Genomic DNA, 66046 nt, shown 5'->3' on the forward strand with positions numbered 1-66046 from the left:
TAACAACCGACACATAACTATGTTATACCTTCATAATTATTTCTTAATTAAACGCAAATCTTTACATTTCTAAAATTAGCTAAGTCAATGACGGTAGATTTAACTGGTTAGCAAAATTCATGGAACTCAAATTGAAGTGAAGAGGTTGATCAAATTGCTAGTTCTCTCTTCTCAGAATCTTTGTAGGTAGACCTTTTCTAGTGATACTGCACTGGTGTTATTGTTGTCGGTAACTAGTGGTCGCAAAATTGGTTAAAAATAGTTATTTTATCCATATTATCCACCGAAAAATTGATTTAATAATGAACGTCTTAAAAACGCGTTAAATATGGATAAAATTCATATTATCCACTTAAAATATGGATAATCAATGGGTTTAATTTTTATATTTGCAGTGACTCAAATTTGGGAGACTAGAAATTCTCCCGAAAGCGATCATATTCAAGAAGCCCGATGGTAGGCTATAATTGTGTATTTTAGCCATTAAGTACACTCTAATTCGCTGCACTTTACTAGTGTTTGATCTATAAATGGTATTATTTTACACTGAGTGTGTGTTTATGCCTTGTAGGAGGGATTCCGAGTTACAATGAGATTTTGGGGCTAATTCGAGCTAGTTTAGAGCTTTAATATTTGAGGAAAAGCCCAAGGCTTAAGTTGGGATAGTGTTCGGAATCAACGGACAATAGTGCACTCAACGGGAGAAACAAGAGTTGAGCAGGAGGCTCACCCAGGTGCGCGACCGCGCACGAGACCCCTCAAGTGCGCACCTGAGTGTGCATGTAAAGCAGAATCTGCCAGATGTGCGCGGTCCTATGTGCGATCACACCTCCAGGTGCGCGGCCATGCATGTCCTGTTCTGGAAACTTTTCCCAAGCTTATTTTCGTAATTTTGGAGGCGACTTCTTTTGACCTATATGAAGCCTAGCTCGTCTAAAAATAGGGTATCTTGGATTTTTGAGCAACTTTTGGAGAGAAGAAGGCAAGGAAACAACGGAGACGGGAAACACTTTATCTAATTCATACAAAACAGAAGTTTGTTGGATTTTTGAGAATTGTAATGTCTTTCTTGTTCTTCTAATACTTTTGTGATAGATTAATTTCTCCAATATGGAGTAATCGTTTTTAGGGTTATTGATGGATGTTGTGAATTGACTATTGTTTTGGGTTTTACTCTACGTTAATTGCCTGAATGCATTAAATGAGTGATAAATTGAATTGCAAGGCTAATTGTGTTTTTACTTTAATCGAAAGAGAAGTGTTGCTGCAATTTACATTGTGCCATATTGTTTGGGGGTGATTTTACACCTCTCATAGGTAATCAAATTAGCTTAGAGAGTTATCAATTAGCCCAGTTTAAAAAAATATCCGAGAAGCGTTCTTCAAAAGATCATTCATTCACTGTATTTGTGCATATGTTCATAGGACCTGTTATTAGGTTGAGTAAGGGAACTCTCATTCATTCGAAAGAAGAATTTGAACCCATAAAGTAGCCTAATCATCTGTTGAAGGAGTCAATAGAAGTTAAGAGTGAACTTAACATAACGTTACCCAGAATAATAGTTGATCACATATCCTGTCATAACCCTTACTTCTCACTTTGATATTCAATCGTTGTTATACAGTCATTAAATTGTCATTAGTTTCTTACGATCAATAATTTTAGTTTTATTAGTAGTTGATAATAACATAAATCAAAGGTTTATTATCCTGGATAGTACTGAGCTGAAGATTTATTAGAACATTATTTAAACCAATCCCTGTGGAGACGATTTAATACTATATTATCTTTGACTAGCGAGCCTATGTTTTATACACTGGTTTTGCGCTTGTCCAATTTTGGCGTTGTTGCAGGGTATTGGCGATTAATAGTGTTTGAATTAATTTTCAGTGCTACTTCAGGAACAACTTTATTTTATTTTACCTTTTTACGCTCTTCTCATTTGTGTGCAGGCAACAAGTTAAGTTCAACGGTATATGACTCGATCCTATTCAAAGGACTTAGTGTCATACGACCTAGAATTAGACAAGCACCTAAGGCAGTTGAGAAGAGAGAAAGAATCGAGTAGATTGCTGTTGGATCAGCCTTCAACTCAAAATACAATGGTGAACAACGAAGAGGTTGTGGACCTAGTTGCGAGAGAGGCGGCTTACCAACACGAAGCACGGTTAGCAGCTGAAGTGGCCCGCAGAATTGCGGATGAAATGCTCGACGATGAGCGAAGGTTAAATCCTAACCGAAACATGATCGAAGATGAATTTGAAAATGCATCTCCTAGGCCTGGGAGGTCTCTAGGAGATTATGCCAGACCAGTATACAACCAACAACAATATAGTGTGATCCCCCTACCCATTGATACCAATAATTTTGAACTCAAATAGGTAGTCATCCAGACCATTCAGAACAATTGCATATTAAGGGGAAAATCCAATGAAGATACCAACAATCATATGATGGACTTCGACAAAATTGTGAACATATTTCGATACAATGGAGCATCACATGATTCCATCTACCTCAGAGCATTCCCGTTCTCACTCAAGGATGATGAAAAGCAGTAGCTGAGAAGTCTACCCACAGGTTCAATCCGTACTTGGGAGGAGATGACTACCAAGTTGTTAGAAAAATATTTCTCTGCCGCTAAGACTAGACGAATGAGGAAAGAGGTTCACAATTTCAGTCAAGGTGAAGGGGAGACAGTGTTCGAGGCATGGGAAAGATTTAAGGAGTTAGGGATGATAAGCGGTGTGAGGCGGTGCGGGGCGGGTTGTGTCTTAACCCGCAAAATTTCAATCCGCACCGCATAGCATTTCCACCCGCATCAACCCGCCCTACACTCACACTCGCGTCCACACGCCCGTCCCACCCCGCTTAGATTCCTTTTTTTTGCTGGAATTCTGTATGTCTAACCTAGTTGGGTTTACTTAATAATTGCAGCTGTTATGGCTGAAAAAGCTTGCTTAATCCATAGTGAGCAACTACCGTCACACATTATAAACGAAATAATTTTTTTATTTCATGGGTGGTGTCGAAGTCAAAAGAAAATGTTTATTACAAATTTAATATTGTGTATTATAATTAAATCACAAGAAGAAGGATAGTTGTTGAGTTTTTATACTAGACATTTCTGTTTGTCCAATATACTGTAATTATTTTGAGAACGAGAAAAGCAATTCGAAAAGATAAAGAAGGAAAAAACTATAATATACGGGTAGTTTGTTGCTTTCTTTTGCTGTCTCATATTATGAAGAAGCTTACTCCATATCTTTATCGTTTGTGCTTGCTTTATGTCAATTGTAGTGATTATATGTGTCCGGGAGAATACATTAACAGTTAATAAATCGATGATTGAGAGTGAAGACCCGCAACCGCCCCGCAACCCGCAAGAATATTTTTTTTAAAAATTAAACCGCCCCGCCCCGCATAGGTTCAAACCCGTACCGCCTCGCACCCGCACCGACCCATTGTCATCCCTATAAGGAGCTATTGAGGAGGTTGCATCATAACAGAATGGAGCAATGGATGCAACTCTAGGAGGAGATTGCTGAATAGTGTAGTTGCAGGTCCTTTGATGAAGAAAACTCCTGAAGAGATTGTCACTCTTCTGAATGAACTATCTAAAGACGCAGAACAATTGTCCACTGACCAAGGGGACCAAAGAAGGTCAGCGGGGGTGTACCAAGTAGAATCGTCGGTAGCAATACAGGCCCAAATTGCAGCTACGGCTCAGGACATTAGGCAACTAACGCTAGCTCAGGTGCAAAATCAACCACAGGTGGGATGTGACATATGTGGATTGGGATACCCGACACATGAATGTGAAGCTACAGCTGAGAAAGTCAACATTGTGGGGAACTTCAACAGAGGCAACTACCATGGAGGTGGTAATTTCAATTATATGGGACAAAGACATCCACGGTTCTCATGGATTTCTTCAACTGGTAGTTTGAACTCATGGCAACAAACAAAATCTCAGAGCACCAGTGCAAGGACCTCCTAGTTTTCAAACTCAACAGAGACAACCATACCAACCCCCACATCCCAACAACTCAAGTTTAGAAGATCTAATGAAGGCATTTATAAATAAATTCAATGAGAAACTTGAGACTCAAGGGATCGCTATCAGGAAGTAAGGCACAGCCATCCGGAATCTAGAAAGACAAATGGGGCAGCTTGCAACATTGTTGTTAAAAGGGACGCTGGGGACTTTTCCGGCAGACACTAAAAAGAATCCATAAGAGCCAATCAAATGTCTCTTAGGAGTGGGAAAACATTAGCAGAGACCAAGGCTAAACCAAGGGATGAAAAGGAAATCAGCTCAACTAAGATAGCTGAAGAACAAAAAATTGGAGAATCTATACCTAAGGAGAATGTTAGCAACAAAGAGGTTGATAAGAAGAAGGTGAGCAGTGTAGTTGAGGAAAGCAAGCACATGCCATGATTATCTTTTCCTCAAAAGATGAAGCGGGAGAAATTGGACAAATGTTTTGAGAAATTCTTGGAGACGCTGAAACAGTTGTATGTGAACATCCCTTTCATGGAGGTGCTCACACAGATGCCTGCCTATGCAAAATTTCTGAAGGAAATCCTTTCAAGCAAAAGGAAGCTCGAGGAAATGAAAGTGGTCAAACTCAATGCCCACTGCAGTGCCATTCTACAAAATAAAATTCCTAAGAAGTGTGGGGATCCTGGCAGTTTCACTATACCCTACTCGTTGGGTAGCAAAAATTTGTGCGATTCAGGTGCATCCATTAACTTGATGCCATTATCAGTGTTCAAGAAATTGGAAGGAGAGCTAGGAGTGATCAAATCTGTCCCAGTATTCTTGCAACTGAAAGATTAAACCACGATCATATCGGAGGGCATAATTGAGGATATTCTGATAAGGGTAGACAAATTTGTTTTCCCAATAGACTTCATCATAGTAGATATGGAAATAAATAAGGAGGTACCTCTAACTCTGGGGAGATCATTCCTTTGCACTGGCCGGGCTATTCTTGATATATATATATGAGGGGCAACTCATGTTATGAGTGGAAAACAAAAAGTGGTGTTTCAAATAAAGAGAATGATGAAATATCCATGTGATGAGGCATTTGCCTATGCTTGTCTCAAAGTAGATGTGGTGGAGAGTTATCTAAACAACACAAGCTGGATAAGCTGGTAGGTGACTCACTAGAGAGATGCATTAGTCAATCAAGCACAACAGAGGATGAAGATCCTGAAATCAAGATGGAAGTATTGAAAGTACTCCCGACACATTTGAAATAAACTTTTTTGGAGACTAACAATTTCCAGTGATTGTTGCTGCTGATTTGACAAGTGAATAGGAACACATGTTTGTGGAGTTATTGCGGAAGCATAAAAAGGTAATTGGTTGGAGTATAGCCATTATTCAGGGGATCAGCCCCGCAATCTGCATGCATAAGATCCTGTTAGAAGATAGGAGTAAACTAGTGGTGCAGCCCCAGCATAAATTGAAAAAAACAATTAAGGAGGTAGTGCAAAAAGAGATACTCAAATTGTTGGATGGAAGTATAATATTTTCCATATCTGACAGTCAATGGATTAGACCCATACAGGTTGTGCCATAAAAAGGGGGCATGACGGTGGTAAAAAACGATGACAACGAGCTAATTTCTACCAAAACAATTACTGGGTGAAGTATGTGCATAGATTACCGGAGATTAAATGATGCAACAAGGAAGGATCACTTCCATCTTCCTTTTATTGATCAGATGTTGGAGAAGGTGGCGGGGCGTGGATGTTACTGCTTCTTAGATGAATATTCAGGGTACAATCAAATATCCATTGCACCCGAGGATGTTGAGAAAACTACCTTTACATGCCCGTCCGGAATCTTTGCATACCAGAGAATGCCTTTTGGACTATGCAATGCACCAACTACTTTCCAGAGATGCATGATATCAATATTTTCAGATTTGAATGGGAAGTGTCTGGAGGTGTTCATGGATGACTTTACTCTATTTGGAGATGACTTTGAAAATTACTTGAGGAACCTCGAACTTGTTCTGAAACGATATGAGGACACTCACCTAGTACTCAACTGGGAAAAGTGTCACTTCAAGGTTAAGAAGGGAAGGGTCATAAAGTCACAGCTGAAGGTATTGAGGTTGACAGAACTAAAGTAGATGTGATATCCAAGCTCCCACCACCGAGTTCAGTGAAGAGCATCAGAAGTTTTTCAGGCTATGTTAGTTTCTATAAAACGGTTCATTAAGAATTTTTCCAGCATTACCAAGCCCTTAACTGCTTACTTGCCAAGGATGTGAAATTTGTATTTGATGTGGAGTGTCTCAGAGCAATCGAACTGATCAAGGAAAATCTAGTGAGTGCCCCTATAACGGTGACTCCTAACTGGAGTGAGCCCTTTGAGATAATGTACGACGCCAATTATGTGGCAGTAGAAGCAGTGATGGGGCAGAGGAGAGATAAACTATTCCAACCCATTTACTATGTAAGTCGGATCTTGAATAACGCCCAGGTGAACTATGCTACCACGGAGAAGGAGTTCTTTGTAGTAGTCTTTGCTTTTGACAAGTTCAGATCATATTTGGTGGGAAGCAAGTTAATAATGCATGTTGATCACTCAGCACTGAAATATTTGCTGAGTAAGAGTGAGTCCGAACCTCGTCTCATATGGTGGGTCTTGTTGCTGCAAGAATTTGATCTAGAAATCAAGGACAGGAAATGCACAAAAATTAAGTGGCTGACCACATGTCGTGATTGGAGAAACCACCTGTTGAAGCGGTGGACATTCGGAAGAGTTCCTAGATGAGTAGATTTTTTCTGTTGCAGCAATCTCCAATAGACCACCATAGTTTGCCGACATAGCCAACTTCTTGGCTAGTGGGTGTCTTCCACACGACTTGACCTCCGATCAGAAAAAGAAGCTGCAAAGTGAGGTAAAATGTTATTTTTGGAATGACCCTTTCGTGGTTAAGTTCTGCACAGATGTTGTGATTCGAAGATGTGTTCCTGATGGAGAGATGACAAGCATTTTGTCTCACTACCATGATGGAGCAGCTGAAGGAAACTATGGTGGAAATTGCACGGCAGCAAAGGTCATGGAAGCCAGTTTCTTTTGACCTACTTTGTACAAAGACGCACGAGCATATGTAGTTGCATGTGACAAGTGTCAAAGGGCAGGTAATATTAGTAAGAGGGACGAAATGCCTCTCAACTCCATTCTGGTATGTGAAATTTTGACGTTTGGGGCATCGACTTCATGGGTCTGTTCCCACCATCACATTCTTATGAGTGTGTCCTAATAGCCATTGACTACATCTCTAAGTGGGTCGAAGCAATCTCTACTAGGACCAATGATGCTCGGGTGGTGTGTGAGTTCTCGCGGAAGAACATCGTTACCCGCTTTGGGACGCCTCGAGTGATTATCAGTGACAATGGGTCACACTTTGTGAACAAGTTATTTGCTGCACTACTATCCAAGTATGAAGTCACACACAAAACAAGAACCACATACCATGCCCAAACTAGTGGGAAAGTTAAAGTGGATAATCGTGAACTTAAACGAATTCTTGAAAAGACGGTTAGTTCTTCTCGTAAGGATTGGTCTGTAAAGTTGGAGGAAGCTCTATGGGCGTACAGAACTATGTTCAAAACAACCATAGGGACTTCGCCATTCAAATTAGTGTATGGAAAATCGTGTCATCTACATGTTGAGATAGAACATAAAGCTTATTGGGCAATTAAGATGCTTAATCTTGATCTTACTCTTGTAGTTGAACACAGGTTGGCGTAGATGAATGCATTGGAGGAGTTTAGACTAGTGGCATATGAAGACGTGCGGATTTTCAAAGAAAAGACTAAAAGGTGGCATGATCGTCTGATTAAGCCAAAAGAGTTTCATGAAGGGGACAAAGTCTTACTGTATAAAAGTAGACTCATATTGTTCCCCAAAAAATTTAAGTCTAGATGGACGGGACCGTATGTGGTGAAACATGTATCACCATATGGGGCAATTGAGATTCAGAACATGGACGGAACGGAGAGTTTCAAAGTGAATGGGCACAGGCTAAAACCATATCTTGCTGGAGGAGTTGCTCAACAATCCTCGAGCATCAAAATCAATTGAGGAAGCCCGATTGAGTCAAGCTGACGACTATAACTCAAAACTACCTCTAACTCTTCTACTAGTTAGTGTCACACTTCCTTTTCCCGGGGAATATGGAGTTTTTCCAATTAAAGTGACATTATTCAAAATGAAATTATTTATTTAATTAGATTCGCCACATGGGATAATTATTATGGTATCCCAAGTCCTCGGTTTATTTTAAAATCCTAAATCGAGGAAATTGACTCTTATTTATGGTCCGCAAATATAGAAGACCGGGTAAGAAATTATGTTAACTCGGGAGAAGGTGTGAGGCACTCCCGAGTTCCGTGGTTTTACTATTAATAATTGGCCTAATTATTTGATTTATTACATGTTTAAAATTTGTCGTGCATTTTTACTTTCCAACCGCGGGTGAGATCTCCATGTCGTGTGTGTGTATGTGAGGTCTTAATTCTTTGGGAGAGGGTCCGTTCGTTCCCCTGAGAGAATGAGAGAGATGAGAGCTTGTGTGAAAGGGAGTGAATTATAGGTGGCTAGGATTTTTTACTAGGGAAGGGGGAGGTTTATTCTCCCTTTTAGGATTTGGGGAGAGGGGGGTTTTAGTAAGCGAGGGAGGCAAAACGACGTAGTTTCTATCCTAAATTACGCTGTTTTGTATCCTTGAGGCCACTGATTTGGACTGGGTGCAGCTATGGATTGGGCGGGTATTTGTCGGTATTGGGCCGCTGAATATTTGCCCAAATCACTGAAAACTTGGCAGCCCCTCTCCTTGACTTTGTTAAAAATTCATATTTTGGCCAATTAATTAAATGACTTTTATTTTAATCATGTTTTCAACCTATGATTAATTTCTAAATGCAATTAACACACTAAATGAGAGATAAAATATTTTTTGATAATTTTTATGATTTAAAACATTTTTAAATATGCATGAACAATGCAAAAATAAAAGAAAAACTCCTAAAATTTCATAAAAACAATTAAATTATTTTTGGATTATTTTTAGGAGTAATTTTCTATGTCGGGCAAAAATTAGGTGCTCACAGTTAGATTTTTCACTTTTGTTTATAGTATAGAATAGATAGAAATTAATGTATATTATGATGTGTTTAGGTGCAGGAAGGTATATGTCGCAAAAGGTAAGGACTAAGGCATCTAAAAGGGTGTTTTTCAATGTATTCGTGCGCGACCGCGCACCTGAGGAGGCACCTCACGCATATGGTCGCGCAAAAAGCAACGTCATCCAATACGGAACGTGCATGGCTGCGCACCCCGCCACGCACATTCACCAAGTACTGCCAAACATGCGTGGTCGCGCACGGTGTGACCCGACCGCGCATCAGGTAAGTTTTTGTTTTTCCTTTTAATTTCGGATCTCTCCCCCCCCCCCTCTCTCATCGCCTTAAAAAGTTTTTCCTTTTAAGGCATCATCAAGTTTTTGTAAGAAAAACACCACCACATCACCACCCTACTCTTCTCCCTTCACCCATCATCACGCGTTTTCTCTCCAGATTCCCCTCAAGTATGTGAGATACTTTCTCTCTCTCTTTTCTTAGCTTTTATTTTGTTTTATTTTGCTTGTGTTGTAGCAGATTTTTGTTTTTGTTTTCTTTCTTTTTATGCTCCTTTTCTTGTGGGTAGAAGTCGAGTTTCACCATGGAGACGACCATATAGTGGCTATGTATGACATTGGTGTATCCTTTGTCTAATTAGGGATAAAATTGCTTTGTGGGAGGTTAGAACCTAATGTGCCTACTAAATGTTTGTGAAAATGCCACAATGAGATTGAGGGTGTAATTTTGTGACCAAGTGTGTGGGTGAAGTCTGAGTATCCTCTCTTGGTTCGCCATGTGATTCATTAGCTAATAGTTGGCAGTTTGTTACATGTACTATGGCGCCATCCAAGAAAAGAAAAACTGGAGGTGCCTCCACAAGTGGTCAAGCGAGCACATCCCAGTCACGGGCTTCAACATCTTCTCGCCCATATGATCAAAACAAGTTCGTCTCCTAGGAAGTCCAAGAATGATTTCAAAACAAGGCAAGCAAGAAGCCCATACCGGAGAGGGGAATTGATATTGGGTCTCTCCAAAGTGATTGTCATAGAGTGTATAATGAATTGGTCAGACGGTGCTTGGGGGTATTCTTTGAAGAACCGGATGAGGCAAACTTACTGGTTGTTCGAGAGTTTTATGCAAACTGCCTGGAACATGAGGATCATCTCTGTACAGTCAAGAGGAAGAGAGTGGACTTCTCTAAAGAGGCCATCTGAAGGGCCTATCATTTATCTGAATATGTGGAGGACCCTGATACAGGTGACTACTACGCCACGTACAGCAGAAAACCATACATGTGGAGTTTGTTCTTTGCAACCATTTGTGTACCTGACAAGGAGGTAGTGTGGCTAAAGGAGGGGCACAAATTTCACTCGGCCTCGCTTACATTTGAAGGGAAGTACTGGCTCTACATTATTAATAACTGCATGTTGCCTTCATGAAACACCACTAAGGTGAATGGTCCCCGGGTTGCTCTGATTTGGTGCTTCATCAATGACCACGATTTTGTTGTGGCTCAGGTCATTCAAGACGAGATGACCATTCGTTGTCTTGTGCAAAGGTATGGGTTCTTCTTCCCCTCAATTAATCACTCGATTATGCAGTGAGGTACGAGTGCCGGAAAACAGGGCCACGGACGGGAAAGTCAAGCGCGAACAAAAGTTCTGGGCTAATAAAATTGTAATTGGGAAGGAACTTGCTGGGCCTGCTGAGGCGGATAGTGAAGAATCCTATGCGCCTGACGAGGGCAATAAGGTGCACAGTGAGGATGTCGATGCTTCTCCACCGCATGAGCAGGGTGTTGGGGAACCTTTAGGCGGTGGATGGGATACAAGAATGAGCACTTTAGAGCAAGAGATGATGAGGACGTGTACTTCCGTCACTGATTTGGGAGCTCGAGTGGACGCCCTTGCTACATAGAATTCCAAATCAGAGAAAAAGATCATGGCATGGCTGCGTGCAGTTGGCCGGGCTTGACATCTGGACCCCGGCACCATCTCGGACACAGACTGACTTGTTCAGGGGAGTTTCTTTTCACCTTTGCATTTTTCTTTGTGTGTCATGGGGACATGCCACCATTTAAAGTGTGGAGCGAGAGATATTTGTATGTTAGTGTATTAGTTTTAGTTTTACTTTTGATTAGTTTAGTTTCTTTAAGTTCATGTTGGTAGTTAGATATATAATATTTAAAAAAAACCATAAAAAATTTAAATTTTTCGATTTGTCCCGACGATAAATATTATTTGACAGGTTTATTGAGGGATTAATGTCGACAAAAAAGATAAAATATTTTCTTTTGTTAGGTAGTGTATTAATTTTCCCTTGGTTTTTCTTTGTGCCGCGGTTCTTTTTCAAAGGTTTTGATTGAACCGGGTGTTGTTAGTTTTTATTTTGGTTAGGAGTAGGAACCTCAAGCTATGATTCGAATGGTAGGCAATATCTCTTGACTCTATTATGCTTTGAGAATAGTGAGTGCTTTAGTTGTGACGCTTAGGCTCAGTTTTTGACTCGTGTATAAGTAACTTAAATTGTATGATCTTAACTTTTCTTAACTTCTTTGACAAGAGTATTCTAATGAGTCAGATCATGAGTAAGTTATGTGACATGTGTGAGAGAGGTTTTGTGTTATTCTGTGCATTGTATTTGATGTCTAGAACTTGCCCCATGTGTGTGCAAAGTAAAATAGTAGTTTTATTCAGTCTTGGAAATGATATAGGCATTTCTATGTTGAGCCAATGATATATGTTTACCCGCCTAATTGTTATGAATCTTAGTTAACCCATTTGAGCCTGTAATCATGTTTATTTGGCAACCACAGTACAAGCCTTACCCGTTTGTTTGACTTGACCATATATTTGAACCTTTTCACCTCTTGTGAGAACTTGAATAGTTGTGAACTTATAAAAAATGAAGTGTAGGGTGGTTGGTTTGGCGTTTGAGTGGAACTATTAAAATAAGGAGAAAGGTGCAATGTTTTGAAAAAGTAAGAGTCACTTGACTTGAAAAAAAAGAGAAAAGGAGAAAAAAATATATAGTTGTATTGTGTGCAAATATTCAATGATAAGTGATAACTCTTGTTGTAATTGTGCTTTAAAAAGTAGGATTTAATGTATATTGATGTGAAGGTGGAGTAATGGTTTGACATAAGTGTGGAATTTTGAAAGGTAAATTGTATGTGTTAAAGTGCTTAGGGAGATGTAGTTACTCTTATATCTAAATGTATCCTACCTATCCCGCAGCCTACATTATAAACCAATTAAAGTCCTACTTGATCCTTGACTGAATGAACTCAATTAGTAGAGTAGTACACTAAGGACAAGCCTATGGTTCATCTTTTATGGCATATGAATGTTGTTTCTAAGAGCGAGTGAATTCTTTCTATCTTGAGTTCCTAATTGTTCTTAATGTCTATTGTGTATGGAACTACTCTCTACTTTTGTGTGAAGACACTGGATTCACGAAGGAAAGCTAATGCTTGACCTTTGCGTTAGAGTAAGTGAGCGGGTTATAAATAAGGCATGGTGCTTTGGAGTTAAATCTTGAGGTTAAGATGTTATGATATTGTGCTTAATCTATTTTAAAGATTCTTGGTGTTATAAGTCATGAGAATTGTTGAAAAAGGCCATATTTTAGGTGAAGTGTAGTTTAATTGCTCATCCTCGAGCAATGGTTTAAGTGTGGGGTGTTGATGGTAGGCTATAATTGTGTATTTTGGCTATTAATTGCACTCTGATTCACTACACTTTACTAGTTTTTGAGCTTCAAGTGGTATTATTTTGCACTGAGTGTGTGTTTATGCCTTGTAGGAGCGATTCCGAGTTACGATGAGATTTTGGAGCTAATTTGAGCTAGTTTGAAGCTTTGAAGTCTGAGTAAAAGCCCAAGGCTTAAGTTGGGATAGTGTTCGGGGATCAACGGATAATAGTGCACTCAACGGGTGAAACAAGAGTTGAGCAGGAGGCTTACCCAGGTGTGCGACTGCGCACCCGAGACCCCTCCAGCGCGCACCTGAGCGCGCATGTAAAGCAGAATATGCCAGATGTGCACGACCCTATTCGCGATCACACCTCTAGGTGCACGGCCACGCACCTCCAGTTCCGAAAACTTTTTCCAAACCTATTTTTGTAATTTCGGAGGCAACTTCTTTTGACCTACATGAAGCCTAGCTCGTCTAAAAACATGGCATCTTGAATTTTTGCGCAACTTTTGGAGAAACGAAGGCAAAGAAACAACGGAGACGAGAAATAGTTGATCTAATTCATACAAAACAGAAGTTTATTAGATTTCTTAGAATTGTAATGTCTTCTTGTTCTTCTAATACTCTTGTGATCAATAATTTCTCCAATATTGAGAAATCCTTTTTAGGGTTATCGACACATGTTGTGAATTGACTATTACTTTTGGTTTTACTCCATGTTAATTGCCCCAATTCATTGAATGAGTTATTAATTAAATTGCAAGGCTAATTGTGGTTTTACTTTAATCGAAAGAGAAATGTTACTGCAATTTGCATTATGCCATATTGTTTGGGTTGATTTTACGCCTCTCATAGGTAATCGAAAGAGCTTATAGCGTTATTAATTAACCCAGTTTAGAAGAATAGTCGAGAGGCGTTCTTCAAAAGATCATTCATTCACTGTATTTCTGCATATGTTCATAGGACATGTTATTAGGTTGATTAAGGAACTCTCATTCATTCGAAAAAAGAATTTGAATCCCTAAGGTAGCCTAATCATATGTTGAAATCGAATGATTCAATAGAAGTTAAGAGTGAACTTTACATAGCGTTACCCAGAATAATAGTTGATCACATATCTTATCACGTCCCTTACTTCTCACTTTGATATTCAATCGTTGTTATTCAGTCATTAAATTGCCATAGTTTCTTACGATCAATAATTTTAGTTTTATTAGTAGTTGATAATAACATAAATCAAAGGTTTATTATCCTGGATAGTATTGAGCTGAAGATTATTAGAACATTGTTTAAACCAATCCCTGTGGAGACGATTTAATACTATACTATCTTTGACTAGCGAGCCTAAGTTTTATATACCGGTTTTGCGCTCGTTAAAGCCACGAATAATATAAATATCCATATTATTCGTCAGTTAACTCATTTTCTATCCGTATAATATATGGGTCGAATCGGATATTTTATCCGTTTTTGTATTACGTTTTTTATTTGCCTATATCTGATCCGACTTTGCCACACCTTTGTAATTATCAAGTCAATGCATTAGTGGACCCTCTGTTTCAATTTAGATGACACACTTTCCTTATAATCTGTTACAATAAGAATGCCACATTTCTGCAATTGAAAATAATTCAGCTTTAACTCTTCATTTTACTCATTTTACCTTAATGAGAAGTTTTTATAACCACACAAATGTCATGGCCCCATAATGCTTTTACCCCTTAAGCTTTTAAAACCACAAATTTTAAAAGTTTTCTTTCTTTTTTTAAATTCCGTACCAAGTCAAACTATCTAAATTGAAACGGAGGAGTACGTTATTTGTAGGGGTGTTCAAAACCGATCCGAAACCGAAAATCGAACCGAAACCGAAGCTTAATGGCTTATTGGTATCGGGTTAACGGTTTAACGGACGGGGAACAGATTGAATTTTTTTTATTAACGGCTTATCGGTTTGAGGGCGGATTATTCAATTTTCTTAACGGATAATCCGTTAACCCGTTAAGAAATTTTTATCCATACAAATTTTTCTTTCATTCTCCATTCTTCTAATCTTCTTTTATCTTTAATTTTTTCTTTGAGAAAACTATTTGTATCACATGATTTTCTAGGGATGCTGAAGTGTTGTATTTATACATATCTAGAAGGCCTTGATTGCTAACAAAATAAAGACATAAATCTTAGTGGGAGATTAAGGTTGGACTTTTGCAAAACACACACTGGCCATTTATTCAACACGACTTCAATGAGATTGTGGTTGAGTTATGGTGAGGTTACTTTATTATTAATATTCTTTCATCACTGAAATTATTGATATGGTAGATTAAACATAAACTAATAGTTGTCTCAGGTATGTCATGGCTTACAACCTCATGGCTTACAATCTCAGCCAATAGTTAAGAAGGAGAGTGTTGAACACACTTAAAGAGAGAGAAGGCATGAAGTAGCACCAAGTGTGTGTCCTAGAATAATATATGAATTAGGCCGATAAATCGTCCGATAACCGTCCGATAAGAACTAAACCGATACCAATCCGTCCGATATCTTATCGGGTGGCTAGCGGATTAATATATTTAAAAGCCAATAACCGATAAGTCAAACCGTTAAGAGTAAATAACCGCTCAATTCGCCCGATAAGCAACCCTAGTTATTTGAGTTGTTGATGAGTGATTGTCTACACTTCATAATATGTTACCAAGAAAATATGATAAGTAACATATATAACAAATCAAATTACATTATCAATGTTATAGTTATTAACAAATAATCAAAAAACACATACTATATACAGTCTCTCTCCATTCACATATCTTTACACTTTCTTCTTTCCTTTCTTCTTTACATTTTGATTACTTAAGTATGTTTTTTATTTGTTCTTTCGTGCCTCAAAGCATGATTTTGCAAATGCTTATCTGAGTAAACAGCAGCAGCAGCAGCAGCAGACTTTGGTCTATGCTTATGCCTGTGGCCGTGTCTGCGCGCTCCTTTTTGTTCATCTTCGTTTATGTTCACCTTTTTCTCTTCGTCCAGTTTAGATTTCAACGCACCAATTTCCAACTCCTTGTCACATTCTGAGGAAGGAACAACATAAACGAACGGGCCAATCGGTATATCCTTCAACTCCGAGACAGGTTCCAATGACTTAACCACGTTGCTCATAGTAGGCCTGGACCTGGGCTGGTGGCTCAAGCATTGATAAGCCAATGCAGCTACTTTTTTCGCTCCTTCTGTCGAGTACAGACCTTCAAGTCTCGGGTCCATTATTCTGTCAAGCTTATGTGAATCTCTCAGCATTGGTCTTGCCCAGTCCACCAAATTTCGTTCTCTAATAGGGCGATTCTTGTCCATGGCTGGTCGTCCTGTTATTAGTTCTAACAAAACTACTCCAAAACTATACACATCGCTCTTACTTGTCAAATGTCCTGTTAAAAGAATAGGAAAATCACGTTACAACACGTTAAATTATACTGATAGTGTAAAAATTCTAACGAAGAAAATGACGTTGAACTCGAGTAAATTTACCAGTCATGATATACTCTGGAGCAGCATAGCCATGAGTGCCCATAACACGAGTCGATACATGTGTATCATCACCTTCTGGTCCATCCTTTGCTAGCCCAAAATCAGATAACTTGGCTTTATAATCCTAATAATTGATCACATTATAAGTTTCTAAATTTTACTAATTGTCTCAAGAAACATATAAAAATAGAAATAACTATTCAATTAGGATAAATTAATAAGTAGGTAAATTACCGAGTCTAATAGGATGTTAGAAGCCTTGAAATCTCTGTAGATTACTGGTTTTTCTTCCCCGTGAAGAAAAGCTAGTCCTTTTGCAGCACCAACCGCAATTTTTATTCTGGTTGACCATGGCAAGCAACTTGAATATCCTGTATTAATACATCACATATTCAAGTATAAATAATCGGGGCCAAAAGTACTTTTCTGTATTTTACTATTGATAAAAGTAATCATATGAACAAATTAAAGAGAAGCCCGATGCACAAGGCATCCTGTGTTCAAGTACGGTCCGGAGAAGGGCGCATCCCAAGGAGTGTGATATAGACAACCTATCCTAATGCAACCATTAGTGGCTGCTTCCACGGTTCGTATCTGTGACCAATAAGTCGCACGAATGCAACTTTACCGTTGCTCCAAGGCTTCCCTCCGAGCTTCTTTTCTTTCTTTTTTTTTTAAAAAAAAAGAATCCAATACTTACTTGAAAATAGATGGTTCTCTAGGTTTCCCCTTGCCATGTATTCATACACAAGAAGTCTCTGCTCTTCCTCCCAACAATAACCAATCAATTTCACCAGATGGGGATGCCTTAATTGTCCCAAAAAGACCACTTCAGTCTGAAAATTCAACAACAAGAAACTATTAATAGTAAGAACATGAAAAGAAATATAAGGTCAATCTTGAAAATAAATAAATAGTAAAAAGTTGCAGCAGCATTTTAAGTGAAAAGTTAATTAATTACTACCTCCGTCTCAAATTATCAGAGTCGTAATTTTCTCTTACACGCCCCCTAAGAAAATATTAATTAGAAGGGGTTTTTGATTATTTTACTCTTATTTATAATTTCATTGAATATTTACTCCATAATTAAGGAACGGTCTTCAAGAACAATTACTACTATTAAAGGTAAAATGAGGGGAAAATAAGTACTTTTGCCTTGAAATTCTAAAACGACAAATGATTTGAAACAACTATTTTGAGAAAACACGACAGATAATTTGAGTTGGAAGGAGTACTTACCAGCCATTCTTGGTGGCCTTGATTACCATCCAAATCCAGCAACTTAACAGCAACAGGTTGAGCTTTTAAACCAGGTTTAATCTTATCATCAATAAACCCCTTATGAACAGGTCCAAATCCACCTTTTCCAAGAAAATTAGCAGATGAGAAATTACTGGTAATTATTTTGAGCTCAGCATATGTAAAAATATGAAGATTTGAACCGATGATCGCGTTCGACGAAAGATCATCCAACGATATAAATACTGATCTTGAATCAGTACTTATATCTGAAATAGCTAGCCTACTATGATGATCAGAATTAATCTGTTTACATATTTGTATAATCTTTGTCTCTGAAGGAAGAATATGAGTAGTATCATTCTTGGCTTTGAAACAATTTGGTAAAATAAATTTCCAGGCAATTTTGCAAGCCACCATATTGTAAAATCAGAGTTTGGTGTAAAATTTGGATATAAAGGGTTAAATAAATAGCTTAATAATGAAGGGAAAGAAGGTTTTATGTGGAAATTATTTACAGCTCTCTACTTTTGACAAAATGTATAAAGTTTAGCTAAATAGGGAAATGTTTATAAGTCTAAAAGAGTGACGGCTAAAATTTGTTCTATAGTTTTCCTACTACTACGTACTCATTTTGTTCATGCATAATATATAAGGTTATATATATATATTATTTAAAACCGAGTAATTACCAAATTATAAAATGGAAGGAAATATAATGTTATAACTAAGTCCTCGTCTTTAATTTGACTTCAAAAAGGAGCGTGTGGGGGAATATATAATATTATATCACTAGAAGCTTTCATTTTCTTAACCAAGCTTCTATGTTATTTCATTCAGTTTTGGATTTTGGGACAGAAACAATGCATGTGTGTAAACTTCATTAATCATGAATAGGGGTATCAAAGAAATAATAGAAATTAAAAAAGAGACAATATATTGACGGGAAAAGTATAAGGTAAAAATTAGTGGAGAAACTTTTTAGAAATTAAGCTTTATCAAAAATTAAGTTACACAGATTGTTTACATTATCGAGTCATATTTACATGTTGTGGCAGATACTATGTCTTAGTTTCAAGAGTTCGGCATACATGTATAATTTTTTGGATAATTTGATAGTGTAAAAAAATATTTTTGTACGTCCTTGGTGTATATAATTAAATTAATACTTAAGTTAATTGCAAGTTATAAGTGTCTGAACTATTGGTATTAAATTTGTTTGACTATATATCAAGAAAAGAAGATGGTTAACCTGTTGAAGTGGTTTAATTTAAACAGACAATGTAAAATAAAGCTTTAAACTATTCTTAGCTATAAAACTATAATTTTGTCTAACTTTAATCAAAACGTCATTATTGTATTAAATTTATGTATGGACAACCTTGCAATTTAAAAAATCCATCTAGCTTGCTTCTTGTTGCATGTGTATAAACAGAAAATAAATTTATAATCACATATTTGTTTATTTATTTGCCAGATTTCATGATTTTAATTGGTCAAATAATTCTCCCACATTCAAAGATTCCTTATTATATATTCATAGTATAAACAAATGTCTCTGTGATTGTTGACTGAGTTTATCTATAATTATAGCAGGAAACTTTTTGAATAAGCAATAAATGTAAGATTGAAGTCGTGTACTACTCCCTCTGTTCCGGTTTACGTGAACCTAATTTTTTTGGTCCGTTCCAAAAAAAATGACATTTTTCTAAATTTGGAAACAATTTAGCTTAAACTTACACTTTTACCCTTAATGAGAAGCTTTTATAACCATACAAATACTCTGGACCCCTTTTTAACTTGTTTAGGACCACAAATTCCAAAAGTCTTCATTATTTCTTAAACTCTGTGCTCAGTCAAACAGATTCACGTAAATTAAAACGGAGGGAGTAATTAATTACATAGTTGAGATATTTGGAAACTGACTTAATAAAATATCCTTCCCCTTCCCAATATCTCAAAGAATTAAGTAAACAAAATGTATTACAAGTATTTATTTTATTTATCTCTGCTCTCACTCCATGAAAATGCAATTCCAATCAAATACCCAATTCTTAATTTTAAATTCTTTTCTATTACATAGAGAACTAGGCTGGAGAAAGGAACAAAGGAGGGAGGAAGAACAAAATCGAACCCTAATGTATAGGAAATTCACACTGTAAGTAATAAACTTTTATGATACATGCAATTACGTATAATTGCTTTATATATAATTATAATATACTCTCTCCGTATTAATTTAAATGACACACTTTTTTTATTAGTCTCTTCCAAGAAGAATGACATATTTTTATATTTAAAAATAATTTAACTTTAAACTTTTCATTTTACCCACTTTACCCTTAATGAAAGTTTTTATAATCACATAAATATCAAAATTTTTGCCCCTTAAGCTTTTAAGACCATATATTTCAAAAAAAAAAATCTTCTTAAAAAATCTTTCTGTGTTGTTATTGATATTGTCTTTTTTTGTCTTTTTGTCTTTTTGAGCCGAGAGTCTTTCGGAAACAGTCTCTCTACTCCTTCGGGGTAGGGGTAAGGTCTGTGTATACGTAGCCAGACCCCACTAGTGAAATTTTACTAGATTGTTGTTCTCTATAACAGTACTTTCCTATAATATTTAAAATTATTCGAAACAAATCGGACTGTTATAGAGAGATTTGACTGTAAATAGAAATTCCGGGTGGTAGGTAAAGGAGAGTGAGAAGATTGGCCATTAAGGTAAGAAAAAGAGGTGCTTATAATAGAAACAGAAATATCGGCGTCAACGCGTTCTTCTCTCTTAAGTACTACATATCTAAGTTTTCTTTTCCCTTTTTCTTTTGCAATCTTTTACTTGATCAAATATAAAATCCTAATATTGTATTATATTATCTAATAAATCAGAGAACATTCAAATTTATTGGCTGAAATCTATAAAATATTAAGGAAGTATTCAACTTCTAATTTGGTAGGTAGGCAGGAAGTTAGGTTTAAATTTGGACCTAAATGATGTATTATGGAATTATTGTGATTTAGCGTTTCAAATCCTCCGTTGTTTATTGTACCAAACATTTCAAAGAGTCTTTCAGTCTATTTTTATTCTCAGAAAAAGCAAACACATTGATAGATAAAATTTTAATATTTTTCCTAATAGTTTGTACGTATCTCAATTATTCTATTGAATACTTGCTACTTCAATTAGTATATGTACCGAGAATTATGTGTATCAAAGTTTGGACAAATGAGACGAAATCGTTTAGTATTTTTTGTTTAATTCGAAGAGTGGTCTCCAAGATTTGGACTTACTTAATTGGCCACTAAGAGGATATTTGGATTAGTTTAAAAGTTGGTCAAATTAGCTTAAAAGTACTTTTGGACTTATTTGAGTGTTTGGATAGACCATAAAATTATTTTTAAGCCAAATGTTTATAAATTAAAATACTCAAACCAAGCTAAAAGCAGTAAGTTGGGGTTGTCCAACTTATTACTTTTTGGCTTACATGAGTCTTTCAGTTTATTTTATTCTCAGAAAACAGACATTTTTTTAATAACTGGTACGTACCTCGATCATTCCATTGAATACTTGCTATTCCAATCAGCCCATATATCGAATAACTACGTCTATCAAAACTTGGACAAATAAAAAAAAATTATCTACTATTTTTTTGTTTAAGCTAGAATTTGAACAGTAATCTGTAAGATTTGGACTTACTTGATTGGCCTCTGAACCACACCATAAGGTGCCAGGTTTTTTTAAAACAGTTTTTTTTTAAGAATAAAACAATGGGTTGTATACTTTGACTTTTAAAAAAACTTTCTTATTCATAATTCTCCATTGGATTCATTTCTTCAACGTGCATTATAATGTATTTATGCTGAAGAGCAAATCAGTCAATTAATAGGATAATTTGTCTCCATACAGAAAACTTAACTGAAAAGAGACAGTATGCATGTAACTCTAAATAATTTGTAGGTAGGCTTCTATTGAAAAGAGCAGAATAAAGGAAGACTTGAGATGGATGCAAAAGAATGGAGTTGGCTAAACTTAGAGTAATGAGTCTTGACAAGAAAATTGGGGCCGAGGATTAACAAGTCCTAAACCTCAAAAATGAATTTAAAATTTAAAAAATAACACTGTATAGTTTCTCTCAAAATAATAGTCAAAAAAAAAATTATTATATTATATATATATATACATTTCTGTATGCTATATACAAAAAAATATACAAATTTTATACACTTTTGCGCTTATAGGACGTAAATAATTTTAACCACGAGCTAAAAGTGATTTTTGCCTTAAGATTTTTAGTTAATAAGTGTAAAATACTGTTGCGCTTATCACTACTTTGTGATCATGACATTATCTTATTTTTTAAAAATTATTTATTCACTGACATGTAAAACATGCGCAAAGCGCGTATATATCTATACTATATTAAAATCATGAAGGCGCTTAGCGAAATGTCGTTTGCCTTTTCTACCCTTTAAAAATAAAGTTTACATTGAATAAATTTGTAATTTTACTTATCTTCCTAATATTTAGGACTTTTACATCAACTAAAATTCTATTTATTATATCTCTTCTTATTTAAACTATGAAAAAAAAAGAAGTTTACGTAATCTATACCTATACTATATTAAAAGCACGAAGGCCCTTAGCAAAATATCGTTCGCCTTTTTTACCCTTTAAAAATAGAGCTCACACTAAATAAAATAGTCATTTGACTATTTTCCTAATATTTGAAAATATTTATTTAGTTAATTTCCTAATATTTAGGAGTAGTCAATGAATTATTTTCCTAATATTTAGAGCTTTGATATTTGAATTTCCTTACATTCTAGGAGTTCAACGACGGCATTCTAAAAATAGTCAAAAATAATATGCACACTATTTTTCCGGTCATAATTTTATCACTCTAGGAAAGCTTAAATCTTAGAGAATTCATTTAATTTTTTAATTCCTTCGTTAGGAAAGTTTAGTTCAATTCAGTTTCTTCACTAACAAAGCTTCGTTTGATTTTCAATCCCTTCGGTTAGAAGTTTCGTTCTTTTCCAAACCTTTAAAAATATATTATATATTAAACAAAATAGTAATTTAGTTATTTCCTAATTTTAAGGACTTTAAAATTATCTAAGTTTTTTATTATTAAATCTTTTTTTATTTAAAATATATATCTCTTTGTATAGCAATATTAAATGCACTAAATCTCCTTTTATTAAGAAAAAATACTTATATTTAGGAGTTTGAGATCATTAATGAATTTGTCACTTTTATTCTCAAACAAAGTTCAACGTTAAAATCTTTATAAATAGAAACAAGTGTAAAACCTACGAACATTCAATTATGTCTTCTAAAAATCCTACCAAATCTCATGGCTTTGTGTTCACCTACATACAAAATTCACCAAAGGCAAATTTTTTCTTTTTCCATTGATTCCACCAAATGACTTAATGTAATTTTTCAAATAGTAAGTTATTTGAATTAATTTATAAATCTTTGAAAAATTGTGATAAAAGCATATGGAGTAACAAAATATCTATAATGTTAGATTTAATATCAGGTCATACAAATAATAATATATTTCAAAAGATATAGTTAAAGGATATTCTTTTTAAATTCATGCAAAATCGATAGATCAAATCCTTGTTTAAATTGAACGATCTTTTAACCTTAAAAACAAACACTCATTCTTTAACATTTATGAATAAAAAATATAAGTACATACTATACTCTTTAATTTAATATCAAATTCTAGAAATACTTAATTAATAAAAGGATACTTGACAATTGCATGTCAAGTTCAAATGATACATCTAATTTTAGAGGAGATAAAGGTATTATTATTACATCCCTATCATTTAATTTATGTATATCAAGTATAATCATTATCATTGTTTGACTTTTTCCTTATATTTCGATGTTTTTTATTAATTAAATTTTATGCATTAAATCCTTCACTATTTGAATTGTATTTAAATTTTTAATATTGTACATATTATACGAATTCTTTTTTTATTTTAGATTAATTTTTATTTTATAACTCAAACATAATTCTAATATAATATTTATATAATTATTTTAAATATATTTACACGTCGAGATGGGGTACACGCGCAAAGCACGTATCCTAAGATTAGTGTGTGTGTAGGGAAAATAATATATGTATTAGCTTTAGTATTATTAATCTCTTATTTAATAGTATTTCCCAACATATATATAACTAATATATGTATTAGTTTTATACCTTATCCATTATTATACTTACACATAGACATAATAAATCATGGCATTAGTAACACCATATTTTTTAATACATAAATAAGTATGTATAAAGATGTAATTGTCCTTTCAAAACCTTTAATACAACAAACTAAAACAGTCGATAAGAAATAATCACAGCACAAGCAATTCCAATATTATTAATATATCATATTCAGTACTATTCTTATACATCCTATCAAACGACCCCTAACTTCCATTGTTTTCTATTCCAGAAGCTAGAGGAGCATGTTTAAACTTCCTTGTCAAAATGCAAAACCATTGAAAATCACTCAACAAACAGGGAAAAGAAAAAAGAGAGAGAGAATTCCCGAGCCACTTGTGCAGCTCAGGAAAAAGTCTAAATTTGAACGTCATGAATGGTGACGTATGAGTTGATTTTCAAGTGACAATTATCCATTTTCCGCAATATGTCATTAATGTAACACTGAACCTAATAAATTAAATCAATATGCTCAATTCTGTATTAAGGTTTGTATACGGGTAAAATCGAGGTTAATGAGCACCCAATGTTCTAATGAGTCAAACGAAAGCAAGGACATAACTACATGTAATCGGTATCGAAGCGGGGAACTTCTTGTACTAAGGCCCGGACGGAGTGCTCGCCACCGAGCCCAACAAAACAAAGACCCCGCCCCCCAAATCCGGTACGAGCTCCAAGACCTCGGAAAGCACTACAAACAGAGGCGAATCCAGGATTTAAATCTAATGGGTTCAGCTTTTAAAGTTTTTAGTATTGAACTCATTATACTTGTAAAGTTATGGGTTCATATCTACTATTTTTGCAAGCTTAATAAATTTCTACAGGTAGATTTTTACTCCGCGTCAAAAGTTATTGGTTCAATTGAACCTGTCGGTAATACGCTAGGTTCGCCCCTGACTACATACGGTAGCACACGACTAACAGAGGGCCGTGATATCCGCACCCAACCGGGTATCACGAAGGTGGTCTCGCCCGATGTCGGTAGTGTATCAGTAATTAATAAACAAGGAAGATTTTTACCTTTTTTAGAATTGTACTTGGGGTAAAAATTCCCCTATTATATAAAGGAGAAGTTTCTTATTCAACGGACACAGTGTAACACGCATATCAAAGCAATACAAACTTGTTTCTGTGCTTTCTATTTATTGAAAGGTTATTATTTTAATTATAGTTCTTCATACGCATTTAGCTTTGAGTCGAGGGTCTGGTCGAATGCAGAACTATTGTTAAGCCTGAATTCGAGCCAGATTCAACGTCACCTGATCCGATTATCCACATTACCTTTAATTCATTTATCTTATATTTTTGAGCATTTGTGTTGAATTAATCTATATATCTTTAAAATCGCTTAATTTTAAGGGTAAACGAGGTTAAAGAAACGTAAAGAGTCAGTAAACTCTCTCGTTTCAAGGGAAATTGAACTCCAATAGGGTCAGATAATAAGAGGTCGGAACCTTTTTGTTGTCTTTTTTAACAAAAGATACGTAAATAAGTGTAAAAAAAAGTTACATTTATATATATAACGCTAAAACACACCACGCTATACCTTAACGGTAACTTTTGTCGTTAAGGTATAGCGTGGTGTATTTTCGCGTTATATGTGCTGATATTTACTAACACAGGTATAGCGTGCTGTATTTTCATGCTATATATAGCGTACAAATACAGCGCGATATACCCATTATTATGGGCCCACCAATCAGTGAATGTATCAACCCCGGGCTCGCACATTTCCTATATAAACGAGTTAGAATTTTAGGAAAATCCATTCCCAAAAAGTTCTAACTCTCATTCAATCTTTTCTTCTTGTTAAATTCTCAAGCATTTTTCCATATTGTCTGAAGAACGTAGAATAAGAGTTTCATTATATTGGGGGGTGAGGTTGTGATGGACAATAACTCAGTGAGGTATAGTATATCTCCACTAGGTCATATTAAATTACCACTTACAATGGAGTACGATAAATTGATATCGTTGTTATGCAAAAAAATGAGTGTGAGGAAACACCGAGTGATACTTAAAGTAACCGGAAGATATCCGTATTCCGTCACTCCGCAAGGGGCTGCTTTTTACTCGGAGTTAAACATCTACAATGATGAAACTTTGAGGGATTTTTTGAGGACTCCGAATGAATACCGGGAATTTCTTGTAATCAAAATGTTGGATATGTACGTCAAGTTTGAGGACGTTCCCAACAATGAGGTTGCCGGACAGGTTCTGGATAACCCCCAGTCATCGGGTAGTTATTCAGGAGCAGTTTTTGCCGGACAAGTTCCGGATAAAAGAGTTTTCCTTGATTTAAACTTATCACCGCCTGCTTTTCCTAATTCACAAGACGAGTGGTAAACTTTAATTTTCCTTTGTGTTACGATTCTACATTTTTGTTGTATTGAATTTGTATTAACGCTCATATATTTAACAGGGGGTACCGACCGAATATAAGTTTTACAAATTATGAACCCAAGTATAATTTTGGTGTGTTGGATCATGGTGGTCCATCCAGTAGTCTCACCTAAATGAAAATATCCATCATGGAATTTCATCACATTACGACATGTAAGTGAAGTGATACTGTCACGACCCAAACTGAAGGGCCATGACTAGCACCCGACCACACTTGCCGAGCACCAACGCACATTTCATCTAACCTTCATTATTATCTTTTAGGGCTGACGAGATCAATATAAATGGTAAACCTAGATCATGGACAACCAGCAATAAAATATGACGGCATGAACATACATAGCAGGGGATGACCAGACAATCAAGAAACTACATATAAGGTATGAGCTACTACGCTACTATGAAAGACTATACAACAAAAACTAGCCGACAAGGCATACCAAACTATACATGAGCCGACACCTGTCTATGAGCCTCTAAAAGAACATAAGTATTGCAACATAGCCGGAACAGGGCCCCGACATACCCATAATGTCTATAACAAAAATTGCATACCAAGACCAAGGCAAGTCCGGAGAAGGGATCTCGCCAATCACCATTGAACTGGACAGTCTACTGTGGTGGGGGAGCTGCACCTGCCTGTCTATCAGGACCTGCAGTACGACATGCAGCGTCCACAAATAAAAGGACGTCAGTACGAATAAAGTACTGAGTATGTAAGGTAAGGAACCATAAATACGATCAATAATGTAAGCAAGGATAGAGAATATACAACCTGTAACATCTTAGTACCTCTGAGGGCTACTTACATGAAATGCATGATACATATGTATAAATACATAAACCTTTAAAGCATTCGCCTCTATGGGCATCATCATCATCATATCGTACCCGGCCATAATAGGCTCGGTAGAATCGTACCCGGCCACGTGGAGCTCGGTAAAACCCAACTGATCAGTGGTTGCACAATAGGTGTCGTACCCGTCCAACTATAGCGTGGCTCAGTAGAGTAAAATAGATACATATATATAATGCATGCTCGACTCATGGAATCACATTCTAAACCTTTCGGAGTGACGTAAGGTCGGTATCCTCTGTACACGTTATTAGGACTAACTCTTCACTATGAACCTTATAAGAATCAGGAAGTACCAACAACATTGATAACATAAGACTAAGAGAAGCAACATTAACATCAATCGTTCCATAAGAGGGAAAACAATGTAAGTACTGCTAGCTTCTAAGAGTAGAGTATCTTGGAAGATCATTCATTACATTATGTACAATCGGAGTCGTGCAAAAGAAGGAAAGGGATAGCCTCACATACCTTGTATATACTGCCCCAATCTCAAGCTATGCAATTGTCAAAACTCCTTAGTCTACAATAAGAGAAACGATACTATCGTTATCATTTAAGCGTCATAACTATTATGTATCGACCACAACCTATTTTACGATGAAACGGACAGCACCTCCCCTATATATATGACCTCACACCATTCAAAACAGTCACCAAACAGCCCAAACAACATCAATAATAAACATATTGAGCCTCCCAAAATAGTCCACACACAGCCTAATCACTCCATACATACGACGACCACCGTAGTCGTGTCAAACAACCTGGAAATGTTACGAATCACTATCGGCCCATAACCCTACATATATATGGTGTTTATCCACACCCTTCCTCCTCCAAAACTCCACAAGATAGTAGTAAAATACGCAGCCCAACAACAACGCAAAACAGTCCACAAAACAATAACATTACTTCCAAGCCTTTCGATATATTTTTCACAAGTTCTAGCTTCAATGGCTCAGCTGCAACTTGGATAATCTTAAATACATATAGAGTAATAGGTTCCTTACCTTTATACAGAAAGAACAACTCCAATTTGACCTTAAATTTCCATGAAATATCCCTCCAATGCTGCCACAACAACAAAAAAGTGAAACTAGCGATCAATTAGTGTTTTTCGGCACTAGAATCACTTTAGAAGGCTTGAAATCACCTAGGATTGATATTAAGAACATGAGGGAGTATTTACAGAACATAAACCCTTTAAAACAACCTCCCACACGAGCTGGAACGACACAAAAATGAGCAACAACAAGAAGAACAAGAGACTTACTAGCGCCACGGAATTCCCGACACTTGATTTGTGTTGTTTGCCTTTTTTTGGGTCTTGAATCTTGAGAGAACCTTGAGAGGATGTTCCTAGGGTTCTAAGGTCTGAAAATAGTGAGAAGAAATGACTTAAAACGAGTTGGAGGCATCTTATATAGGTCCAAATATCTTAAACCTCCTTAGTGGGCCCCATAGAGAGGTGATTGGCGCAGTCTCGCGAAAACGTGAATATCTCTCTACTCCGAGATCGTATCGATGAACGGTTTAATGCGTTGGAAACTAGACTCATAGATATTTAATTTGGTTGGTTGATCACCCCGTAATTCCTTGTAAATTATGAGAAAAGATTAGAAACATTTGACCTAATATTTAAGTAAAATTATGAACCTAAGTTGCGACAACTTTTGTCGACTTTTGTTTCATAACTCGTTTGACTTCAAGACTTATGATACGTATATTATATGATTAAAATACCTTAATAAATGACCTCTTGAGTGTATTAAGCACCACTAGATTACCTAAAAATACGAGTTACAACATCCTTGATTCGTTTAACTTCTAATACTGGTTAATCACCCTTATACACTCTTGTATCACTTAAGACCAATAGGATTGACTTCTTATAATCTCAAAGATAATTCCTTCTTGGATTTATGTTAACTAATATATGGCATGAACTAACACATGTGGATATGGGTTGTAACAATCTTCCCCCCTTAGGAACATTCGTCCTCTAATGTAAGGGTTTATGGGGAGTTTAAATCATCGTGGATTCCAATGGAAATTTCCGATCAATTTTCCCTTATAAAATGGTCACTAGCAAAACTTGCAAGTAATTAAGCCCAACATATGGCTTCACAAGGCTACACAAAGCATTATGTGTATTTACATTATCTACATATCACCATTTTGTATTAAGGAGGAGTATTCTCAAATTATTGCTTACCTCATAGAGACGTTTCACCTTCCAATGTATCCTATCTTCCACCAGCATCCTTGTTATCTTCATTCTGGAATAAGTAAGGGTATTTAGACTTCATCTCCTCTTCTACTTCCCATGTCATTTCTTCCATATTTTTGTTCCTCCACAATACTTTGACGGAAGCTACATCTTTTGTTCTCAGCTTGCGGACTTGCCGATCTAATATCGCCACTGGCACTTCTTCATATGATAGGTCCTCTATAACTTGTACATCTTTGATAGGGACGACTCGAGAAGGGTCTCTAATACATTTTCTCAACATAGATACATGGAATACCGGGTGGACAAATTCCAATTCGGATGGCAATTCTAACTCATAAGCAACCTGTCCAATCCGTCGAAGAATTTTATACGGCCCGATATACCTTGGACTCAGTTTACCTTTCTTCCCAAAATGCATAATACCCTTCATTGGTGAGATCCTCAGGAAAACCCAATCACCAACCTCAAACTCTAGATCACGACATCGGACATCAGAATAAGATTTTTGTCTGCTTTGTGCCGTCCTCAATCGCTCCTGTATCACTTTCACCTTCTCAATAGCTTGGTGAATCAAATCTGGCCCATATAATTCTGTTTCACCGACTTCGAACCATCCAACTGGTGATCTACATCTCCTCCTGTATAGTGCCTCGTATGGGGCCATTTTAATACTGGAATGGTAGCTATTATTATAGGCGAATTCTATGAGTGGAAGATGATCATCCCAATTCCCCTTAAAATCTAGAACGCATGCTCGTAGCATATCTTCCAGTGTCTGAATGGTACGTTCAGCCTGTCCGTCAGTCTGCGGATGAAATGCAGTGCTGAGATTTACCTGTGTGCCTAAACCCTTCTGGAAAGACCTCCAAAAGTTAGCTGTAAATTGAGCTCCTCGGTCTGATATAATAGATATGGGCACACCATGAAGCCTAACAATCTCCTTGATATACAACTTTGCATAATCTTCAGCCGTGTAAGTTGTCTTCACTGGCAGAAAATGGGCACATTTTGTAAGTCGATCAATTATCACCCAGATAGAGTCAAACTTATGATAAGAGCGAGGTAATCCAATAATGAAGTCCATATTAATCACCTCCCACTTCCAGGTCGGAATCTCTATATTTTGAAGCAATCCACCGGGTTTCTGATGTTCTATCTTTACTTGTTGACAATTAAGACACTGGGCTACAAATTCTGCAATAGACTTCTTCATATTATCCCACCAATACTGCTCCTTGACATCATGATACATCTTTGTCGAGCCGGGATGGATGGAATATCGGGATTGATGAATCTCATTCATAATCTTCTCTCGCAACCCTGCCACATTAGGCACACACAATCGGCTCTGGTATCTCAGTGCCCCGTCTTTTCCGATCCCAAAAGCCATACTTTTACACTGTTGAATGCTTTCTCTTAATCGTACTAAGATAGGATCTTCATATTGTCGTGCTTTTACCTCGGCTACCAAAGATGATTCTGATGTATTCTGTACAGTAACACCTCCATCATCAGAGTCTAACAATCTGATTCTCATATTGGCTAGCTGATGAAGCTCTTTAATCAAACCCCATCTACCTGCCTCAATATGTACTAAGCTTCCCATTGATTTACGGCTGAGAGCGTCTGCCACAACATTGGCTTTACCGGGATGATACAATATCTCGACGTCGTAGTCTTTCAATAATTCAAGCCACCTACGCTGCCTCAAATTCAACTCTTTCTGCTTGAAGATGTATTGTAAACTCTTGTGATCTGTGTAGATGTCAACATGGACGCCGTATAAGTAGTGCCGCCATATCTTCAAAGCATATATTACTGCAGCCAATTCCAAATCATGGGTTGGATAATTCTTTTCATGTTTCTTCAATTGTCTTGATGCATAAGCAATCACATTCCCACGCTGCATCAATACGCACCCCAAACTTATACCTGAGGCATCACAATATACCACATAACCTTCTGTTCCTTCAGGAAGAGTGAGCACTGGTGCATATGTCAATCGATTCTTCAGCTCCTGAAAACTACGTTCACAAGTGTCAGACCACTGGAATTTGGTAGCTTTTTGTGTTAACTTAGTCAATGGTGATGATATAGAGGAAAATCCTTCTACAAACCGCCTATAATATCCTGCTAGCCCTAGGAAGCTGCGGACTTCTGATGGTATTGTAGGTCTCGGCCAATTCTTTACTGCATCGATCTTCTGAGTGTCGACACTAATACCCTCATCAGATATCACATGGCCAAGGAATGCTACTGAGTTCAGCCAGAATTTACATTTGGAGAGCTTAGCATATAACTTACGATCCTGAAGCGTCTGTAATACTATCCGCAAGTGGCCCGCATGTTCCGCCTCCGAACGAGAATACACTAGAATGTCATCAATGAATACAATCACGAACACATCAAGATAGGGCCTGAATATAGTATTCATGAGATCCATAAAAGCTGCTGGGGCATTTGTTAGCCCGAACGACATCACCAAGAACTCAAAGTGCCCATATCTTGTCCGGAAGGCCGTCTTTGGAATATCCTTCTCCCTAACCCTCACCTGATGATACCCTGAACGTAAATCAATCTTAGAGAAATACTTGGCACCCTGGAGTTGGTCAAACAGGTCATCAATTCTTGGAAGTGGATACTTGTTCTTTATAGTAGACTTATTCAATTGTCGATAGTCGATACACATCCGTAACGACCCGTCTTTCTTCCGCACGAATAGGACTGGTGCACCCCAAGGTGAAGTGCTAGGCCTAATAAAGCCCTTATCCAGCAAGTCCTTCAACTGCACCTTCAACTCTCGCAACTCTGCCGGGGCCATTCTGTATGGAGGAATAGAGATCGGTTGAGTGTCAGGCAACACATCAATGCTAAACTCAATCTCCCTTTCAGGAGGAAGGCCTGGGAGTTCATCTGGGAAAACATCTGGGAATTCGTTGACCACAGGGATTGATTGTAAAGTAGGCGGTTTCGCCTCCGCATCCCTAACGCGAACGAGATGATAAATGTAACCTTTTGAGATCATTTTCCTTGCCTTAAGATAGGAAATAAACCTACCTTTCGGTGTAGCAATGTTCCCTTTCCATTTAATGATGGGTTCACCCGGAAATTGGAACCTAACCATCTTCGTACGACAGTCAACATTTGCATAGCATGAGGCCAACCAGTCCATTCCCATTATCACATCAAAATCAACCATTTCTAACTCAAATAAATTTGCCGAGGTTTGACAACTACAAATCATCACGGTGCAACCTCTATATACCCTTCTAACAATCACAGAATCTCCTATCGGAGTAGATACCGTGAGGGGTTTACTTATCAATTCAGGTTCAATGCCAAACTTATTAGCCACAAAGGGTGTAACATATGATAATGTAGATCCCGGATCAATCAGCGCATATACATCATAAGAAAACACAGATATAATACCTGTAATAACATCTGGAGACGACTCGAGATCCTGTCGACCTACTAGAGCATAGGTTCGATTTTGAGCACCACTCGAACTTGGCACTGCACCTCTACCCCTACCACGACCTGTCGACTGCTGAAAACCCCGTGCTGGAGGTCCAACTGATGAGGAAGAACCAGACACAGATCCAGTCGGCTGAGCCATACCATCACCTCCTCTATTAGGACAATCCCGCATCATATGGCCAGGCTGCCCGTACGAATAGCATGCATCAGAACCTCGATGACACAGTCCAAAGTGGGCCTTGTCGCACTGATCACAATGTGGTGTTGGGGGTCTCATCTGACTAGTATCCCTGTGATGTTGCGAGTCAGATGCCCGCGAACTCTGACCTGGACCAGAATAGGATCGATCATATCGAGGCCTCTGAAATTGTGGAGGAGCACTAGCTACATGTGGCGCCGAACTCCTCGAAAACTGTGGCCTGATGCGGCCTCTGAAGTCATCAGAATACCCTGCAAATCTCGCTCTCTTATGTTGGCCCCTATCCTGCTCCCTAACTGCCCTCTGCTGGCGCTTACGATCCTCTAGGGTCTGGGCATAAGCTTGAATACGGGAAATATCCATGCCCTCCACCAAGGAGGCTGTCGTACACTCATTTATCAGATGTGGTCCCAACCCATTCACGAACATATGCACCCTATCACTCATCTCGGCCACCATATGGGGAGCATACCTTGCCAAAGAATCAAACTGCATATTGTACTCTCGCACACTCATATTACCTTGTCTAAGGTTCAAGAACTTATCAGCTCTAGCTCGTTGTATCTCAACTGGCAAGTAGTGACGAACAAAGGCCTCAGAAAATTCCTTCCACATAGCTGGAGGAGGGTTCGGACCCCTGGATCTCTCCCAACTATCATACCAGAGAACTGTTAAATCCCGTAGCCAATAAGAAGCTAACTCTACTGCCTCTGTATCACTAACATGCATAACCCGAAGTGTACGATGAACCTGGTCAATAAAAGTCTGTGGGTCCTCCTTGGGGTCTGATCCGGTAAACACTGGAGGGTCTAAATTAATAAAATCACGAACTCTTGTACTAACTGGTTTCTCAGCAACACCTGTATTCTGGCTCTGAGCCTGAGCAGCTACCAAGCTAGTCAATAACGGCAAAGCACTCCGCATATCCTGGTCTGGAGTGCCAGACGGAGGAACTGGAGGTGCTGGGTGCCTTCTAATATCCTCTGGAGGAGATGGAGTAGATGAGGTATGAGAGGGCATCTCACTTTGAGCCTCACTTTGTCCTGCTCTAACTTGGGGCACCTGACTGGTACCCTCTCCCGCTGCTGTATCAAGCCGTCTACTAATCGTTTGCTTCCTAGTCGAAGGCATCACTGAAAAAAACAAGGTGAATATTAGAGACGAACACTTACGACTCAACTCTACGCACGATCTAGATTCAGGAAGAAGGTAACAACCCTAGATGTCATGTAGCCTCCTGATTATAAATGTGGCGCGCTACACATCCATAATCAAGACTCTACTAGACACGGCTCATAGACAACCCCTAGGACAGACTTGCTCTGATACCAAGTTTGTCACGACCCAAACTGAAGAGCCATGACTAGCACCCGACCACACTTGCCGAGCACCAACGCACATTTCATCTAACCTTCATTATTATATTTTAGGGCTGACGAGATCAATATAAATGGTAGACCTAGATCATGGACAACCAGCAATAAAATATGACGGCATGAACATACATAGCAGGGGATGACCAGACAATCAAGAAACTACATATAAGGTATGAGCTACTACGCTACTATGAAAGACTATACAACAAAAACTAGCCGACAAGGCATACCAAACTATACATGAGCCGACACCTGTCTATGAGCCTCTAAAAGAACATAAGTGTTGCAAAATAACCGGAACAGGGCCCCGACATACCCATAATGTCTATAACAAAAATTGCATACCAAGACCAAGACAAGTCCGGAGAAGGGATCTCGCCAATCACCGCTGAACTGGACAGTCTACTGTGGTGGGGGAGCTGCACCTGCCTGTCTATCAGGACCTGCAGCACGACATGCAGCGTCCACAAATAAAAGGACGTCAGTACGAATAAAGTACTGAGTATGTAAGGCAAGGAACCATAAATACGATCAATAATGTAAGCAAGGATAGAGAATATACAACCTGTAACATCTTAGTACCTCTGAGGGCTACTTATATGAAATGCATGATACATATGTATAAATACATAAACCTTTAAAGCATTCGCCTCTATGGGCATCATCATCATCATATCGTACCCGGCCATAATAGGCTCAGTAGAATCGTACTCGGCCACGTGGAGCTCGGTAAAACCCAACTGATCAGTGGTTGCACAATAGGTGTCGTACCCGGCCAACTATAGCGTGGCTCGGTAGAGTAAAATAGATACATATATATAATGCATGCTCGACTCATGGAATCACATTCTAAACCTTTCGGAGTGACGTAAGGTCGGTATCCTCTGTACACGTTATTAGGACTAACTCTTCACTATGAACCTTATAAGAATCAGGAAGTACCAACAACATTGATAACATAAGACTAAGAGAAGCAACATTAACATCAATCGTTCCATAAGAGGGAAAACAATGTAAGTACTGCTAGCTTCTAAGAGTAGAGTATCTTGGAAGATCGTTCATTACATTATGTACAATCGGAGTCGTGCAAAAGAATGAAATGGATAGCCTCACATACCTTGTATATACTGCCCCAATCTCAATCTATTCAATTGTCAAAACTCCTTAGTCTACAATAAGAGAAACGATACTATCGTTATCATTTAAGCGTCATAACTATTATGTATCGACCACAACCTATTTTACGATGAAACGGACAGCACCTCCCCTATATATATGGACCTCACACCATTCAAAACAGTCACCAAACAGCCCAAACAACATCAATAATAAACATATTGAGCCTCCCAAAATAGTCCACACACAGCCTAATCACTCCATACATACGACGACCACCGTAGTCGTGTCAAACAACCTGGAAATGTTACGAATAACTATCAGCCCATAACCCTACATATATATGGTGTTTATCCACACCCTTCCTCCTCCAAAAATCCTCAAGATAGTAGTAAAATACGTAGCCCAACAACAACGCAAAACAGTCCACAAAACAATAACATTACTTCCAAGCCTTTCGATATATATTTCACAAGTTCTAGCTTCAATGGCTTAGCTGCAACTTGGATAATCTTAAATACATATAGAGTAATAGGTTCCTTACCTTTATACATAAAGAACAACTCCAATTTGACCTTAAATTTCCATGAAATATCCCTCCAATGCTGCCACAACAACAAAAAAGCGAAACTAGCGATCAATTAGTGTTTTTCGGCACTAGAATCACTTTAGAAGGCTTGAAATCACCTAGGATTGATATTAAGAAAATGAGCGAGTATTTACAGAACATAAACCATTTAAAACAACCTCCCACACGAGCTGGAACGACACAAAAATGAACAACAACAAGAAGAACAAGAGACTTACTAGCGCCACGGAATTCCCGACACTTGATTTGTGTTGTTTGCCCTTTTTTTGGGTCTTGAATCTTGAGAGAACCTTGAGAGGATGTTCCTAGGGTTCTAAGGTCTGAAAATAGTGAGAAGAAATGACTTAAAACGGGTTGGAGGCATCCTATATAGGTCCAAATATCTTAAACCGCCTTAGTGGGCCCCATAGAGAGGTGCTTGGCGCAGTCTCGCGAAAACGCGAATATCTCTCTACTCCGAGATTGTATCGATAAACGGTTTAATGCGTTGGAAACTAGACTCATAGATATTCAATTTGGTTGGTTGATCACCCCGTAATTCCTTGTAAATTATGAGAAAAGATTAGAAACATTTGACCTAATATTTAAGTAAAATTATGAACTTAAGTTGCGATAACTTTTGTCGACTTTTGTTTCATAAATCGTTTGACTTCAAGACTTATGATACGGATATTATATGATTAAAATACCTTAATAAATGACCTCTTGAGTGTATTAAGCACCGCTAGATTACCTGAAAATACGAGTTACAACATCCTTGATTCGTTTAACTTCTAATACTGGTTAATCACCCTTATACACTCTTGTATCACTTAAGACCAATAGGATTGACTTCTTATCATCTCAAAGATAATTCCTTCTTGGATTTATGTTAACTAATATATGGCATGAACTAACACATGTGGATATGGGTTGTCACAGATACAGTTATATGGAAAGTATTTATTAATTTCAGTAGCTTATTATTTTGTTGGTTGTGCAGTAAAAATGAGCAAGTTGAACCACATGTACTCACTCAATTTCCCGAAGACAACATATTAAATTAGGATCTGGCAGATGCACAGAGTGAGGAAGAGAACAGTGATTACGAAAACAATGCTGATGAATTTGGAGACGAGACACCATTTGCTCGTGAGGATGGTGATGAGGAGGATGAGATGAAGGACCTGATTCGGCCAAAGAGTATGCTCCACCCCCACCCCCCCAGACAAAGTGTGTACGAGTCCCAAATGTCGTTTCATTCAAGGGAGATTCCTTACCTTGATAACTACCAAGCATACCGGATGTGGAAGCTCTCACAAGGTATTTTTATGAAATTCGGACAACAATGTGGGATGAGTCTAGACCAACGGTGCTGGCAAAGGGCATGCTTTTTCCTGATAAAGAGCGCGTAAGTAGGGCTTGTTAAATGTACAACGTAAAAGAGTGTCGTGAGATGACGGTATGGGAGTCAAGTCCGGTTATATACAAGGTTGTTTGTCGCAAGTGATTTTGGCCATGTCATTGGATGTTACGTGCGAGCAAGAAGAAGACAGGTCTGTGGAAAGTGGGTAAATACATTCCTACCCACACATGCGAAATGGACACATTCAACGGGAATCACTTCAACTTGGATATTGACTTGATTTCACTTGTCCTTATTCCACACATCAAAGCGTCCATAAGGTATAAAATCACATAGTGCATTACATCAGTCCACCAGGAATATAGCCATACCATTACCAAAATAAAGGCATATCTCAGGCGCAAACGAGCGTTTTAAATAGTCTATGGTAACTAGGATAAGTCATTTGTAGCTCTGCCCAGGTACATGGCCGCACTGCAGCACTTTAACCCCGGGATGGTTGTTGAGTGGAAGCTTGAACGGAGTTCGGGTAAACTAGAATATATATTCAATTACGTGTTCTGGGATTTAAACCAACAATTGATGGTTTTTCGCATTGTCGGCCCGTAATATCCATAGACAACACTCATGTCTATGGAAAGTACGATATCAAGCTATTGATAGCCGTGGCAGTAGATGCTAATGGACAGATATTTCCTCTAGCTTTTGCTATTTGTTCCAATAAAAGCCAAGAGACGTGGACACTTTTTTTGAACCACTTGAAAGAGCACGTTGTCAAACAGCGTTCCGGTATTTGTCTAAAATCTGATCGGCACGGTGGTATCTTAAGTTTTGTGGAAAACTTGCCTGCATGGCAAGAACCTTATGCATACCACCGTTACTATGTGAGGCACTTTAAAGCCAATTTCCAGAAGGCATATCCCAACAAGGATCTGCATGATTTGATGTGGATGGCAGCAACAGACTACCAACAGTATAAATTTCGGAGGGACATGGAATTATTAGGCAAGAAGACGAGGCAGCCTATCGTTGGTTAATGCGACATGACCCCAAAAAGTGAACTTTGCATGCGGATGGTGGCAGACGTTGGGGAACTCTGACTACAAATGTGTCAGAGTCTTTCAACGGGTTATTGAAGTCAGCAAGAGGATTGCCTGTCACGGCCATGGTGCGGATGTCGTTCAAGCAGATAGCGGAGAGGTTTGTTGAGAGGTCTGCAGCTGCAACATCATTGATGGAAAGGGGTATTGAATTTATGCCAGTGCCGATGAAGAGATTTGATAAATACAGACGGCGAGCACATTAGCATTCATTTTTGCAGTATGATAACAAAAGAAATGTTTTTGAAGTTCGCACCGCTATCCATCGAAATCGGGGGAATAATGTACATACTGTAAATGAATCTACAAAGTTATGCTCTTGTGGGAAATGGTCCATCTACCACATGCCTTGCTCACATGCCATCAAGTGTTTTCAAAAAGTTGGTTTAGGTATAACCAACTATGTTGATCAACAATATAGTGTTGCGAAGTACCTAAACACATATAGTGGGCAGTTGCAGCCAGTGGGTACTGAGCATTATTGGCCGCCTGAGCCATTTAAAATGGTGTGTAACAAGTCCTATTTGCGTCGAATACAAGTACAGAAGAGAACGCGTATACGGAACCAAATGGATGTTAGTGATACCATTTATGCGCGCAGATGTGGTATATGCTCGCAAAGAGGACACGACCATCGAAAATGTCCTTTGGGTGGTAATAGTAATCAAGCTCGTGGTGAGAGTTCTTCCATTGTGCCTAACTATCAATGAGTTTATGTTGTAATATTTAGTTGTTTTGTTTATGTTGCAAGATTTATAAAATAAAATTATGTTTGTTAATTATGAGTTGAACTTTTCCATTTCGGTTTTGTTAATGATAATTAAAAAAAATTATATATTCGGAAGAACTTGAAACAACATTGAAATTTCATAAAGCTGATTAATTTAATGTTAATTATGTTTGTTATTTTATTTATATGTGTTTGTCTTGTCGAACTGAAAAAGCTGCCAAACTAACATAAAGTTGTCTCGTACCCGTCAGAACCTTTAACACGCAAAGCATAACGCGGTCAAATACTATGTTATGTGTATATATAGAGCGGTGAAATAATATGTTATATGTGTTGACTTGTCAAATTGAAAAAGCTTCCCAACTGACATAAAATTGTTTCGTACTCGTCAGAACCTTTAACACGCAAGGCATAGGCGGTCAAATACTATGTTATGCGTATATATAGAACTGTGAAATAATACGTTATATGTGTTGTCTTGTCAAACTGAAAAAGCTACCCAACTGACATAAAGTTGTTTCGTACCGTCAGAACCTTTAACACGCAAAGCATAGCGTGATCAAATACTATGTTATGTGTATATATAAAGCGGTGAAATAATACGTTATATGTGTTGTCTTGCCTATAAATAGTGGGCTCATTCTAGTTATTTTATGCACTCAAAAATAACTAAAAGCAAGTTTTTTTTAACGCACAAATGTCTCAACCTCTTTATGTACCAAGGTGCAAGTGTGGAAAAATGCCAGATTTGAAGTTGTTGGGATAATGGTGAAGCTGGACGCCGCTACTGGGAATGTTTGAACAAGTTTTATAAGGTTCCCGGCGAACCTATTTGCGATTTTGAGGTATGGATTGATGAACCATATTATCAGGAATACTACAAAGAATTATTGAACGATCTTAATGATTTGTGTTTAAAACAGTGGGAACGTGAAAAAGAACATAAAAGAGAGGTTGTGAAGTTGAAAGCGAAACTTAAAGAGGTAGAAGAAGAAAAAAAGAAGCTGGAAGAACAATTTAAGTGGTTGGAGCAGAAAATAATGGGCGGCAGTGACTAAATATTGACATGTGTGTGTTTAGTGTATCACTTTATCTTTATGTTTCTTGTGTCGTGTATTTTTATTAGTTGTATTGAATTTTAATTATGTTAAGTTGCTATGTTTGTGTTTGTATTGTAGTATTAGACTAAATTAGTTGTAATGAACTTTATTTTTATTAATTGTAGTGGAATTTAAGTGTTTGTGTTGTAGTACGAAACTAACTAATGAACGGAGAATTATAAAAGTAATGCGCATATTATATAAAAATTGTTGTTAATGTATATACAAAAATATTATTTATATCAAAAAGATAAAACAAGGAAAGAAAAGCAATGTGTCCCGCATCCAGTGTGCTCCAACGCAGCCACTGGCCTGAGGTGCATCCCATCCCGCCTGGGTACGCTATCGGGATCGTCATCATCAAGTCGCCTCCTAATAGCCGGATGCGCCGCATCATGAACATCAGTGGTGTTGACAGGATCAGTAAAAGGGGTTGCCAGTCTAGTAGAAACCTACATAAGAATAGAAAGCGCGGGATAGCAAAGTATAAAATAAGTCACAACAATTTAAATTGTCTTACCACGATATCGTCGGGCTCCTGAATGTAATCATCTATCGCAGTCATATCAGCATCGCGTTCAACCTTAAAAAGGAAATTAATAATGTTATGAAAAATAAAGACAAATTATAATTCAATACTAAGAAAATCATACCTGCTCCTGTGATGATGAACCATAACTCAATCGGCGCCCACTATGTAAATCTCGGGTCTGCCGGTCCTCAGCAACAGTAGACGGGCCTGGAAAGTATGTATCCCTATCGACTCTAGAAAGGTCCGTGCCCGTGATCAATAATTGACTTGACGGGGTCACCTGCGAAGTCCCTAGAGTGAGATCCATCCCAAGGTTATATGACGGCATGTTCGTCTCATGTAGGCTACCGGCAGATCGGCAGCAACATCATTAGCAAGGGCCTCAACGCCCCCTTGCTGGGGACCACCTCCTCTCCGCCCACCGCCACGTCGTCCGGCACCCCCGCCTCGTCGGAAACCACCACCTCGTCGGGCACCACCACCTCGTGCCACACCAAGGCCTCGCTCGTACTGCTCTAGCTCCACATAATCAGGCATGTGTGTCAAATGCTGATCCTCCCGGGCTTGCTGCAGTGTCCGGGAAGCCAACTCTACAAATCGACGGTTGTAAGTGCAAAGCGGTCGCAGGATAGCCTACATAATCCTGCATCTGCAGTCCCATCTGATAGACTATGTATGGTCCAATAGCCTGCACAACGTATAAAATATAAACTACATACATTGCACTAAGTTACAGTTATATAATTAATAATAACAGAAAATATACCAGGGCCTCGTGTCGCCCGGCATATGGAACGTACCGACCGCCAGCCTGATGAATAGGGTTCCAGATAAAAAGTCGGGTAACCTGGCGGTACCAGGACAGATACCCCTCATTAGCCACCTCCTGGATCTGTGTAGGTGGGGGCGGAATCATCCGATCCCACTGGTCCCAAATATGGATCTGCCCCGCTAACCATGCCATAAATGTGTCGTCCGCCCTGCAACGATCATCCCTCTGATAATGTCTGGGGTCCCATAGGCCCCCTCGATATATACTGCGGGCGGCCAAACTGGCGAAGTACCCGCTTCGAGGCATGATGCTCCATAATATCGAGGCATATGAGCGGGGCAGAAGTGCTTCAAATCAATCGGTCAGCCCAGCAATAAGCTGGCAAGCCATCAATCAAATCATCATTGTATGTCGTCTAGATGAACTAATCAAATAAGAACACAAAACGTGAGTATGCCCAACACTAAGTTAATCTATACCAGGTAAGTTTAGGCACATATTTACCTGTATGCCCTCCAGCAGATCCAACACATCCCTGCAGAGGGGGAGATTATGATGAGCATCATACTCTCGAGTGTACGGCGGAGAACCCACCTCTTGGCTAGAGGGAGTTCCGAAAGTGCTATATTTGGAGGTAATTGTGGTAGAGGTGGCTGAAACTGCAAGAACCGCTCCCAGGCCCAAACCTAACATAGAAAATTGACGTTAGGTTTAAGATAAATTCTAACTAGGTAGAGTTGGAACTGATGAACAGATTATTCGAATATGTTGTCACATGTAGAAGCGGCAGACAACCACAAACATCTCTCTGAGTGCCCATGCTCGCCCGGCACATACTCCTGTACATGTAGGCGAGAACAGCAGCACCCCAACTATAATAGGGTAATTCATCTAGCAGCTGAATATGATGAAGAAATCTCAGGCTGACTAGGTTCCCCAAAGTGTTCGGGAACAAAACCCCTCCAAATAGAAGAAGCAACAACAACCTCGTATACCGGGTAATATGTACCTCCTATGTATCGTCGGTGATAATGGGGTGGAGTACCTCCAGATACTGTCTAATAGGGGTCAAAGACAACCGACTAGCACCCGACGAAAATGTCTCGTCCTGTGGCCTGAAACCCGTGAGCTCCTGCAGCATGTCTCAATAATCATTGTGTGACATAGATCTCATAGCAATAGGCAGTGAAACGGGCATGCCATCAACGGGCAGGCCATATAAAACCTCCATGTTCTGCAGCGTAATGGTGGCCTCGCCAATGGGCAGGTGAAAGGTGTGTGTCTCCGGTCGCTACCGCTTAATCAACGCCGTGATCAAAGCACAGTCGAGCTGCATCAGTCCGATCTCAATAATCCTATAAAACCCCGTATCCTGTAGGCGCTGGACTACACGTTCGTGGAGATCTCTGGGCCTCAAAAAATCCCACAGGTCGTCAACTCTCCTAGCGCGGAGAGTCTGGGACAGTAACTCCCCGTCCCATATATGGGCGGACCTATGATCGCCCTGTAGAACTAATATCTCACGAGAGTAAGGGCCAGGATGTATAGGCGGTGCGTCCATGTCGTCAACTATAAATTAAATAACATTAATTGTATGTTTAATTATTTAATTGTACAAAGTATATATACCTATTGGGTTCCATGCTCGATATTTGAGGCCCAGTAACACCAAACTATCATTAATAATTATGTGTGTCAAATTCAATATTTTGATTATTTTGTGTGTGTTTGTTTTAAAAATTTAAATTCTTAATTTTTAATTATTTAATTGTACAAAGCATATATTTTCATCTACCAATATAAGCAATACTTAAAATAGGGATTCTACGCTAAAATACTCTACAATTTACTATGCTAACAGGTTCTACAATTTACTACGCTAATAAATAATCTAAACTAAATATAAACAACAAATACATTTTAATCACATAACATTCACAAAAATACATATAACATACTAGTTTCGCAAAAATAAAACACAAACCGGCATGGAAACAGTAATATCTAAATCCTTATATTAATAGAAAAAATTATTTCTCAATTTTACATTTTTTAGAACACTAATATTTAAGTCCGGATAAATATGACATACTAGTTTCGCAAATAAAACACAAAACGGCATGGAAACACATTCAATCAACTAATAAATATGCATTATTATATAAGTTTCAACATAAAATAAATCGAAATACCTAGATGTAGTGTTTTGTGTGAAAATTTGAGTCCAAAAGAGTGAAACCACAACAATACGATGCTCTACTACGATGTGGGACCCACGTTCTTAACATTTTCTATGACGGGTGGGGCCCACATTTTTTTTAAAGAAGACGCTAGGAGGAGGGACCAGAAATTACTTCAAAGTAAAAAAATGGGGGAGGGATCGTTTCTGGTCGGGTAAGAAGACGAAGGGAATTATTTAATTAGGGGTATAGCGTGTTGTATTTTCACGCTATATATAGCGTGAAAATACAGCACGCTATATCTGTGTCAGTAAATGTCAGTACATATAAAGCAAAAATACATCACGTTATACCTTAACGGTAAAAGTTACCGTTAAAGTATAGCGTGATGTGTTTTGACGTTAGATATATAAATGTAACTTCTTCTTTATTACACTTATTTACGTATCTTTTGCCAAAAAAAGACAACAAAAAGGTTCTAGACTCCAAATAATAATACACTGACAAGACAAAGCACTTAGTGGCAGATTCTCAAAAATGTCATATCTGAAATTTGGAGACGTGACCTAAAATTACTTTTGAACTCCATTTCCACGTTATTACTAGAACTTTTCCTCTTTATAAGGGAGTTCAATGGTTTATAACAAAAAATTCTTTAAATGAGTTTGAGTTACAACGCAAAAGATAATTACATAACATTGTTTTGCAATGCGAAATATATTTACATAATCATGTTTACGCAATAAACATAAAAAGAAGTTGAATGGTTGATCAAATACATTAAATATTTAAAAAAATACTATTGTATATATAACTTAGTACATATTTTTTTTCCTAAGATCGGATAAGAGCCAAAATCCTGGGATGAATTTCCAAGTGGTTGAACCATGGGGTCCACTTGGTTTTAAAACCGATCTCACTAACATAAAAGCCGAAATTTTCCTGATATTTTTCAACATGATTATTTGCTTTACCTCCTTAAATTATACTTACTCCGGTCCACAATAAGGGACTAATTTGCTTTTTTATTTTGATCCAAAATAAATGTCCATTTATATAATTTATTTTTCCAAAATTACATTTATGTACGTATCCCTAAAACGTCATTTACTCCTCACATTTGAGAATAGAAGTAAGTGCTACTATAACTACGCTGCAATATTTAATCAAGGATAATTTAGTCACACTAATTATTTTTATCTAGAATTTAGTATTTTCTTAATCCGTGTGTCCAAGGTAAATTGGTCACTTATTGTGGACCGGAGGGAATAACATCAACATATATGAACAATTTTAACCATATAGCTGTGGAAATAAATGCAAACATCTAAAATTGAGCGCGCCCTGGATAATTGTATTGTTATAACTTCATTGTAATTCTCTTAGTTCCATAATATTATAAGCCTCCAATTGATGATATACCACTAGACAGTCCACACCCTTGGATACATTGATGATATCTGCATTTTATAATGAGTTGATGACCCTTTGTTATCTTAAGAAGGCTCGGGTTAGCAATGGAGTTATTTAACTTAAAAGAAAGTTATCTTATAGGATTGTGGTGGAGTGGTTAGTACTCCTTCATCCTTAATTAGAGGTTTCGGGTTCAAGTCTCTATCTCCCTGGATATGAAATCGATTTGTTAGGAAGCGCTTTAACACCCAACGTGAGGCTTCCCGACACGAAATTTATGTGACTTAGTTCAACCTATGTGTTTAAGTGGCAGAATTTGACTTTTTGAAGTTGAAATATAAAGTTTGGATCATATGGTAAAATAATTCCAAGTAAAGAATAAATTGTATATAAAACTCGTTTACAGTTACCAAAAAAAAAAATTAAAAAAATTATCAGATGCTCCCATTAACCTCCATGCTCAAAAGGAAAGAGGGAAAATGACAATGTCCTGGTATTATCATGCCCAAAAGAAACATGCTCAGACCAAATATAAAATATGTATCATATCAAATAGAAACATTTTTCAGACTAAAGAGAACATCTTTTTTGTGGTCCTAGCTAGCAATTCATGTTTTTGCACATTCCATGTTATCTGTTTTTAGGTCTATATGTTATAACACATTAAAGCATATTAAGATAGAGATTACATTTTGCCCGTGTTTAAGTTTTCATATCATGTACAACAGTTAGATTATACCAACAATTAAAGTGTTTTGTGGTGTTTAACCTATACATTAGAAATCATATTTCACCTTTGTTGATGACCGGTCATGCCTCCATCAACAGTATGCTCGTTTCCCTACAGCATTCTTTTCTCACCAGACAACATTATGTTCTCCAAAACAAATCCGCGCCAATTCCTTAAAATTGACAACAACAATCGACAAAGGAGGCAATATATCATCTTAATCCTTTCATTTGAGACCTATAATACCAAAAACGACAGTCATGAGTTAGCATTTCTAGAGAAACACAACAAGAAGCACAAGTAACTACGATATTTTTGTTGTTAGACAAACTTCAAATCATATATTACCAGCAGCCAACAGCAAATTAATTCTAGGAAAAACCAAGCAACTCCCATTGTCAAGAAATTAGTTTTACATCAATTGAGGTTTAAGGGGTATCCATTAAGGCCCCATTCTCTGGGATGTAGAAGGTTGTTAGGTGGATTAGTCGAGATATGTGCAAGAAAACTCGGTTGGACAAATCATATTAAATAGGAGTAATTGTTTTAAGAAAGTCTCCACTATTTACATTAACCCTTACTTCGATTTATTAGTTTCTTCTAAACTAGAAAAGGTGGAACTGTTTTGACATGAAAGACAGTTAATTCAAGTTGTACCATGAATTTTCACCTCGGATCCTTTCTATCTCTTAATTAAATTACGCTGGGTATAGGATACTTGAAATCATGTTTGAAAGATATAAAGTAACTAATAGATTATCCTAGTTGATAACTTCAAACTGATTCTTTCACATTCCTGCAACTAGAAATAAAGGCTCTCCTAATCTTCACGTAGATCTCTATTTCTCAAAGGTACACTAGTCCACCTAAGCATGCACTGCAAAAGCTTCATTTTTCTAGTTCACTATCATGTATAATGGTCCTTGAGCCGAGGATCTATCGAAAACAGCATTTCTATCTTCTTACAGTAGGGATAAGGTCGGCGTTGGGATTACACTGAGTTTGTTGTTGTCATTGTACTGTCATGGATAATGGATACAACTTTGCAGCAGTACAGTACATTTTTGCTAAAGATGAGACCAACACTCATAACAAACATATGCAGAATATTCCAGCAAAAAAGGACTCATCAAAGATGACTTTTGACAAAAGCTGTTTGCAGTTTCAGACTACTGGAATATTCAATTATCCTCCTACTCTCCCATTGCATAAAAGCTCATCAAAAGCAACAGCATAATTACAGAGAAATTAGATATTTCAAAATCATGTTATATATAAGAATCTCAATGAGTTCTAAATCATTCATAGGAGTCATACATGCTACTAAATGGCAGTCCGGTGCACTAAGCTCCCGCTATACGAGGGGTTCGGGAAAGCCCCGGACCACAAGGGTCTACTGTACACAGTCTTACCCTGCATTTCTGCAATAGACTGTTTTCACGACTCGAATTGTGACCTCCCGATCACGTGGCAGCAACTCCCCTTCAAGAGTCATACATGCTACTCATTCATTTAAAAGAAAAACGTAATATTAAAAACAGAAATTGAAAAACATTGAGAAAATCTGGGGGGAAAAAAGAAAATTTGATAATGAATGCCGATAAAAAATTACCAATTTACAGGAGCAGACCAATGCAAATGCAGAAACCAACATTTCAGCTGAATCCTTAATCCTTTTACTCCGTTTAATGCCATGTTAAAAATCGGAATCAATAAGGCTAACTGCAATTAACATGCTCCGCCGCCAAAAGAGAATCATATACTAAAAGAGAATGGGAGCTGATATACACATCATATACAAATATCCCTTCAAAATCTACTACTATGAGCCTTTAACAACTGCCTTCTCTTGATTATCAAGAACGCCAGCACACACACTTGCAATATCACAGCAACACCCGCAAACATTAACCCCAATTTCTTCCCCAAATTTAACTTTTTTTGCCCTATAGGTGGAGGCAATTTCCCGTTAGATTTATGGTGGTGGTTTTTACCGTGGTTAGAGTTTTTACTGTCGGAGGTAGTCTTTTTTGGAGGTGGTGGAGGACGGCGACTTTGGTGGGGTGGTGGAGGAGGCCGTGGTGATAAAGGAGAAGGCGGCGGCGGCGGTGGAGATTGGTGAGACGGTGGAGGAGGAGGCGGAGGACTTGATTGTACGGCAAGAATAAGGAAACAAAGACAGAAACCCAACGTTAAAATCAACAAAGAGGGATCCATTTAAAGCTAATTCGGGTCAACTATATGAATATTCAATACCCACTTTGCTTCATTTGAACCCGTTTCATCCCAATCAACTCTTTTACCAAAAAATCGGAGCTTTAACAATTGGGCATAACGAATTAGGGTCCGGAAAATTTCAAAGACTTTCAGTAGTAGAGGCGCCCAGCTATTGTTTCTGATATTGAAGAATCAACGAAATGGGCCCCAAAATGGAATGGTCCCAAAATGTTGAAATCAAAAGGAACTGTACAGATGATGATGCCCCCAAGAACTAGGGCATCATGTAACGGAGACCGGGTGATGTTGCAGAGAAACGGGTCGGATAGGGGTTAAAATCGGGTCTTCAAAGAGAGGGAGAGAGAGAGAGAGGTTCATGTTAATTTGGGAAATTAATAAAGATCATTTCGGACCAAAAAGAAAAAAGGAAAAAGTCCAAGATGTCCATAATTTTTTTCCTTTTTTTTTTTCAAAAGTGTACTTTGTAAGTTTTTGAAAAAATATCGAAAATAAATTTTTAAAAACCAAAAAATAAGTTTTGATCATTTTTTAAAATTTTCAGAAAAAAAAAATTTCCAACTCACAAAACTACCAAAAAAAATATGTTTAAACATCGTTCAAATTCCAAATATTATTTTTCAACTTAACTTCAAATACTTCTTCTTTTTTTTTCAAAAATTATAATTTTTATGTTCCAAACGCCTTCTTAATGTACCAAACCTTAATGGTTTAACTAATTTATTTTTGTGCTGCTACTATTAAGTTTTAGCGAGACGCAGAATCTCATTCATCCCACTACATACCTTACTGTAATATTGGTAAGATTTATTTTCTTTGGTCTTGCTGTTGAATGTGATTTTCGTATTAGCTTTTCAAGATTTCGAAAGAAACAATTCAATTGTCATTTAGAGCCTGTTTGGATTGGCTTAAAAAAAGTGACTTTTAAGCACAAGCGACTTTTAAGTGCGGAAGCTTATTTTATAAATAAATAGTTAAATGTTTGAATAAAAGTGTTGAAGCTTAAAAAAAGTCGTTGAAGTGTTTGGCAAACAAGTATTGATAAGCACTTTTCTTATTAAAAAGAAAAATATCCTTAAAGATGTTAACATTATAAAGGAGCTTATTACTACAATATATTTAATTATAAATTAATGCAAATAAAAAATAATTTATATTTTAATTTAATTTCAATTTAATTGTATTACTTTAGATAATTTTTATAAATATAATTCTTGAATGCTCATTTTTCACCATTTTCAATCAAGTAAACTTCATAAAAATTTCAACCTATTTAAAATACCAAATTATTTTGTATAGGAAAAAACAGGAACTTAAAAGAACAAAAATATGTATAAACACTATTCTTTTCATTCAAGTTTATGAGCCTATTTTTGTTGATGGCGTTAAGGAAAAAAGGGATGAGCCTTTGAGCTATATCGTAGTAGAAATTGATGGGAGCAATTATCTTGATATATACATGGAAAGTGTTGAACTGGGCATGGTTTTGTTGAATTCCTCTTCCCTTTTTGTCCATTTACTCTCGACAAATTAAAGATGCAGTTACATCCATTGTATTTTTCTTCCTCTTTTTGTCCATTTCCACTGAATTGCTTGAAGAAAAGTGCAGAAAAAATGAAGATGACTTAAAGATGAAGAGGAAAGAAGGGGAACGGCAGAGTGAAGGAAATAGGAGGAGTACAATATTTTAGGATTTCTTTAACGGAGGGTAATTTTGGTATTATAAAAACTTATAAGGGACGAGAGAGTAATTTTATTGGTCAAACCAAAATGGTTTTTGAGCCAAAATCGAAAAAGTTGGGGACAGCCAACTTCTTGCTTTTGGCTTTTTTAAAGCATTTTTTTAACTTTTTTTAGGCAGCTTTTTTTTGATAAAAAATAAAAAAGTACTTAAAAGCTGGTTTGCACATCCAAACACCCTCTTAGTTGTGTCAATTAAACTATCGAGTTCCTGCTAAGCCACCTCTTGTCCTCATCCTAAACCACTCTAAATAAGGTTGCTTAATTATTGCTAGAATATATAATTATATAAATAAAGCATACTTTATTTTTAAATTAAATTTTAAATGAGATAATCATACATTTTAATTGATGCCCGCAACCACTTACTTTTAAGAGCTACAAGAAATTCTTAATCCCTCCGGTCCACTTTAAGTGATTTTTTTGTTTTTTTCGCACAACTTTTAACATTAACTAACAATGAAATTGATCATATTAATCTTAATTTGCTTATTGAAAATATAACAAACTGCTCCTAGGCTCTTTACTCCAAGGACAACTTTGGAAAAAAAAAGTTAACTCTTTTTTTATCTTTAAAAAAATTAAATATTATGGACCACAAAAAAAGATTAAAAAAATCACATAAAATGGACCAAAGGGAGGGAGTATTTGATAAGTGATAACGTTTTAGGGGTTCTACATTTAAATTGATACCCGCAACCACTTACTTTTAAGAGTCCACTTTAAGTGATTTTTTGGCTCTATTCGTACATATTAAGAAATTCACCTTTTAACATTAACTAACAATAAAATTGATTCATGCATATGCAATGTTAGAGTAGCTACTCGAGCTAAGAGTTACATACAACATTTTTGGCTAGGAACAGAGTAGATCCATTAGTTTTATTTGTAAATAGGTATGCTTTGTTTGTTTTTTCAGCTTTGAGATAGTTAGCTGAGTTAGCTTGGCTATGGTTTTGTACAATTTCACTTTGGTGATTAATACAAAAGAAAGTTAATTACCAAAAAAAATAATAAAATTGATCATATTAACCTTAATTTTCTCATTAAAAATATAACAAACTACACCTAGACATTTTATTCTAATGACAACTTTGGAAAGAAGAAGTTAATTCCTTAATATCTAAAAAGAATTAAATATTGTGAATGTCACACCTTCTTTTTTACCACCCGAGGGGGATATAAGGGAGTTTTTCCAATTAAAGTAACACAAACCGAAATGAGATTATTTTATTTATTTTTCAGAGTCGCCACTTGATTTAGTTTATTTGGTGTCCCAAGTCAACGGTTTATTTTACAATCCCAAATCGAGGAAATTTCGACTTTATTTTTTAAAAGTCTGCGAACCAGAAATTCTAGATAAGGAATTATGTTAACCCTGGAGAAGGTGTTAGGCATTCCCGGATTTCGTGGTTCTAGCACGGTCGCTTAAACTATTATTAATTGGCCTAATTATCTGATTTATTACGTGTTTAAAGCCTATTGTGCATTTTTAAACTTTTTAAACCGTTTTTAATTAATTATTGCTTTAAGGATTTATAGAATTATTTCTTAAGTTGTACACTTGTCCTTTCGGTACACATTACAAACTGCGTCACGTGAAACGCACCCGCGATTTACAACATGTTTTTTTTAATCATTATTTGAAGTTATGGTCGATTCACGTGAAACGCACATTCGAATTCGGGATTATGTATCACGACTATGCCACGGGAACTATACTCATAGTCACGATAATTATTATTAATCGCACCTAAAGCGACTAGCGCATTTGTAATTATTCTTACTAAATTTGAGATTATCAAGAGACCAAAGTTATAGGTAAGAAATAATTGTAATGAAATAATGTGGTTTAATTATTAAAGTTATTAAAAAAAAGCATGTGGTAGATGACAATTATTGAATTATTCAACTAATTTAACATATGATTTTTTGAAAAAAAAATACATATTCAACCCCTAAATCTTTCTATCTTTGACCAATCTAATATTATAAATTTAAGATAATAAATATGTGAAAAACACAAGCAATAGTATAAATAAAAAATAAACTTCATGAATCATATAAGATCTAAAACACAAATAAACTCGTAACCCTACCAAAAAAATGTCCCCACCAAATTAACACAAATTTGTTTTATAGCTACAATATATATATATATATATATATATATATATATATATATATATATATATATATATATATATATATATATATATATTAAGGCTTCAAAATCAATTACTAAGTAGTATAATATGAAAATATTCAAAGAATAATACAACTTAACTTATAACTTGCAAAACACAATTTAAATAGAACAATATTCATTAAAGAAGTGTGAATTTATTCATGCAAGTACACAAAAATGACAAAGTTTAGAACATACCTTTGCTCAATATTTTTCAAATGTAAAAATCCAAATCGAGTTGATCACAACAAGCTATTGACTGATCTTTGAACCGGTAACCTTGACGGATTGAATTTTATTACTCGACTGCAACTAAACCCGAAGGAAAAGGGGTTCATGCCACTAAATCTCATGGTTATTTTGGGGCTAATTTTGAGGTGTTTAAAGAGCTAATTTTTGGTTGGTTTTTGGTTTTAAAAAGGTAATGAATTGCCATATTTTATTTTATTTTGAAATAAATAGGAAGAAAGAATGAAACTAGTAGAAATTCTCTTTAGCATAGAAGAAGAAAATTTGTTTTCTCTCAATTTCCTCCCCTAATTTTCTCCTCTCTTTCTTCTCAAATTTTCTCTGCTATTTATAGCAACAAAAAAAATTCGAAATGTTTCAGATTTGTTTTTAAAAATAATATTTTATTATTTTTTAATTAAAAGAAATCCCACTTACAATTTACTTTTATTTTTTTTATAAAATAAATTCCCACCTTTATTTACTTTATTTTTTTTAAATTCCAACTTTAATTACTTTTATCTTATTTAAAATCCCACTTTTATACTTTTCTTTTTTATTTTTCACTTATTTTACTTTTCTTTAAAATAAATCCACTTTCTTTTACTTTTCTTTTAAAAATTCTAATTTCTTTTACTTTTGTTTTTTTTGAATTTTCGGCCATCTTTACTTTTATTTTTAATTCCAACTTTCTTTTACTTTTAATTTTTAAATTTCCACAAAACTTTACTTTTATTTTTTTCCATTTTTTTTTTTACTTTTTTAAAAGAGAATTCCACCTACTTTACTTTTGTTTTATTTTTTTAATTCCCTACTTCCCTTTTTTCCTATTTTTTAATCTCTCCCGAAATAAAAAAATAATTAATATTTTCGGATTTTTTAATTTTTTTTATTTTAAAATAAAAATAAAATAATATTAATAGTATTAACACCTTTTAAACTTTCGTATTTTTACCCTATAATAAAAATTGTAACAAAGCTAAAAACTGTAGGTTAAAACTCCTAAAAATATTTACATAGAAGAAGTGACAAAAATTAAATATTGTCAAAAATTAGGTGCTCGCAGCTGCCCCTCTTTGCTTGGAAACATAAAGAGTTTTCAAGCAAAGATAAGGTGAGCCATGTGACTAAATTTTGAACATATCTTTATTCAAAAGGAAAGAAATAAGGATAAGAGAAAAGAGAAATGGTGCAACCGAGTCTTGGTTTTGGATAGCCTACATATCCCGGGTTATAGGGGAATCAGATCGCGTGTAGTTCAAAAAAAATGATGGAACGATGAGTTGAGGAGTCGAGTGAGGTTCTGTCAAGGCTCCGGTCCGTGATCCTCTTATTATATCAAAAATAAAAAAAGAAACTAAACAAGCATATCAACTATGAGTTACAAGATTCCTATCTATGAGCCTTCTGAAGATTGATCTTGAGTCTTGGATGGTTCTTCCTGCAGACTCTGATATGAATCTTGATGCTTGTTAGCTGCAACCACTGGTTCATTCTTTTTCAGCTTTTCGGATCAAGGCGGGACATGCAAAACTTGTGACTTCAATCATATCTTGGGTAGTCTGCATCTTTTCACTGCTTCTACACTTAGAGTTCAACTTCTTTTCTTGTTCTTCTTTTCTTTTATTAGGATTGAGACTTCTTCTTTCGATCGCCTCAAAACTTGTGCCTTAAGGTAAAAAAAACCTATTCAAGCACCAAAACAAACAACGAACGAAATTTTTCTGCCCCAGTTTTCACTGAAAAAATTTCGCGAGTTATTGTAACTACCTCTTTATTGAAAATAATAAAAACAAGATTGTGCATCCTTGGGAAAAGAGATTAGAGAGTGGAGCCCTATATCTATAATGAAATCAACTAGGGATCGGGGGCCCTTACTTGGAAAGATTACCAGGTTATGCTAGAAAAATAACCGGGTTATGCCGGGGAAGGTCATTGGGTTATGCCGAAAAAGAAAAAGGTACTCGGGTTATGCTGGGGAGGTCCACGGGCTATGCCGGGAAAGTCATCAAGTTATGCCGGAAAGAGGTCCTCGGGTTATGTCGGGGAAGTCCACGGGTTATGCCAGAAAAGTCATTGGGTTATTCCGAAAAAAGAAAAAAGGTCCTCGGGTTATGCCAGGGAGGTCCACGGGTTATGCCGAGAAAGTCATCGGGTTATACCGGAAAAAGAAAAAGGTCATCGGGTTATGCCGGGGAGGTCCACGGGTTATGCTAGGAAAGTCATCGGGTTATGCCGGAAAAGATCCTCGGGTTATGCCGGGAGGTCCACGAGTTATGTCAAAAAAGGCATCGGGTTATGCCTGAAAGAGAAAAAGGTCCTCAAGTTATGCCGGGGCGGTCCACGGGTTATGCCGGGAAAGTCATCGGGTTATGTCGGAAAAAGGTCCTCGGGTTATGCTGGGGAGGTCCACGGGTTATGCCAGGAAAGCCATCGGGTTATGCCCAAAAGAGAAAAAGGTCCTCCGATTATGCCGGGGAGGTCCATGGGTTATGCCAGAAAGAGGTCCTCGGGTTATGCCAGGATGGTCTACGGGTTATGCCGGGAAAGACATCGGGTTATGCCCAAAAGAGAAAAAGGTCCTCGGGTTATGCCGAGGAAGGTCATCGGGTTATGCTGGAAAAGAAAAAGGTCATCGGGTTATGCCGGGGAAGTCCACGAGTTATGCCGGAAAGAGGTCCTCGGGTTATGCCGGGAAGGTCCACGGGTTATGCCAGGAAAGTCATCGGGTTATGCCCGAAAGAGAAAAAGGTCCTCGGGTTATGCTGGAGAGGTCCACGGGTTATGCCGGAAAGAACTCCTCGGGTTATGCTGGGTGGTCCACGGGTTATGCCAGAAAAGTCATCGAGTTATACCCGAAAGAGATAAAGGTCCTCGGGTTATGCCGGGGAGGTCCACGGGTTATGCCGGGAAAGTCATTGGATTATGCCGGAAAAAGGTCCTCGGGTTATGCTGGGGTGGTCTACGGGTTATGCCAGAAAAGTCATCGGGTTATGCCGGAAAAGAAAAAGGTCCTCGGATTATGCCGGAGAGGTCCACGGGTTATGCCGAAAAAGTCATCGGGATATGCCGGAAAAGAAAAAGGTCCTCGGGTTATGCCGGAAAATAAAAAGGTCCTCGGGTTATGCCGGGGAGGTCCACGGGTTATGCAGGAAAAGTCATCGAGTTATGCTGGAAAAGAAAAGAGTCCTCGGGTTATGCCGGGGAGGTCCATGGTTATGCTGGGAAAGTCATTGGGTTATGCCGGAAAAGAAAAGGGTCCTCGTGTTATGCCGGAAAAGTCATCGGGTTATGCTGGAAAAGAAAAAGGTTCTCGGGTTATGCCGGAAAAAAAAAAGATCATCGGGTTATGCCGGGGAGGTCCACGGGTTATGCCAGGAATTAACTAGAGAGTGGAAACCTATAATGGAAAAGACTACCAGGTTATGGTGGGAGCGACTAGGGAATGGGACTCTGTAATGGAAAAGACTACCAGGTTATGCTGGGAGCGACTAGGGAATGAGATCTTATGTTGGAAAAGACGCAGCTAGGGATTGGAGACCCTATACTACCATGATTTTGAACTTTTCTTCTTCTCTTTTTTCATTTTCATCATTTTTCTTCTTCTTCTTTTTTCATTTTTATCATAGAATGAGTAAATGTGGGGAGACTTCCCTTTTTTGGGTTGTTGCTGCAACGTTGTTTCTAGCCCTTGCGTAGTTTCTTCTTGGCAGCACCTGCTTCTTGTAAGGTTGCTTCTGGATTGCACCTGTTTTCTCTTCTTCTTTTTTTCAATAAAGAAAAATTTGTCAGTTTGAAATGGTGGTTGGTTTTGTGGCCATGATTAGTTCAACCACTTGATCTCGGCCTCTTTCATCTGCAACTGGTTATTTCTTGAATACCGATTGCATATCTGACCCTGAAGAAAACTCTGGCTTTTCCAGACTTTGCCATTGTGGTTGGTCACGTGGGACTTCAGCTTTCAACTTTATTTCGCCTTTGTGGGCCTTTCCTTTCTCACTTGTTGCCTTTTCTTTCTTTTTTCTTTTTTTTCTTTTTCTCCTTCTTCTTTTCTTTTTTAACTTCGGAGCATTGGGGAACTTTTTGCTCCTCATACTTTGTCGCAACGGTTAGTCGCGTGGAACTTAACCTTTTCCAACTTTATTTCGCCTTCGTAGGCCTTTTATTTTTGGCTTCTTTCTTCCAACTTTAATTTCAGAGCATTTGGGGTATCTTGGCTTTTCAAACCTTGCCGAGACGGTTAGCCACATGGGACTCAACCTTTTCAACTTCATTTGCCTTTATAGGCGCTTCAATTTGATTTTCTCCTTCCAAGAGTTTTGATTTCGAAGCATCGCCGCCATGGCCAATCGGGGTCGATTTGATGCCCCTAATGAGGCTGGGTGCCCTTTTTGCATATTAGCTTGTATCAAATGAGAACCCTGTAAATTAGTCTTGTCATCCCTTCTATGTCTCAATTTCGGAATAGAGTTAGACCGAAAGAGATTCAAAGAAAAACAAATAATAGAATGGACAATAAATTTAAACAAAAGGTATCCCTTTCGGAGAAAGAACAGAAGGAATTATCTGGAGTACATGCGGACTTCAATGAACATGACATGTGTAAGCACGTGATTTTTGTCCTATATGAGAATTACTCCCAAAAATCCAAAAATAAAATGATTTTTCTTTGGTGTGCAATTTTGTGATATTTTGTGATATTTTGAATAATTATTTGTATTTGTTTGTGCGTGTTTATTTGATAAATTAATAAAAAATACAAAAATATGTCGCATTTTGCATGTAGGATTTAATTCTATAGTTGTTAGTAATTAAATTTGTTTTACAAAAATTAAAAAATTACAAAAATAAGCATCGTTTGCATTTTTAGCATTTAATGTCCAAATATACAATTTTATGCTTAATTAATACTTAATTGTGCGTTAATTGTTATTGGGAGTTAATTTGCGCTTTTATAACTTAATTTAATTCTTAATAATAGTTTAAGTATTTTTATAATTTAGTTTTAGAGAAATAAAAGAAGAAAAGAAAGCAAAAATATAAAGAAAGTCGGAATTAGGCCTCTTCTTCAATTTCAAGCCACAGGCCCAAAAATTGGCCCAATCTTCCCTACGACCCAGTCCATTTCGAACTGGGTCGACCCAGTCCATAACCCAAAAGACTCAAACCCCATTTGTCTTTCATTTTTACAAAACAAAAACAAAACAAAAAAAAAATAGGAGAAGAAAACCCTAAAAATCTAAACCATCCGCCCCCCCCCCCTCTCCTATCTTCTTCTTCTTCCTCAAGCTCACATCCCTTCCTCCCATGGCAGACCTTCCCCCCTCACACCCCTGCCCCCCTTACATCAACACACACACAACACAACCACTCTCACCCCCACGACATCCCCTTGATGCCATGGCTGCGTTTTTCAAGTTCGTCGAGCAACTTCTACGCCACCATTGTTGCCCGTAGTTGCTTCTCCTCCTGCTGTTGCGTTTTCTTCTTCTCCAACACTGCTGCTGCTGCGTTTTTCATCCTTCATGTTGCTGCTGTGTCGTCCAAACAAACCACCACAACTGCTGCCCGCCGCGTCCAGCCATGGACGAGCTTCATCGAGCTCGAACTCGAGCTCCCATGGCTGCCGTTGCATCTTCTCCGACACCGCTGCTGCTACTGTTTCGTGCTGCTGCTCCAGCAGTGTTGTTGCTGCTGCCTTCTGCTTGTGGCGGGCTGCCATTCTTCGTTTTAAACGATGCCAAACGACCACCTTCTTTGGTCGTCCGTTCGTAGTCGTCTTCGACGTCAAGTTATCTTGGTGCGAGATTCGTTCCGGGCAGATTTGTTTCCGTTCAAGTTCGTCATTATTTCGATCCGGTTAGTGTTTTTTTTAGTTTTATTTTTGTCCATATTTTTGTTTGATATTTTCCGGATCCAAAATCGTTAAAGAATTCAATTTTTGTTTTGTTTGTCCGTAGTTGAAATAATTTTAGTTTGTTCATATGTTTCGTTAAATTAATTTTCAGATTTCCAAATAGAAGTTTAATTAGTTGTTTTCATGTTTATTTCATGTTTGTATTATTGTTTAAGTAAGTATTTGTTAGTTTGATGTTTGTTAGATTCAAATTGAAATTTAATCAACTATTTCTTCAATTTGTTTCATGTGTTTATGTATTGTTAGAAATTGTTAATATTGTTAAGTTCAAGTTTAAGTTCATAATTGTTTCTTCGTCGATCTTGTTATTTGTTTAAAGAATTTAGTTGTATTAAAGGAATATATTGTTTTAATCGTTTAATCCGTCATGTTTGTTGTCTTAAAATAGATTCATTCATGTTCATACTTTGTTTGGATGATCTTGAATCCGAATTTTGTATAGTTTGATTTCTTGTTTACCATTTATGATTATTGCTTGAATTGTTCTCATAATCTTGTTTAAAGTTTAATATAAGAATTGTTTGTTGTAATGTTGTTAGAGTTGATTTTAAGTTCAATATGATTGAATTTAGAAATCTTCATACTTTGTTTGTTGTTGTTGTTGAATCCGAAAATAGGATTGTTTGTTGCTAAAATATTGTTCAATCAAATTTTAGTTATTCTTGGTTGTTCAATTTGTGTTCATATGATTTGTTGTTGAAATGTTGTTAAAATCATGTTCATGTGATATTGTTGTTATGATGTTCATCCATGTTCATATTGTTGTTTGAACATTGTTAGAAATTGATCATATTGTCTATATTTTGGTTAAGTTTGATTAATTGATGTGTTATAGCTGATGGGTAGTTTGGTAAATTCGTAGTACATTCAGGGGTAGTTTGGTAATTTCAGTAAGGTCGGAGGGGGTAGTTTAGGAATTGTACATTTTGTAATTATTTATTTGAAAGCATGGGGGACAAAATGAAATGGGGTGGGTTGTGATATGATTATTTAATATAAAGGGGGGACAAGATTTAAATTAAAGGGGAATCTTGCATTATTTTAAATAAAGCATGGGAGACAAAATATAATGGGGTGGTGTGATATATTTATTTAATGTAATGGGGATGAGTGGGAAGATAATGGGTTTGGTAGAGAAAGGGATTGATTTTAATTGATTTATGGGATGGGATATATATATGTGAAGTCTTGAACACAAAAAAAGAGAAAATACACAGACAGAAAAAAAACGGGAGAGAGAAACAAATCTGAAAATAAGAGAGAGAAAAGGGCTGAACATTTAAGAGATAGAAAATTCCGAAAAATATTTAAGCTTTCAAATATAAAAAAAAAACTAAAAAAAAATATTCTGTTTTCTTTTGTTGTTTGAAATCAGAATTAATTGTTGTTTCATAAAAGCTGGAAGCTTTTGTTTTTTTTGGATTACTACTCCACCGGTCTGTTACTGGGTTGTTACTGTTGCTGGGCTATTGTCGCTGTGTTGTACTGATTTTACTGCTGTTGCTGATTCTCATATTCATTTTCTTTTGCTTCCAATATCAGGTACACAACTGAAAAGCTGTTTATTGTAATCCGAAATATGAAGCGTGAATACATATGAAGAATGAAAATTTGAAGTTTTAATTTCGTTTTTATTTCTTTGTTCCTTTTGTTGATTGTATTTAAGCTATTTCATGAATTACTAAATAATAACTGGAATAAGAAAATAATATCATAAGTTAGTCTGTAATAAATCAGTTCGGCAAAATAGGTTAATTCACTAGTTATGAAGGCTTCAAGATTATAGGTTGATCATGAACAAGTAGCTAAATTTAGCTAAGACACAAATTTAAATTAAACATCGTAAATTAGGCATTAAGGCATGACTTGAGCTTAAGCAAGATTAAGAGAACGTTTAAGTCTAATAAACTTTCTAATAAGCTTTAGTAATTATGGTTAAATCTAGTTTCAAATGATTGTGAATAATTAATCTCAATAATTGTTTTTTTTTAAAAAATAACAATGCTGAGTTTTAATCTAGCTATATTTGTTTATTTTGAATATTAGTTGTTGAATTTTTATTTTATTTATAATTTCGAAATTAAGAGTGAAATTCCTTTTTCATCAATATTTGTATTAATCAAGCAATTAGCATGTCATGTCTTCTTAAAATAATAAAAGCTAGTAATAAATTAGGATTTTCTTTCTTTATTTTAGAGACTCGTTTTTATAGAAAAATGTAGTCGTTTTAAGATTTGTCCAAATAAATGAGATGAGCCTCGCTTAATGAAATGTATAGATTGCGGGGCCCTCAATAAATGTACATTTAATCGCTTAGAATTAGGGAGGAGCCGTTTTAGCAAATTTCACGGCCCTACCCAAAATAATGATACGCTAGACTCTTTAGGCGCGATTTAATTAATTTTACCTTCTTAAACTCGGATGCGCATTTCATGCGACCCAAATCTAAATCCTAAAACATTGAATAAAAATGTGTTCCGGATTGCGGGTGCATTTCATGTGACGTAATCCAAAGACATGTTTTAAACGATGTTCACAATTTTTTTTAAAAAAAATAATAATAATAATAAAGTGGTAAAGAGTTAAAATTGGCACATCGGTTCATAATTGTATTAAAATCAGATAAATAAGCCAAATATGACAATTGAGCGACCGTGCTAGAACCACGGAACTCGGGAATGCCTAACACCTTCTCCCGGGTTAACAGAATTCCTTATCCGGATTTCTGGTTCGCGGACTGTAATATGGAGTCATTCTTTTCCTCGATTCGGGATTAAACTGGTGACTTGGGACACCCTAAATCTCCCAAGTGGCGACTCTGAAATAAATAAACAAATCCCGTTTCGACTGTCCTTTAATTGGAAAAAACTCCTTGTACTCTCGCGGGGGCGGAAAAAGGAGGTGCGACAGCTCTGGCGACTCTGCTGGGGACTAGCCCAGAACCAGTGGTTCAGGGTTAGAAATTCGAGCTCATATAAATTGTTATATTTGGTTTTATCTGATTTTTACATGTTTGAGCCTAATGTGCTAAATGCTGCTTTTACCGCTTTGATATTACGTGAACTGTGTATAAACTGTGCCGAAACCCATCTCCTCTCTGAGTCTTCTAAATCATGAAGAAGGGTGTACTTTGTACGACTTCTTTTCTGTATAGTGTCAAATCCCAATTTAGAACGAGGTTCGGACAAGTTGCTAAGCCGGTGAAGCTTCTGTATTCCCGGTACGCTACCCCCCCTCGGCTCGAGCTGTCCGCTCGGGTAAGCCAGGTCTAGAACAAACACCCAGGTTCTGAACCTAGTATAACAAAGCCACATGCCGGATCCCTAGTAGGAACGTTTGTTTGCATCACGTGCATCTGACTTTGGAGGCTCAACACAGGGGTTGAGTCTGTCTAGGACAGGTGCACCAAAAATGAAAATGACCATCCTGATGCATCTTACTTGTTACTACTTGCGCATTAATTTGATTCGGACTTGTGTGTTGACTGACTTGTGAATATCAAGAATAATATTTTGAAATTGAAAAAAAAAATAGCGGTTAGGGAATTGATTGTTTATTTTGAAAAGAAAACAAATGCCCAAATACTGTCAAAACTCTGCCGAAATTTTGAGAAAATGAAAAAAAAATGTCTTATTAGTTTGTTTTATTAAAAGCTAAGAAAAGAAAAAAAAAGAGTCGTTGTTCTGTTTTGTTTTTCAAAAAATAAAAATAGAAAAAAATATATAGTTTGTATTGCCATGAAAATGAAAATGAAAAAGAGTCTTATTTTTAAAATGGTTTTTTTTATTATTTATTTGATTATGAAAATGCAAAAAAAAAAAATAATAATAAAAAGTCTTTCATTATTTGTCGCAAATATATATATAAATCTGAAAAGTTTTTTTTTATTTCCAAAATATATATATCTTTATTTGTTGCAAATAATATTTGTCTTGCCAAGAAAATTCAAAGTAAAATTCCAAAAAAATATGTCTTGCAAAAAATAATATAAATATCTTTATTTTCCATTGTTGATAAAACAAAAAATAATAAAAATATTTTTTTTTAAAAAAAAAATCCGAAAATATTTTGATACTTCTTTCAAAATTGAAAAGAAAATTCAAAATTCAAAAAATATTTTTTAGAAGCATTTCTTTTATCAAAAGTAAAATTCCAAAAATATTTTCTTTTTTTTTCTTTAGAATAAGAAAAAAAAACAAATGGAAATTCAAAAAAAAAAAAACTTCCTTTTACTTTTGAAATTCTCAAAGTTCAAATCAAAAGAAAAGGAATTTTTACAAGTCTTTCTTTCAAAAAGAAATCAATCAAAAAAATATATATATACTTCCTTTCTTCTTTTGAACTTCCTTTCTTCTTTTGAAGCAGTTCTTTCACAGTTCCAATTAAAAAAAATATATTAGTTCATTTACTTATTCGCGAGACCCGAACTACGCGGGTTTGATTCTCACCGGATGTGAGATACGTAGGCAACCCTCATCGGGTCCAACCCCCCATTTTGCTAAAATAGCCAATAAAAAAGAAAAAGAAATAATAATACAAAAAAAAATATGTCAAATTTTTAAGAGGTCGGGTGACGCTGTTTTATCAAGACATAGCCGAATGTTCCCGAAAGGGACGCCGGAAGGCTGACTTTGCATAAACAGCCACCTTTGGGTCATTTTAGGATTTTGATCCAGTTGACCCACTCAGCCTTAAAAATCCTCGTCCCCGAGGCGCTGAAGGGCCGTGTTTGCAACACCAGGTTTTTTTGTAATTTTGAAAAGAAAAAGAAAAACAAAGAGTCAACAGTCAGGTGAATACCGTTTGAATTTTGTCATAATAAGCCGAGCCAGCTTCGGCCGCGTCTTAAACAGTTCTTGCCGAAATAGCCTTAGAGTATCTTTCAGTTGTCGAAAGGTTATTTTCGTAAAAGAATGGACAAGTTTGTAAAGTGTCAAAATAATCCTCCCCGGCCTCAAAATTCATGTGAAAATTGGAAGGGGCCACATTTGCAAAATAACTGTTTGGTTGCATTTGTCGAACAGAGAAAGGGAGCTAGCCTTTTGTTTTTGAGTTTATAAATCTCTTGATTAGAATAATGTGGTTTGCCTGAGTTTCAAGTTTGTAGGTCATCTTCAAACCTTTGAAACTCAGTTTGTTCTAATATGAAAATTGAAAAATGTTTACTATTGTTTATATTTTATTGGTCCGAACTACGCTCGGTCTGATTCATGCGGGGTCATGATACGTAGGCAATCTCCATAAGATTCGACCACCACCAAAATAAAAAAATATAAAAAATATAATAATAAATAAATAAAAGAGAGTGTGGAAGATTTTCAGGGGGGCACAATTGTCTAACTGCTTAGGTACATTGTATCTCTGATACATGATTGTCTGTCCAATGCCCTAACACTAACGTGATGGCTTCCCTTTGATGTGTCCATATATAGAAAGTGGTTGGTTGTGGTAACTCCTCCCTGCAAAGCAAAATCAAAGGACAATGGCTCCGAACCGCAGAACCGAGTGGATCGGTACTGATGACCAACAACAATTGGTCGAACAGAACAACAGGTTGGTAGAAGAAGTGAAAATGCTGAGACAGCATGTGGCAGACATGTATCAGGCATGGATAACGGGAAAAGCACCACCCCCTCCACCGCCAAGCCTCTTGAACTCGGTCATTTCCCAAGCACCCAACACCATAATGGAAGATTCTCCATACTCTCCATCCCAACCCATTTATGGCAGCTTTCCCTGCTATCCGAGTAGCTCCATCACTCTTCAATGTTTCTCCGCTCCCCAACACCACTTCTTTCCCCGTGACCTCAAAAGCCATACCTCACTTCCCAGGTACCAGACTCCACGAAATGCTTACCCACCCATACAAGCCTACCAAAAGCCATCTGGATCAGGTTTCCGGCCCTGTCAACATGCAAGAATGAAGAGGTTGCTGAAACGAGAAAAGGCTCTCACCCCTATCGGGGTATCTTATGCCAGTCTGTTTGAAAGGCTAAGGCATGCTGGCTCGATTGAACCACTCCCCGCATGTACTCTAAATCCACTTGCAAGGAGCTTTGATCCGGCAGCGCGATGCGCCTACCACTCCAATGTCATAGGGCACAACATTGAGAGATGTCATAGTTGGAGAAGGGAAGTAGAGAAAATGATCCGAGAAGGGCGGGTTGTGATTAATAACAGTGACATGGAGCACTCGAACCCCCTCGAGAACTTGCCGACGGAGGTTGATGAGATTGAAGCTGGTAATGGTCTCGGCAGTATTGATGCAAAGCTCAGTGGCTAAAATGCCAATTTTGATAAAGTGGGAGGACGTTTTGTTCCTTGGTCAGCAAGAGAGAAGCTTGTGGTGGCTCATTTTGTTGTCATTTCTGTTGTTCGGATTATTAGGGTTATAAGTCGGATGTTGTCTTGTCCAGTTTGTTTTAGGATTTTGTTCTGGATTGTTTTGTTTGTTTTGTTATTTAAACCATTTCACCGGTAGTCTAATACAAAATCCAGTCTTTTATTATTTCCAGTCATCTTTTTGTTTAGTCCTTTTATCATTTTTGTTCAATGCCGATTCTAGGGACATGACATGCGCACCCAGTTTGGGCCTAGTCTTAAAAGTTAATCATAAAACCCTGAGAAGGTGATCAAAGCATTTAAAGGAAATAAGAACGGTTTGAGATTATTTGGAGCCTGAGTCATGTGGAACTGGGGCAAACACAAAGAAAACCGTTAAATAAAGATTCGCCTAAATTGGCATGAGGGTCGTTCATAATAAAAGAGAATGAGAGTGTCGCCCAACGGTGCTTTAGAAGTGACAAATGAACAAACATATGTTTAACATAATTGTCAAGCCCAGCACCGTCGGAAGAGACTATAAATCTATTGTTTGTTGTGTTGTTTGCATTTGGCATGTTTTGAAGACTGGAATGACGAAGGCATTTTGTTCTTCTACCTAAACACTTTATCCTTCGTTACCCCTTTTTGAGCCTTACTTATTTTTCTTTCATACCCCTCGTTCGGAATCAGTAAAAACGACTAGAAAACGCGAGCATGGCATGAAAACATGAAAAAAAAAGAAGAAAAGAAAACAACAAAACGAAAAAGAAAAGAAAAGAAAAATGGTAACAAAAAAAAAAAAAAAAGTCAAATGAAAAAAGAGGAATTGGGAACTACGTTTGACCGGATTCCTCAAAGAGGATACGTAGGCGGTTCACGGCTCGGTCATAGTTTTGAAAAAATATAAATCAATCAAGTAAAATATCCCCAAGCAAGAAACTGGGGCAAAAGTTGCGTTTGTGGTAAATAAATCTAGTTCCGAAAGTTGTAACTAATAACCCAGAATTAATGCATTTTTGAGCCTTTAATACCTTTTTTTTCTAGCCCTATCCAAAACCCACATTACGGTCCAAAGAAAGACCTTCTGACCAGTCTTCAAAAGATGCCAAGTCAGACAAATGAGAGTCTTACCGGCGAACATAACATTCTGTTCCACAGCAGAAAGGACTCTAATCTCCAGCAGAGAGAGTCATACCGGCAACACTCCAAATCCCCAGCTGGAAAGTGATACAAATGAGAGAGTCATATCGGTGAAAACCTTCACAGGCACCATAAGGCGATGAAAGCTGAGAGAAGAACAAAAAATGAGAGAGACTTGATAGTGAAAACCCTTTGGGCACTACAAGTCGAATAAGATTAAGAATCCAATGGGGAATCGCCAATTGAAGATCTTGAAAGATGATTGA

General features: G+C 36.9%; 3 protein-coding genes and 1 long non-coding RNA gene across 4 annotated transcripts; 2 read left to right on the forward strand and 2 right to left on the reverse strand.

Moving 5' to 3' along the window:
* The first annotated feature begins 4250 nt into the window (after positions 1-4250).
* Positions 4251-4844, forward strand: LOC107818457 (uncharacterized). Its single transcript, XM_075220176.1, has 2 exons — positions 4251-4403; positions 4461-4844. The coding sequence occupies exons 1-2, from the start codon at positions 4251-4253 to the stop codon at positions 4842-4844; spliced, it is 537 nt and encodes a 178-aa protein (XP_075076277.1).
* Positions 4845-7784: 2940 nt separating this feature from the next.
* Positions 7785-8117, forward strand: LOC142162947 (uncharacterized). The gene has a single exon (XM_075220177.1). The coding sequence runs from the start codon at positions 7785-7787 to the stop codon at positions 8115-8117; it is 333 nt and encodes a 110-aa protein (XP_075076278.1).
* Positions 8118-15578: 7461 nt separating this feature from the next.
* On the reverse strand, positions 15579-18172 carry LOC107818458 (EPD1-interacting receptor-like cytoplasmic serine/threonine-protein kinase). Its single transcript, XM_016644485.2, has 5 exons — positions 17607-18172; positions 17068-17203; positions 16602-16738; positions 16368-16491; positions 15579-16267 (listed from the first exon to the last, which is right to left on the reverse strand). Exons 1-5 carry the CDS (start codon positions 18024-18026, stop codon positions 15699-15701), a joined length of 1386 nt encoding a protein of 461 aa, XP_016499971.1. The 5' UTR covers positions 18027-18172; the 3' UTR covers positions 15579-15698.
* Positions 18173-45808: 27636 nt separating this feature from the next.
* LOC107775497 (uncharacterized) lies at positions 45809-48659 on the reverse strand. The gene is made up of 2 exons (XR_001645759.2): positions 47621-48659; positions 45809-46245 (listed from the first exon to the last, which is right to left on the reverse strand). It is a non-coding gene; the product is annotated as an uncharacterized LOC107775497 (long non-coding RNA).
* Between the last annotated feature and the right edge of the window lie 17387 nt (positions 48660-66046).

This window comes from Nicotiana tabacum, chromosome 8, assembly GCF_000715075.1.
Source record: "Nicotiana tabacum cultivar K326 chromosome 8, ASM71507v2, whole genome shotgun sequence".
Taxonomy (NCBI): domain Eukaryota; kingdom Viridiplantae; phylum Streptophyta; class Magnoliopsida; order Solanales; family Solanaceae; genus Nicotiana; species Nicotiana tabacum.

Excerpts from the sequence above, each read along its gene's own strand:
- LOC107818457 (XM_075220176.1), top strand. The coding sequence starts at position 4,251 with ATGTCTCTTAGGAGTGGGAAAACATTAGCAGAGACCAAGGCTAAACCA. Across the intron at positions 4,404-4,460 it reads AAGAGGTTGATAAGAAGAAG|ATGAAGCGGGAGAAATTGGA; the intron begins GTGAGCAGTGTA and ends TTTCCTCAAAAG.
- LOC142162947 (XM_075220177.1), top strand. The coding sequence starts at position 7,785 with ATGAATGCATTGGAGGAGTTTAGACTAGTGGCATATGAAGACGTGCGG.
- LOC107818458 (XM_016644485.2), bottom strand. The coding sequence starts at position 18,026 with ATGGTGGCTTGCAAAATTGCCTGGAAATTTATTTTACCAAATTGTTTC. Across the intron at positions 16,739-17,067 it reads AGAGAACCATCTATTTTCAA|GATATTCAAGTTGCTTGCCA; the intron begins GTAAGTATTGGA and ends GTATTAATACAG. Across the intron at positions 16,492-16,601 it reads CTAACATCCTATTAGACTCG|GATTATAAAGCCAAGTTATC; the intron begins GTAATTTACCTA and ends ATCAATTATTAG.